A 72,089-nucleotide genomic window follows, 5' to 3' on the forward strand; every position below is an offset into this window, starting at 1 on the left:
GTGGGGCATGGACATTCTGGGTCCATATACGCCTGTTACAGGCGGCAGAAGGTATATACTTGTTGCCGTTGACTACTTCACTAAATGGGTAGAGGCGGAGGCTGTAAAGGGAATCAAGACGAAAGATGTAATTTCATTCATTTAGAAAAACGTCATCACTCGGTTCGGGGTTCCCATGTCTATGGTTTTTGATAATGGTCCCTAATTTGAGACGCCTGTTCTCAAAAGCTGGTTGGGAGACCAAGGAATTGCACACTACTTTGCATCTGTCGGCCGTCCACAAGCAAACGGCCAAGTAGAAGCCTTTAATAAAATCATCTCAGACGGTCTCAAGAAAAAGATTGAACGAGCAGGCGGCCTATGGGCGGATGAACTACCACATGTTCTCTGGGCCATTAGGACGACTGAAAAAGGGGCGACTGGAGAAACTCCATTCCTCCTAACTTATGGTGCGGAAGCTGTTCTTCCAATAGAACACTACGAGCCGACTCTTCGAGTAATGTTGTATGACAAAGAGGCAAACTGGGAAGCCATGCGCCTGGCATTAGACTCACTTCCTGAAAAGAGGGGCAATGCTGTTTTGCGCCATGAGATCTATCGCCTGAGAATGACTAGATCATACAACAAAAAAGTACACAGGCGTCCACTCAAAGTAGGGGACTTTGTACTTAGAAAAATGGAAGCAATTGGTAGGGCTAATGAGTCTGGCAAACTAACTCCCAACTGGGAAGGACCCTACCGAATCTATGAGGAAGTCAGGGACGGTACCTACCGTCTGGAAACACCAGACGGACAACCGTTGCCTCGAACTTGGAATGTAGATAACCTTAAAAAATATTTCTTCTGAAAGATGTAAAGTAAAGAGCTACTTAATAAAGTTTGCACTTACTATGCAATTTTTGTATTACGAGGGGCATGCCGTCTGTACCTTTACAGTCGGCTACTCTCCATTGAGTTTTTTCACTCTATCTTCAGAGGGGCATGCCGTCTGTACCTTTACAGTCGGCTACTCTCCATTGAGTTTTTCACTCAATCTTCAGAGGGGCATGCCGTCTGTTCCTTTACAGTCGGCTACTCTCCATTGAGTATTTTACTCACAATACTTAGCTAAAAAGATTAGGGCCTGGCCGACCCTGTGCCTAACAGGCGGCTACCCTTCTTTTACTTAGCATCTACGTTCACCAAGAACTTACCAAGGCCACCGGCCGAATGATCAGACCAGGCGCCAAGCCAACTGATCAAATCTACAAAACTAATACGACCTGTCCCAACATCATAGCAGGCGTCCGACGGCATCCCTCCGGATGAAATTCGTCGCAGAGAGCAGCTCCCTTTTGGGTGGAACATTGTTCTATAAACTAATTACACGGCACCTATACGACTGTCCCCAAGGGCAACCACGTAGCCGTTTTTGAGACAAGGATAACTCTATCACTAACCAAACCAGTGGTAGCAGTTGACATCTGAGTCAGATGACCGCCTGTATTACTTGGGATAAATGCAAGGGGTACCTATTGAGTTAATAGCCAACAAACATTGGCGAATCAAGGGGTCTAGCCGGCCTACGCCGCCTGGTACCTCTACTACTCAATATAGATTGTGACGAAGACTAAGTAACTCCTATGTTAACTTAATAGTCACTCAAACTTAGTATGGAGCCTAAAAGGTATGAGTCGTCCGCCTGTTTTTAATAAACAGGGGCTCTCAACCATTACTCTTGCTAGGTTAACAAATTACGAGTTAAAAGCCAACATTGGCAATAAAGGGAAACAACCGGTACCCGCCGCTTGTTATCTTACTTAATTCCTTGGCGACTAGGTAATACTATTTACTTGGTCAGACCGATTGAATAAATAGTTCGAATACCGATTGAATAAATGGTCGACTGATCGTCTATCCTGGAAACAGACAACCAGTCGTCCAGGGGCATAGGCGGCGTACTTACTATTTGTACCTGTCTGCAACGTTCGGCCATACATAACAGTCGGTCTAGTGAACAATGGGATATTAGATATGGAATACTTAGACAAATTTGAATCAAAACAAAAATTTGATTAAAAATAAGCCGGTCATTAAAGACCAGCAAAATATTCAAAACCCCGGCCCCCTGGCCGGGTAAATACAAAGCAAACGGCACGCAGGCCGTGAAAAAAAAAATACTTAAAGCTTAAGAAAGGGGCAGTTCAGTATTAGCAGCTGCCGCCTGGTCAGCACTCTTCTTGCTGGACTCGGCTTTAGCTGCACCCTCTTTTGATGCCTTACCCCCAAGTGGCACAAGCGCCACAACCGGCTCTTCCTCCTCCTCCAACGTACCTTCCAACGCCTCTTCTTCAGCAGCCGCCAGGATCTCTTGATTATATGTTTCCGAACACTGGCGGTACGTTCTCTCCCATGAGGCAAAGTCGGCATTGGGGAATAGGCGGCCCCAGGTCATGCGCTGGATTTGAGCGGAGTCTTCCATCATCTCCCAGACGAGCTCTTTCTTCTCTTGCTCGGCCTTTTCCGAGAGCTCTTCGGTAAGACTCTTCTCTTGGCTCACCAGGCGTTCTTTTACGTTGGCCAAAGATTTCTCCATGGCTTCGTAAGAGTGCATTTTTTGGCGAAGAGGTTTCAGCTCGGCCTTAAGATTTGTGACGGTCGCCTCCAGCTCGTCATTCTTCTTCTGGGCCGCCTCTAACTGAGCCCGAACAGCGGCGGTAGCCTGCGCCTGATAATAAAGAATATCAATGGTCAGTACTTCATTTTGGGCAATTTAAAACATTGCCTTATCACAGTTGGAGGCGGCCATAGCTTTTGCGGCCTTTACCTCTTTGTTTTTCCGATCAATCGGCTTGCGAAGGCTGTTGACTCGGAGCAGGGCCTAAGTACAAAAAAAAAAAAACAGGCGTCAGTTTCCAAACAAAAAAGATAACAGGCGTCCTGGAACTCAAATACTCAAAAATATGCTAAGTATACCTCAGCAAGGACCCCTGAAATCCCATCAAGGTCAAGGGTGCCGGCACCCCTGACCGCCTCCCTTTCAGATGGAGGAACTACTTTGATCATGGACTTGGCTACCTCAACCAAGTCAAGCCCTTGAGGGCCGCGCATCAAGCGTAAGAAAAAAGCAAGTTAGACCTAGTCAAGAAGGAAGCAAGTGTGAAAGTTTTTACAAGTGATTGTCCATACTTCTAGGCGGCCCCGCCGGGGTTTTAGAAGAAGTGGCCGGCTGCTTCTCAGCCGCCACTGTTTTCCTGGAAGACCCAGGAGAACTTGCAACAGTCGTCCTCCGGGCCTTGGGGTCCGGCTGTTGCGAGGAAGAAGCTCTTGGAGTGCCAGACTGAAAACAAAAAGAGTTAGTATATGCATAAGACAACTCCTAAAAGAGAAGAGTTTTCGAAGCCTACCAAGGGTGCCCCCTTGTTGGGGGAGTCGGCATAAGACTATTGCATGAGAGAGGCCCGCAACATGGCCGCCGCAGTCTTGGATGCTGTTATTTTACTCATGGCGTCAGCTGCAAAAAATAAACAGCAAAGTTAGTAAAGATCCCAAGTAAACAAGGCGTGAAAAAAACAGAGTATTTGTCAGGCCGGCTACCTCTAGAGCACCGACTGCTGAGGCCACAGGCGGCCAAAAAGTACTCGTCATAGAGCCACTTGAAGCTCGGGACGCAGTTTAGGGGTACTTGCTCTCGTACCCCTGAAGTAGGGTTCACCCTAGTCTCTACTTTGAAGAGTCCTTTGTCTAGGATCTCTCTTTTAGCCTTTGGGGGAACAGGCGGCATGCTGCGGCCGCCTGCGAGAAGAGGCGGATCCCTATTCCACTTGTTAAAACGTTGGTTCAGCTCCGTGTCTGAACCCTCAATGATAAGGAAGGTGTTCCGCCAATCCTTCCATTTGTTCGCTTTACCTCTCGTCATGAGGTAACCCCTATGGCTTGTTAATTGATACCAGCCGGTACCTCCCGACTTAGGGGTCCGGCTGAGATAGTTCATGTGGGCGAAAGCCTCAAAGCTTGGCTCCACCCCGTACATTTCGCACCCGGCCACATAGCCGAGTACGTTTACCCAAGAGTTGGGGGCTAACTGCCATAACCCCAAATCATACCCATCTAAAATCCGGTGAACAGCCGGATGTAATGGGAAGCGCAATCCAGCTTTGATGGCCGCCACATAGCAGCCAAAGCAGCCGTCATCATAGCTGGTACCAGCCGGCCAGACGACAGTGTCTTCTGGATCCGGCACGAACAGTAAAAATTCCGGGCCCATTCTGTGGTTAGCAATAAAGCTCTCCACTTTGTCTTGCATGGTTGCGATCCGGCCCCGGGGTACCATGCAGTAGTAGGGGGCGTTTTCCTCTCTGTAAGAGGCGGACGGCTCCGCCCAATTGTCCCCCTTCTCAACTGCATGAGAAAGTCTCGCCTCTTGTAGGCGGCTATGTCTTTCTTCTGAGCCTGGAGAACTGTGGCCAGAAGAGCTGGACTCGGACTCGTCCTCTGACGAGTCCGAAGAGGACGACTCCTCCCCTCTCCCAGAGGGGCCCGCCTCCTCTCCCTTAGAAGGAGCAGGAGGAAAATTAGACATGTCAACGGTAAGATGGGAAGGGACCACCTTGGCTCCTCTCTCAGAACTGTCGGCTTGGCAGCCGCCTCGTTTCAATTCTGCATCTGGCGCCTGGTCAGATGTTTCACTAATGAGCACCCTTTGGGAGGAGCCGTCTGAGTTTGATATCATAGCAGTCTTTTTTGTTCTGGCCATCACGTTCTGCATAGACACAGATACAGTCGGACTTTGTATAAAGGTCAAAGATGGGTCCAGAAAAGGGCAGGCGGCACTCCTAGTCCTAGATTCAGCCGTCCCCGGTGACCGGCTGATCACTAACTTAGGTCGTGTCGTGTGCTTCTGTGGTGCCATTTCAAAAAATAAAAAGAAAATTAAGAGTAAGAGAACTGAGTTACCTGAACGAGTGACGGTTGATGAAGTTCTGGAAGTCCGGTGCAGTCGGCTTGTCAGAACAGGCGGTAGGCAGAAAAGGTCCGAAATGTCAGAGCAAGTTCAGGGGTCCGAATGTTCTCGCAAAGTTCTCAAATGTGAAAATGACCGAAGTCAGCACTTCCTTATATAGGCAAAGTGAGAAGGCGAAGAGTCGCTTCCAAATTCAAAATTTGGGCGGGAAAATCTCTCGGCCATTTGCAAGGTGACACCTGTAGCAGGCCGTCGCCTGTCACCGTGCGACACCTGTCACAGGCGACACGTGACCAGTCACGTGCCACCTGTGAGGGGCAAATGATTAGGGGATTTTTATCCACCAATCACCGTCTGACAAGTGGACCAACCAGGTTCCGCCACGTGTCCTTCACGAAGGCCAATAGGAGCCTGCCACGTGTCAATCACAGATACGTCCTCTACGGACCAATTGAGACACGCCACGTGTCCACCCATGCCAAATGGGAAAACCGGCCAACAAGGCCCAATCCTGTCTAGAGGCCCGGTCAGCCCTAGGTTTACCCTAAACCTAGAAAGTGGCACGCTTCTCAAGGCTATAAATACTTAATTAATCCTCATTAATTAGGGAGATCAAGAAATCAAGAGAAGAACAGAAACATTACGGAACACTAATAACTGGCTAATCTCGCTAACGACGCAGATTACCAACATTAAACACTCTCACCTAGAGAGATCTTATTACTTTAATTTCCGTATTAATTACTCCTTAATCAGGTACTAACTTGACCGTTGGAGGCGGAGCTCTCAGGAGTCTCCGTTATTTTGCAGGTACAGGCGTCCGGTTCCAGTCTCAGAATTGTAACTCTCCCGCAGGACATCAGAAAACCCCGAAACAGGTGTCACTTGGTGAAAGGCCGAGAGTTTTTCCCGCTCAAATTTTGAATTTGGGAGTGACCTTTTGTCTTCTCATTTAGCCTATATAAGGTCGTGTTGACCTCAGTTATTTTCACACTTGAGAACTTTTTTAAGAGAACACTCGGACCCCTGCACCTGCTCTGACATTCCGGACACTTCCTGCCTACCGCCTGCTCTGACAAGTCGGCTGTTACTCAGACTTTCCAGAACTTCGTCAACTTCTCACTCGTTCAGGTAACCGTCGGTTCTCTCATTCTTGTACTTTTCTTTATTTTTTCCTTTTTGAAATGGCACCACGGAAGCACACGACACGACCTAGGTTAGTGATCAGCCGGTCACCAGGGACGGCTGAGTCTAGGACTAGGAGTGCCGCCTGCCCCTTTTCGAACCAATCTTTGCCCTTTATACAAAGTCCAACTGTCTCTGTGTCTATGCAGAACATAAGGGCCAGAACAAAAAGAACTGCTAGGATCACAAATTCGGACAGCTCCTCCTACCAGGTGCTGATTAGTGAGACATCTGACCAGGCGCCAGATGTTGAAGTGAACCAAGGCGGCTTGACCGCCGACAGCTCTGAGAGAGGGATCAAGGTGGTCCCTTCCCATTTTTCAGTAGACATGTCTACATTTTCTCCCGCTCCTGTTGAAGGAGAGGGGAGGAGTCGTCCTCTTCGGACTCTTCAGAGGACGAGTCCGACTCTAGTTCATCTGGCCATCCTTCTCTGGACACAGAGGAGAGACACAACCACCTGTAAGAGGCGAGGCTTTCTCATGCAGTAGAGAAAGGGGATAATTGGGCGGAACCATCCGCCACCCATAGAGAGCAAAACACCCCCTACTATTGCACAGTTCCAAAAGGCCGAATCAAGGCCATGCAAGAGAAAGTGGGGAGCTTTATTGCAAACCACGTAATGGGCCTTGGTTTTTTAGTTTTTGTGCTAGACCCGGAAGACACAGTCGTCTGGCCGGCTGGGACCAGTTACGATAGTGCCTGCTTTGGCTGCTATGAGGCGGCCATCAGAGCTGGGCTGCGCTTCCCCCTACATCCGGCTGTTCAGCGGATCCTGGATGGATATGAGTTGGGGTTATGGCAGTTAGCCCAAATTCCTGGTTCAACGTTCTCGGCTATGTGGTCGGGTGCGAAATGTATGGGGTGGAGCCAAACTTCGAGGCTTTCGCCCACATGAACTATCTCAGCCGGACCCCTAAGGCAGGCGGTACCGGCTGGTACCAATTGACGAGCCATCGAGGCTACCTCATGACAAGAGGTAAAGAGAACAAATGGAAGGATTGGAGAAGCACCTTCCTTATTATTGAGAGTTCAGACAAGGAGCTGAACCAGCGCTTGAACAAGTGGAACCGAGACCCGCCCCTTCTTGCAGGCGGTCGCAGCATGCCGCCTGTTCCACCAAAAGCCAAAAAAGAGATCCTAGACCAAGGACTCTTTAAAGTAGAGACCAGGGTCGACTCTACTACAGGGGTACGAGAGCAAGTACCCCTGCACTGTGTCCCGAGCTACAAATGGCTCTATGACGAGTACTTCCTGGCTGCCTGTGGCCTCAGCAGTCGGTGCTCAAGAGGTAGCCGGCCTGACGAATACGCTCTTTTGCAGAAATTATTTTTATGAACTTTTGCTAACTTTAGCATTTAATCATGCAGCGGAAGCCATGAGCAAAATTACCACCTCCAAGACTGCGGCTGCTATGTTGCGTGCTTCCATCATGCAACAATCTTCAGCTGACTCTCCCAACAAGGAGGCGCCCTTAGTAAGTTCCCAGCTTTCACCTTTTCCCCTTTTTATGTTTAAGAGGTTGGGTTTATACATATACTGACCGTGTGTTTTTTTTTTTTTGTAGACGGGCACACCAAGTACTTCCTCCTCCCAACAGCCGGAATCCAAAGCCCGGAAGACGACTGTTGCGAGTTCTCCTGGTTCTGCCAGGAAACCTGCGGCTGCTGAGAAACAGCTGGTCACTCCTTCTCAAACTCCTAGCAGGCCGCCTAGAAGTATGAAACTGCCCTTCTAGATTTGGACCTTCTTTCCTTTTGCTTTATCTAACATTCTTGTTTACGCTTGATGCAGCCGGCCCTCAGGAACCGGAACTGGTCGAGGTCGCCAAGTCTGTGATCAAAGCCGTCCCTCCGGCTGAGAGAGAGGCGGTCAGGGGCGTCGGTACCCTTGACCTGGATGGAAATGCAGGGCTCCTTGCTGAGGTATACTTAGCGTATTTTTGCTGTTTTAATTCCAGGACGCCTGTTTTTTATTTGAAATCTGACGCCTGTTTTCTTTTACTCTGTCCTGCTCCGAGTAAACGGCCTTCGCAAGCCGCTTAATGCAAAGAACAAAGAGGTAAAGGCTGCTAAAGCTATGGCCGCCTCTGATTGTGATAAGGCAATGTTTCAAATTGCCCAAAATGAAATTTTGACAACTGATATTCTTTATTATCAGGCGCAGGCTACTTCTGCTATCAGGGCTCAGTTGGAGGCGGCCCAGAAGAAAAATAATGAGTTGGAGGCGACCATCCAGAATCTCAAGGCTGAGCTGAGACCTCTTCGCCAAAAAATGTCCTCATACGACACCTTGGAGAAATCCTTGGGGCGCGTTAAGGAACGCCTGGCGACCCAGGAGAAGAGTCTCACTGCAGAGCTCTCGGCAAAGGCTGAGCAAGAGAAGAAGGATTTGGTCCGAGAGATGATGGAGGACTCGGCCCATATCCAGCGCATGACCTGGGGCCGCCTCTTTCCAAATGCCGACTTTGCCTCTTGGGAAAAAAAGTTTCGCCAATGCTTTGAGAGGTATAACCAAGAGGTCCTGGCGGCTGCTGAGGATGAGGCACTAGAGGAGGCGGAGGATCCGATTGTTGCCTTGGTGCCGATTGGGGTAGATGCGTCAAAGAAAGATGAAGCTGAGGCCGAGTCAAGCAAGAAGAATGCTGACCAGGCGGCAGCTGCTATTGTTGAAGATCTGCCCCCATCTTAAGCTTTTCTTCTTTTTCTTCAGCCTACGTGCCGGCTGTTTCTGCTTTACCTGGCCAGGGGGCCGGGGTCTGAATATTTTGCCGGTCTTTATGGCCGGCTTTTTTGTATCTTTACCCGCCAAGGGGTCGGGGTCTTGAATATTTATGCCGGTCTTTGTGGCCGGCTGTTAATAGAATTTAGGCGACCATCTTTTTAGGTCGCCTTTTCTGTCAAAATTTCGAATTGTGCTTTTATTTTTGCTAAGTGTCAAAACTCTGATATCCAGTTGCATGCTATACCGACTATTTTGTATAGCCGATAGTTGTAGACAGGTAAAATGTAGGGACTGCTTATGCCCCTAGACGACTAATTGTTTGTCTCTAGGTCAGGCGATTAGTCGGCCATTTATCCAACCGGTTTCCAACATATCTTGATGACTGGTTCTCCTTTAGACAGGCGGTTTCGTCATCATTTTTAAGAATTTGCCAAGTAGGAAAGTGATTACCCACTTGCCATGGTTTTAAGTAGTAGAGGCACCAAGCGGCATAGGCTGGCTAGTCCCTGCTGTGATAACTTAGTAAGAACAGGCGACATATGAACACCTTTTTTAGTTTCAAACCAAGTTTTAAGGAGCGACTATAAGTAAACATGATCGTTACTTGGTCGCTGCCACTATTGTTTGAGTAGTAGAGGTATCAAGTGGCGGCAGCCGATTGTTCCCCTTTATTCGCCAATGTTTGTTGGCTATTAACTCAGAAGGTACCGGCTGTACTTATCCCAAGTAGTTCAGTCGGTTATCTGACACGGATGGTAACTGCAAACACTTGTTGGACCAGTGAGAGTTATCCTTGTCTTAGTAACGGCTACGTGATTGTCTCAGTTAGATAGTCGTATGGGTGCCGTGTAATTATTTTATAGAACAATGTTCCACCCAAAAGGGAGTTGCTCTCTGCGATGAATTTCATCCGGATGGATGCCGCCGGACGCTTGCTATGATGTTGGGACAAGGCGAATTAATTTTAAAAATTGAATCAGTTGGCCTGGCGCCTGGTCTGATTATTATGGCCATAAGCCTTGGATAGTTCTTGGTGAACTATGTTATGGGAGAGTAGTCGGTTGTGTAGAACAAGCGGCATGCCCCAATTAATTAAACATGTAAATAATAAGCATGGAGAGTAGCCGACTTCTTACCAGTCAGCATGCCCCTCTTAATACAAAATAAATAAAGTGAAATAGCAAACTTTTATTAGGTAGCTCTCGGCTATTTACATCATTCAGAAATAATATTTTTTGAGATTATCTACATTCCAGGATCGAGGCACGGATTGGCCGTCTGGTTTTTCCAGGCGGTAGGTGCCATCCCGGATTTCTTCACAGATTCGGTAGGGTCCTTCCCAGTTGGGTGTCAATTTGCCGGACTCATTAGCCCTTCCGACTGCTTCCATCTTTCTTAGTACAAAGTCCCCCACTTTTAGTGGACGCCTGTGTACTTTCTTGTTATATGATCTGGTCATTCTCAGGCGGTAAATTTCATGGCGCAAGACTGCATTGCCCCTCCTTTCTGGGAGTGAGTCCAGGGCCAGGCGCATGGATTCCCAGTTCGCCTCTTCGTCATATAACATTACTCGAAGAGTCGGCTCGTAGTGTTCAATTGGGAGAACAGCTTCCGCCCCATAGGTTAGGAGAAATAGAGTCTCTCCTGTTGACCCTTTTTCAGTCGTCCTAATGGCCCAGAGAACATGTGGCAGTTCATCTGCCCATAGGCCGCCTGCTCGTTCAATCTTTTTCTTGAGACCGTCTGAGATGATCTTATTAAAAGCTTCTACTTGGCCGTTTGCTTGTGGACGACCGACTGATGCAAAGTAATGTGAGATACCTTGGTCTCCCAACCAGTTTTTGAGAATAGGCGTCTCAAATTGGGGACCATTATCAAACACCATAGACATGGGAACCCCGAACCGAGTGATGATATTTTTCCAGATGAATGAAATCACATCCTTCGTCTTGATTCCCTTGACAGCCTCCGCCTCTACCCATTTAGTGAAGTAGTCGACTGCCACAAGTATGTACTTCCTACCGCCTGTAGCAGGCGTATAGGGACCCAGAATATCCATGCCCCATTTAGCAAACGGTTGTGGGCTATGGATGGTAGTGAGGTCAGTAGCCGGACGGTGAATTAGCTTGCCAAACGTTTGACACTTGTCACATTTTTTCACCATCTCCATTGCATCTGCTTCTAAAGTAGGCCAAAAATAACCCTGCCGCCTTGCCCGTTGAGCAAGCGACCTGCCGCCTACATGGGAAGCGCAGTAACCAAAGTGAAGATCTTCTAGTATCCCTCGCCCTTTTCTGGAGTAACACACTTCAAGAAGGGTTGGAGGTACCCTCTTTTGTGAAGTTCTCCCCTTATCATTTCAAAGCTGGACGCTCGTTTTTTCAGTGCGGCCGCCCGGTGAAGGTCATCCGGCAAGGTGCCGTCAGTCAGATATGCCCTGATTGGATCCATCCAGGTTGAACTTCTATCTAAGATTCCAATAGGGTCTTCCTCGATGCTTCTTTTCTCCATCACCTCCGAGAAAACAATTTGTGGAGTATCACAAGAGGCCGAGGATGCTAACTTTGAAAGAGAATCCGCCTGGTTGTTTTCAGATCTTGGTACTTGAGTCAAATGAAAATCTTCAAGGGATCTGACTGCTTGTCGTACCGCCTGTAAATACTTGATCATTGCCGGATGGGTCGCTTCGTATTCACCACTGTACTGACTCACTATCAATTGTGAATTAGAACAGGCGTCTATCTTTCTTGCCCCAGCCTCCTTGCACATGCGGATTCCGGCTAGTAAAGCTTCGTATTCTGCCTCGTTGTTTGAGGCCTGAAAATTGAAACGTAGAGCATACTTGTACCTGTCGCCCTCTGGCGACTGACATATGACGCCAGCTCCGCAACCATTTGAGGTGGAGCTCCCATCCACATATACCTTCCAGGCTTGGTCTGGAACTTGAGAATCAGGGGGACGAGTCATCTCAACAATAAAATCAGCAAAGGCTTGCCCCTTTACTGCTTTTCTAGGCTCGAATGTGACTTCGAGGCTCTGAATTTCTATTGCCCATTTGATCATCCGTCCTGACGACTCCATAGATGTCAATGGCCGCTTGATCGGTTGATCTGTATACACGACGTCTGCATGTGCCAAGAAATAAGGCTTCAATTTTTTAACGGCCATGAAAAGAGCGAGGCCAAATTTTTCCACTAAGGGATACCACAACTCAGCATTTTTCAGTACATGACTGACAAAGTAGACCGGGAGCTGATAGCCGTCTCTTTCAGCAAGAAGGACAGCTCTTAAAGCATGATCAGAGACAACCAGGTACATGTAAAGCACTTCTTTGGGCAAAGGACTGACCAGGCTCGGCAAGGAGTGTAAGTGAACTTTCAATTTTTGGAAGGCCGCCTCAGCATCCGGCCCCCATTCAAACCTTGCCTTCTTCTTTATGGCCTGGAAAAAGTAAAGACACTTGCCGCCAGACAACCTGTTAGCTTCTGAACCTCTCGGACGGTACGAGGCGACTGCATGTCGATGACCGCCTGCACTTTTTCTGGGTTCGCCTCTATTCCTCTCTGATTGATGAGGAATCCAAGAAATTTCCCAGACTCAACCCCAAATACACATTTCTTGGGATTGAGCATGACATGGTGCCGCCTGAGTGTGGCGAAAGTTTCTCGGAGGTCCGACAGATGATTTATCTGAATCTTAGACTTAACAATCATATCATCAATGTATGCCTCGACGTTCCTCCCAATCTGGTCAAAGAATACAGTATTTATCATTCTTTGGAAGGTGGCCGGGGCATTCTTCAGACCAAACGGCATGACCGTGTAGCAGTATAACCCTTGATCAGTGATGAAGGTCGTCTTCTCTTATCTTTCTTCCACAAAGGGATTTGATGAAAGCCAGAGTAGGCATCCATAAAGCTCATCAAAGCATGGCCGGCTGTTGAGTCGATTAGATTATCAATTTTGGGCAGAGGGTAACTGTCCTTGGGGCACGCCTTGTTTAGAACCGTGTAGTCTACACACATTCGCCAGGTACCATTCGGATTTTTAACAAGCACAACATTTGCAACCCAGTCTGGGAAGTAACATTGCCGAATGAACCCTGCATCAAGTAGTTTCTTAACTTCGGCAGCTGCCGCCTGACTTCTCTCTTCGCCATGGTTCTGCTTCTTCTGCCTTACCGGTTTCTTTTTCGGATCCACGGCCAGTTTATGTATCGCCAGGTCAGGACTGATGCCTGGCATTTCATGGACTTCGAATGCAAAAATGTCTTTGTATTCTTTCAAAAGTTGGTGGAAATCTTCACCCAGAACTCTCAGAGCAGTCATCCCAAACTTGACTGTTCGGTCAGGGCGCGAGTCGTCCAGGATCAGGTCTGTATGCTCACCAGCCGGCTGAGGGCGGAATTCGTCTAACCGCTCCTCTGCCAATGATTGCTATCTTTTCTCTTTTCTTGCGGCCCCCAACTAGGCAACCTTTCTTTTCTTGCCGCCTGCTTCCTGAGCAGGCGCATTCTCAACGTTAAGGTCTGCTTTTTCACCACTTGACCCAGCGACCATGACAGTGGGTTTGATATCCGAGAGGTAGCACTCTCGGGCCATCGTCTGATCTCCCTTAGGGAGCCGACTGTTCCATCATCCTTCTCAAATTTGAGCAACATAAGAGATGGGATTATGACAGCTTTTGAATTATTCAGGGTTGGTCGTCCCAGAATCATGTTGTAGGCCGGGAGTTTCTCAACTACCAGGAACCGGACCACCATGTGGCGACCTTCCCCTTTTCACCCAGGCGAATGGGTAAATCCACTCGTCCTACAGGGTGGACGACTCCTCCTCCAAACCCTACTAGAGGGTGGGATACCGGGTGTATGCAATCAGTCTGGTATTTGAGCTTTGACAGACATTTTCTACTGATAAGGTCAGAGGAACTACCGGTATCTATGAGGATGCGGCCAACTCTTTGGTTGGCCACTTTGCATTCAATAACAATGGGGTCGTCATGCGGCCCCCTCTCCCCTCCTAAATCTTCTTCTGTGATGACAATTTCAGGAAATGAATTTTTGGAGGGCCGTTCTTGGTGAACAGAATTGACGTCTAGCCGCCTGATATTATTTTTATTGCCCCTGATAGTGGGGCCGCCTCCTGAGAAGCCGCCTGCAATTGTGTAGACGACTGCATCATCTGTATCCGAACTGTCGGCCTGTTGGTTCTTTTTGGCCAACTGCTTATTCTTTGAGGAAGTATTCCCCTTAGATTTCTTAACATAGGAGTCAAGATCGCCTTGTTCAGCCAGGCGGTCTAGGTACCGCATGAGACTGATACATTCGTTAGTTTCATGACCAACATCTTCATGATAATGGCAAGACTTATCTTGGTTCCGGTTGTTCGCAAAACCCTTCATGGGGGCCGGCTTCTCAATTAAGATTTGTCCCTTGATTTCTTTGAGGATAGCCTGGCTATCCTTGTTGAACGCATACTTTGGAGAGTATGGTTTGAACTCTTTCTTCTTCTTCTGAGCCGGCTGTTTAGAGGAATCAGCCGCCCATAACTCTTTTCTCTTCTTATCAACTTTGTTGGCCGACGCCTTTGGTCGGCCTTCTTTCTTGTCGGACCTCCTTCCGTCCGACTGCTTTCCAGTACTACAGAGATCAGTTGCCTGTATATAGGCTTGTGCTTCGATCAAGGCTTCTTGAAGAGTCGCCACCCTCTTTCGAACCAAGTCAAATTTGAAGGTTGACCCGTCTTTGAGACCTCTGAAAAAGTCAGTATAGGCCACCTCATCCGGTAGCCCTTGAATCTGTATCCTCATCAGGTTGAACCGCCTGATATAAGAACGAAGTCCCTCCTTCTCGCCTTGCTGAATCGTCCCTAAATCAAGGGCCGTCTTCTTTGCAGGTATGTTCATGGCAAAATTGGAGGTGAATAAGTAAGCAAGCGTCCTGAAGTTGTTCACACAACCAGTCGGCAGGTTGCCGAACCATTGTTGTGCGATTCCTTTAAGAGTCGCTGGGAAACACTTGCACCAAGTGGGATCATCCAACCCTTGGAGGTACATTAGGTTGGTGAACGCCATCAAATGGTCTTCAGGGTTAGTAGTGCCGTCATAGGCGCCTACTAACACATTTTTAACTTTAGCCGGCTGAGCGGCTTCAATAATTTCCTTGGAGAAAGCTGACGGCTGTTCTCCAAGTCTAAGCAACCGTAGCTGCCAGTCCATAGGTTGGACATTTTTTGCCGCCTGTCCTCCAAACAGAGGTGGCTGTAGAAAATATTGTTGTTGCGGTACAAATGGTAAGTTTGGTACCGCCTGGTCGTTATGAAATCCAGACCGACGAGAGGTACCATCTGTCTGACTTTCATGATTTGACTGGGTATACCTCATAGAGGTATTGCGCAGACTATCTTGAAAATCTGATGTGGAGGCCGACTCTGACAGTCGGTCGTTCTTCTTCTGCTCTAGCAATAGCCGAGCGTCTGTGTATGTTTTCTTTGACCCGTCCGCCTGTATATGATGAACGGGCTTCCTTTTCCCAGGTGTGGGAAAACGGTACTTTGTGAAATCAAGCACAGGCGGCTCCCACTTCCTAGAGTTAGGATGAGGGGTCGCCTCTCGTCCTTGAACAGGCTTCCTCTTTCCTGAAGAGGAAGGTTTCCTAGCCGACTGCTCCTTGGTCAGAGCAGGCGTCTTTTTGTTGATCAGTTCCTGGATCTCCCCCTTGAAGCCCCTCATGAAGGTCATGAGTTCGTTTCTTATAATGGGAGCAGATCCTTCAGCCGCCTGCTGCTGATCAGGCGGTGCGCCGACTGGATCACTGAGTCCAGTTTGATGATCTTCCCGTTCTCTCCTTTCGGTGTGACGGGTACGTCGGGCCCTTAGGGTCCCGTCTGAGGCTGTGTGTGCTTCAACTTCAACCTCATCTTCGGTATCATGATCCGACTGAACTTGAGGGTCGTCCAGGAAATGCCTCTCTTCTGGAGTCGGTACAGACGTAGATGCCATCTCAAAAGTACTCTCCCCACAGACGGCGCCAAAAAATGATTTTGGGATTTTTACCCACCAATCACCATCTAACAAGTGGACCAATCAGGTTCTGCCACGTGTCCTCCACGTTGGCCAATTGGAGCCTGCCACATGGCAGTCAGTGATCTGTCCACCATGGACCAATTGTGACACGCCACGTGTCCTTTCCCATGACACATGGGATAGCCGGCCAACAAGGCCCAACCCTTAAGGAGGCCCAGTCAACCCTAGGTTAAACCTAAACCTAGAGAGTGGCACGCTTCCCAAGGTTATAAATACCTTCATTAATCTTCATTAAACAAGAGGACACACATTAAACACTCTCACCTAGAGAGACTCATTTACCTTATTCCGCATTTATTATTCCCTAAGCAAGTACTAACTTGACCGTTGGAGGCGGAACTCCAATCACGTGGAGTATCCAATTGTTTTGCAGGTACAGGCGTCCGGTTCCAGTCTCGGAATTGTAACTCTCCCGCAGGACATCAGAAAACCCCGAAACAAGAAGGCTTAAGGAACTAGAACCTTCAGAAAGTATATAAAAGTTTATTGTATTAGGATCTAAAGTTAGATTGATATGTTGTGAATTAGGTTGTTTGTTCGTGAATATTTTAATTTTAAAAGTAAATGTTTTAATATCTTCTAGTTTAAAAAATTATAGGAACCAAAAAAAGAACAAAAAAGATGAAGTTAAAGATATCAATTATGAACCAGAAGAAGATAAGAATGAAGAACCTGATGGATCATTAGAAGAAGACAGGAAAAATACAATAGCTCATTTAAAGAAGAAAATGAAGCTTGACAGTTCAGATAAGGAGGTAAAAGAAATTGTAGAGGTTAAAGAAGGAAGTGACGATGATTATGGTAATCTAGACCTCAAGAAAACACACTGTAGACCAAATGCAGTATTTGATATGATCAAGGATTTCAGTGAGAGACAGAGATTAGATGTCATAAGTGTTGAATTTGGAGTCTTGCTTGAACTAAAACTGACAAAAGTTTCAATAAAGATGCTTCCATGACTTTGTAATCATTTCAATGAAAACAGTTGTATGCTCAAGATTGACATGGTGAAGGAGTTCTTTATTATTAATTATTCATTATTAATTATTCATTATTCATTATTAATTATTATTATTATTTTATTATTATTTTATTATTAATTATTATTATTCATTATTAATTATTAATTATTCATTATTAATTATTATTATTCATTATTAATTATTCATTATTAATTATTAATTATTCATTATTAATTATTCATTATTCATTATTATTTATTAATTATTCATTATTAATTATTCATTATTCATATTAATTATCATTTATTAATCATTAACTATCAATTATTAATTATTCATTATTCATTATTTATTATTAATTATTGACTATTACTCTATTAACAACAAATGATCAAATACCACTTACAAACAAATTCCTAAGAAATTTATATATTCAACACAAGTACATAACATCTTAGAACTAATTACATCGCAGGTTTTATAAACAATCACTTTAATAAAAAAACTTAATTTGAAACAATACAATCTGCGAGTTAGCTCTAATTCGGCTTAAAATCTACTATTGCATAAACGTGGGTGAAAATAGTCATGTGGTCTTCTAAATACTTATGGTGATTAAAAAACCCTAAATTTTCAATTATCATCAGATAAATAAATATGCAAAATAAATATAATAGCAAAAACACCATCAAACTATTGTTTAGACAGTTGAGACTCTTTCTCATACACTAAAGTTATAAGAGTGTTTGATAAATTAAACCAGGAATGAATTATGGGTATATAATCACTACCTTTTAATATTTTAATTTTTTTTTATGAGTTATGATTTAGAGCTTATGCTACTTATCCTCAATTGAAAATTCTATAGTAGTCGTTTGAAATATGACTATCATAATATTTTCATGATTATATGATAGTACTGAGGTTAATATTATCAATCGTGATTATTGATTAGATGTGCTCTTATAGGTTTGGTGCTAAAATCATATTTTAAGATTGTTTAAATTACTACTGAGTATTTGAATAGTTGTACATTCTACGGAGTGTTTTATTACTAGTTCAATAATTATACTAAAAAAAATTCTAAATATTAAAGTTCCGAACTATGAGTTTAAGATTACAAAATTAATATGTTACACTTGAGCACCCTAACTTTTCTATTACTTGCTTAGCTCCGTCCCATAATATGTTAGACGTTAGAATTTTTTTTTTCTAGTTATATATTAGCTTTGATCATAATTTTTACTATTATAAAAAACATATATTTGATAAAATATGTTGTTAGATAGGTATTAATATAAAGCTTCGTAATATAATTTTTAAAATACTTTTCATTGATATTTAATTACATAAAAATAAAGTCAAAATAGTGCATTAGCATGTGTGCGAAATCGATTGTGTCAGATATTCCATGACAGAGGGAGTATATAATTATATTGTTGATAGTTTCACCTTCAACAGTAAAATTTTTCAAGTTTTTGCCCATGTTGGCTTATTATTGTACTTGATCAACCAAAAGCAGCTCAAGTGACCTAACTAAAATTATTATCGAGTTTGACAATTATTTTTTATTAATCTACTTTTGTATAATGTACTTGAATTAGTTATTACAATTTCTTATATGTGGTTGGCCAATCATCACCGGATTTTGATGAGTGGCATTTATGCCACCATTTCACCCTTTTTCACTAGAGAATTCACCCGATTTGTCACTTGTTTATATCTCTTCTTACCGTTTTTTACCTTTATTTTAGTTACTTTTCGCTCCCTCTCGTGTTTTTCCTTCTCTTTTATCTTTTCTTTTACTTTTTACCTCATATTCGTGTGTTTTGATAGCTCCTAACACTCGTGGGCGAATTTTGGATTTATAAACAGAGTTGGAGTTGCTAAGGTAGCTACTCAAGGAAAAGGAGATGCTGCAAAGGAAGAGGAGATGCTGCAAAGGAGAGGGTGCGCTGCTACAGGTAGCCGCGGGCGCAGGTCCCATAGCCGCGGGCGCGGACAAGTGCATCCTGAGCTACATAGCAGTTTCTAGAGATGGTTGGGAGAAGGCCTGGAGAGGGCGCGACTAAGAGGGTCGCGGACGCGGCAGCATTGGCCGCGGGCGCGACGAGCTGGGTTTTCCTAACTTTGTACCCACGATGGAGAGGGCGCGACAGTTTGACTAGAGAGGCCTCCCCCATGCCCGTTTGCCTTGTTTTAAGAAGAGACTATAAATAGCCTTTGGCTTGAATCTTCATGTATCCACTATTCCATTGACATCAAAAACACTTTATAGAGAGAGAAGATGAACATCTTTTAGAGAGAGAAAATAGCTAGTCTTGAAGTTTCAATCTTTGTAATCAAGATATTCAAGTTTTCTTCAAGATTATTGCAACTATTTCATGTTAGGCTAATCCCTCAACATTTATAATAGTAATCTCTTTTCCTTATTCTCTAGTTTTTAGTTTTATTGTTCTTATTAGTATTTTCTTCCATAAATTTCCTTGCTTTACTTGTTTCATTGCTTTCTCTTTGATTTAGAATCATGTTAAGTTTTGTTAGGATTGAATACATGTTTAGTTTAGTTGTCATGGCTATTTTCCTTTCTCTAGCTTAGATTTCTAGCTAGGGAAGGGGGGTGAAAATTATGTTTGCTTGAGTTTCTATTGATTATTGATTGGGTTTGCCTTGAGTTGATGATTTGTTCTTAAAAATGCTTGGAGTTATTGTTGTGCACCTTTAACCCCGATATTTTAGTCCTATATTAGATGCATGAGAATGATCTAGTTTAGATTTGATTGATTTCATCAACTTGCTTTGAGTAATTGCATGAGAATGAATTATTTTGAGTAGAGTTTGTACTCCTTGGCATGAATCCATATTGATTTTCATAGTTATCTTGTTGGTCATTATTGGAACCCCCTTTCCCTAGTGCTTTTTGACCATATTATCTTTATAGTCTTGCTTTCATTTTCATTTTAGAGTGTCTAGTTCAATCTCCTTATTTTTGGCTTGATTAGGTCTCTTGTGGTAGATAGTTTAATCATAGAACTTCTCAAAACAAACTATAATACCCCCTTTGTTACTTGCAATAGATCCTAGATTTCACAGTGATTGTGCATTACCCTGTTTCTTTGGGATTCAACCCTTACTTGCCACTATCTAGTATAAATTTGATAGAGCTAGATAGGAGTAAAAATTGTAGATTTGATCTAGGGTAGTAGTAACGACCTATTGTTCCCCGATCAAATTTTTGGCGCCGTTGTCGGGGAAACGGCTTGTTTTGCACTCTTATTGTGTTATTATTAGATTTGTTGCCTTTTTATTTTGTTCCTTTACTCTCTTGCTAGTCACTGCTAATTGTTTGCTTAGCTTTGGTGGATGGAAATGAGATCTCAAGGACCTCCTATACACTACATTGACTACAAAATCGACCGCACTTAGAGACAAGTCCGAAGACTTTATCAAGAAGAGGGACGAGGTTTTGGTGCTATTTTTGATAGTGAGAGTGATTCTTGATCTTCAAGTTCTCAAGGCGAGGAAATGGCAAGGCAAGAGAATGATGTTTTGTTTCGTGAGTTTGGGAATCCCGAGGATTATGAGCTCACGGGAGGGATTTTGCTACCCGTCACGGAAACCAACTTTACCATTCATCCTCAATACACTAGAATGGTTCAAGCGGAGCAATTTTCGGGTTCTCCAAGTGAAGATCCTATTGAGCATCTTGATAGATTCCTTGAGCTTTCTGCCATGATTCAAACCAACCAAGTTTCTCAAGAATACATCCGTATGCACTTATTCCGACAATCTCTTTCGGGTAGAGCAAAGAAGTGGCTCAAACAAGTCAAGCCAAACTCTCTCACGACATGGAGGGAGATAGTCAAGGCGTTCTTGAAGAGGTTCATTTCCGAAGAAAAGACCGCCGAGATGAGAAGGAAGATTGCATCATTTGAACGAGAAGCGGATGAGAGTCTTAGTGAAGCTTGAGAAAGATTCAAAGAGTTGGTACAAGCATGTCCTCATCACGAATACAATCAAAGCTTGCTCATGAGATTCTTCTATGATGGGTGGGAACCTATGTCTAGAGCTAACTTGGATGCGGGGGCGGGTGGCCAATTGATTAAGGTCCCTCGAAATCAAGTCGAAGCAACAATTGAAGAGGTAGTGAAGAACTACTCTTGGGGTGGTAGAAGGAGAAATGCACCAAAGAAGGGTGGAAAGTATGAATTGGAGAAGGTTGATCAATTGCAACATCAAATTGAGCTTTTGACAAAAGGGCTTGCAAAGTTGAATACGAGTGTCAATAGTGGGGCAAGCTCCTCTCAAGTCAATTATTTCTCTTGTCAAAATTGTGGTAGAACGAACCATGATACATCTTATTGTGGAGGTTTGAGCGCGAAGCATGTGGCGGCATACAACACAAGGCAAGATGTACATAGGGGAAGTGGAGGTGGAGTAGCTTGGAGGCAACCACCACTCGGATTTGCTCACCAACCTCAACAATGGAATCAACAAACTCAAAAGTCATACAACTCCAACCCCCAATACCAAAACCCACCTCTATTCCAAACCCAAAACCCAAGAGGAAACTACCCAAGAAACAACCAACACAATAATCAAAACCAATACCACAATCAAAATCAAGCGGCTCAAAGGAGTCAAGAGCAAGCATCTCAACCCGATTCTACTCAAACCCAAATTCTTCAACAACTTCAAGCCATGAATCAACAAATGCAAGAGGTCAACGCTCATAACAAGGTGGTTGATTCACATCTAGCTCAATTGGCCGAGAGATTCCCTTTCAACTCACCTTCTGCTCTACCCGGACAATCACAAACCAACCCTTCCAACATTGTGAAACCCGACTCTTGCAAGGCAATCACGTTGAGATCGGGTACATCCTATAAGGGTCCCAAGGAGGGGGATAGTGAGGAAAAGAAGAAAGGAGAAGAGAGTGTGAGTGAAGACAAGGAATTTGAAGAAGAGAAGGTTGTTGAAAAGAGAGAAATATGGAGAAAAAGAAGTCTAAAGATGTGGTGACATCTTCAACTCCTAGTGAGGCTAGGAATCTTGATGGACCGGTTCCCTTTCCCGGTCGACTTGCGGAGAGGAAGTTGAATGACAAGTTTGCAAAGTTCCTTAGTGTGATAAAGAACTTGCACATAAACCTCCCTTTCATTAAAGTTGTCACACAAATGCCTTCATACTCCAAGTTCTTGAAAGATATTCTCACCAACAAGAGGAAGCTTAATGATGATCTTATCACTCTCCCCCATCAAGTGAGTGCACTTGTTCAGCATAAGATGCCCAAGAAGCAAAAGGATCCGGGAAGTTTCACTTTGCCGGTAAAGATTGGGAACATGGAAGCTAGGGGTGCCTTAGGCGATCTTGGAGCAAGTGTCAATTTGATCCCTCTATCCATTGCTTAAAAGCTTAATATTGAAATGATCCCCACAAGAAAAACTATCCAATTGGCCGACCGTTCGGTGAAGCTACCTTGTGGTGATCTTGAAGATGTCCCAATTCAAGTTGTGCATATTTATGTGCCTTGTCATTTCGTAGTGATGGATATGGAGGAGGATGTTGATACTCCCTTGATTTTGGGTCGTGAAGCTCTTAAGACTTTGGGGGCGGTGATCAATTGCAAGAACAACACCATTACATGTGAGGTAGCCGATGAAAAGATTATTTTTGAGTTCTCTAAGCTACTCAAGACCCCCATGGTTGAGAAGTGCTATAGGGTTGATGTGTGAATGAAGAGTTAGATCGCTTGGGAAGGGTTATGATGAATCCTCAAGATCCAATGGTTGAAGCTCTTACATGCAAGGAAGAGTACCACTCTCAAGAAGCAAAAGAGTTTGTCATGGCCATTGAAGAAGTCAAAAAGGAGGAAGAGGATGATCCTAGGGATGATGAGCTTAAACTAGCGGAGGAGAAATTGGAGGAGAGTTCTAAGCCTCCTCCCAAGGTAGAACTCAAACCCCTTCCCCCTCTTTGAAATATGCTTATCTTGGAAATGAAGAGGAATACCCTATTATTGTCAATGCTACACTTGATGGTCTTGATTTTGAAAAATTGCTTGTTGTGTTGAGAAAATATAGAGATGTGATAGGGTATAGCATTGATGATATCAAGGGTATTAGCCCTTCTTTGTGCATGCATCGTATTCACCTTGAGGATGATCATTCCATCTTAATTAAACCTCTAAGGAGGTTGAACCCCAACCTCCAAGAGGTTGTGAAGAAGGAAATCTTGAAATTACATGAAGCGGACATAATTTATGCTATCTCCGATAGCAAGTAGGTTAGCCTGGTTCACGTAGTTTCAAGGAAAGGTGGAATGACCATCGTTAAGGGAGAAGGAGGAGAGGAAATCTCCATCCGGACGGTGACCGGGTGGAGAATGTGCATTGATTATAGGAGGTTAAACAAAAATACAAAGAAAGACCATTTTCCTCTCCCCTTCATGGACTAAATGTTGGAGAGACTCTCCCACCATGCTTTCTTTTGCTTTTTGGATGGATACTCCAGGTTTTTCCAAATCCCTATCCATCCAAATGATCAAGAGAAAACTACTTTCACATGTCCATATGGAACATTCGCATACCGAAGAATGTCATTCGGGTTATGCAATGCTCCTTCAACATTCCAATGATGCATGACTTCCATTTTTTCGGAAATGCTTGAAAATGAGATTGAAGTTCTTATAGATGATTTTAGTGTTGGTGGCTCGTCTTTTGATACATGTCTTTATAATCTTGAAAAAGTTTTGAAAAGGTGTTAAGAGACGAGTTTGGTTTTAAATTGGGAGAAATGTCATTTTATGGTCGAGGAGGGTATTTTCCTAGGCCAAAAAATGTCAAAGAAGGGCATTGAGGTTGATTCGGCCAAGGTTTCGGTGATTGCAAAGTTGCCCCCTCCTACTTCCGTTACGGGAGTTAGAGCTATTCTAGGGCGTGCCGGTTTTTACCGGAGGTTTATCAAGAATTTTTCATCAATTTCCAAACCTTTGACCAAATTACTCAGGATAGATGTTGTGTTTAGCTTTGATGAGGCATGTCTTGAGGCATTTCAAAAACTCAAGGAAGCTCTTATTTCCTCTCCTATTGTGGAAGCTTCGGATTGGAGCTTGCCTTTTGAGCTAATGTGCGATGCAAGTGATTTTGCAGTAGGTGCGGTGCTTGGGCAAAAGAAAGAAGGAAAATCTCATATCATCTACTACGCAAGTAGGACTCTTGATGAAGCTCAAAAGAACTATACAACTACATAGAAAGAAATGCTTGCGGTTGTGTTTGCCATGGACAAGTTTAGGTCCTATCTTATTTGCTCCAAGGTGATTGTGTACAAGGATCACATAGCGGTTCGCTATCTTATGACCAAGAAGGAAGCTAAGCCACGCCTCATCCGTTGGGTTCTTTCACTTCAAGATTTCGACATGGAAATGAGGGATAAAAAAGGAGCAGAGAACTTTGTGGCGGATCATTTGTCTAGGCTTCCTTTTGAGAACAAGGAGGATGTGCCAATCAATGAAGAAGTAGGATTTGAAACTCTCATGGCTATGGCTTCAACATCTAACCCGTGGTATGCGTATATAGCTAATTATCTTGCTTGCGGGGTCATTCCCCCGGAGTTTTCTTCTCAACAGAAAAAGAGGTTTTTCAAGGAAGTGAGGAGGTACTTTTGGAATGACCCCTATTTGTTTAAACAGTGTGGAGATGGATTCTTCTAGAAATGTCTTCCGGACCATGAGATCGAAGGAGTTCTTGAGCATTGCCACTCATTACCGTGTGGAGGACATGGGGGAGTTGATAAGACGGTGGCAAGGATTTCTCAATCCCTCCTATGGTGGCCAACGATGCATAAGGATGCTCATAAGTTCGTTTCAAGATGTGACAAGTGCCAAAGAAGTGGTGGCATAACCAAAAGGGATGAGATGCCTCAACAAAACATTTTGGAAGTTGAGCCATTTGATGTTTGGGGTGTTGACTTTATGGGGCCTTTTATCCCTTCATGTGGGAATTTGTATATCTTGGTAGCGGTGGATTATGTTACTAAGTGGGTTGAAGATATACCCTCCCCTACCAATGATCATAAGGTTGTGCTTAAACTTCTCAAGAAAATCATATTTCCGCGGTTCGGGGTTCCTAGGGTGCTAATTAGTGATGGAGGTTCTCATTTCGCCAAGAAGCAATTCGAAGCTCTTCTTAAGAGATATAGGGTTCATCACAAAGTTGGTCTACCTTACCATCCTCAAACCCAAGGGCAAGTGGAGGTGTCAAATAGAGGGATCAAGAACCTTCTCGAAAGGATGGTGAACAAGTCTAGGAAGGATTGGTCCCTCAAGCTTGACGACACGCTTTAGGCCTTGTGGACGGCAAACAAGACTTCAATTGGTACAACCCCTTATCGGTTGGTCTATGGGAAGGCTTGTCATTTGCCGGTTGAGTTGGAGTATAAAGCTTGGTGGGCAATCACAGAGCTAAACATGGATATGTCGTTGGCCGGTGAGAAGAGATTTCTCAAGCTCACCGAACTTGAAGAGCTTAGATATGATGCCTACGAGAACTCGAGACTATACAAGGAGAAAACTAAGAAATGGCAAGACCAACATATAAGGAACAAGAGCTTCAAGGTTGGAGATAAGGTGTTGTTATTCAACTCTAGGCTCCGTTTGTTTCCCGGAAAGCTCAAGTCCAAATGGTCGGGACATTTTGTGATTTCAAGGACTACTCTTTATGGGTCTTTTGAGTTGGAGGTGGGAAACAACAAGTTCATGGTTAATGGTCATTGTTTGAAGCACTACTTTTGCAAGGATGAAGTAGGCTTGATAGAATGTATGAGGCTTGATCCATTGGATCCTAAGCCACCTTTTGGATGATGGTTTATCATGGTCAAGCTAGTGACCTCATAAAGAAGCGCTTCTCGGGAGGCAACCCGAGTTCTCAAACTCTTTTGGTCTTGTATTTCTTTTATTTAGTCAATCTTGGTTGATTTCTCTTTAGATTCTTATTGCGTGCTTTTTGTTCTTCTTTTGTAGGTACTTGAATCTTTGGGCATTTAGTCTACAAATTTGAGAATGAAGGTGTTAAGGGGGAGTTATGAATCGAAAGAGAAGATTGCAATTGGATTTTTAGTCTCAAGTCCTAAGGGACTTATTGTGTTTCTGGAGATGCCCTAGAGATGCCTAGGAGAAGGCTTTCCATGAAGACCCGCGGGCGAGGCACTTAGACCCGCGGGCGCGGACAGGGTTTCTAGCCCCCTTTACTAACATTCTGGAGATGCTCAGGAGATGCCTGGGAGAGGGCTCTCCATGAAGACCCGCGGGCGTGGCACTTAGACCCGCGGGCGCAGACAAGTAAAACCCGCGGGCGCGGCCCTATCACCCGCGGACGCGGCCTACTGTTCTTTAGAAAAATTCAGAAAGCGGAGATGCCTAGGAGAGGGCGCGGCCCTATCACTCGCGAGCGCGGCGAACTGGTTTTGCAAATTTTACCCCCCTTTTTCCTCAGCATTTCTAAAATCCCTTTTTCCCCTAATTTGATTTTTGCTTCTTCTCTCTCTCTAAACCTCCAATCCTCTTCAAACCCTAACTCCTTCCACCTTAAAGTCTCATCAACATTCATCATTAAATCATCAAAAATCATCAAATTTCCTCACTTTCTCTCAAGTTTTCTCATCAAAGTCCGAAATTTCACCATTCATTACCCCATTTTCAGTGTTCTTCTCAAGGTTTGAACGGCTCTAGCATTTTCACCATTGAAGGGACCTTGAAGGTGGGTTTGAATTCTTTTTCAAAAGACTAGTTGGAGTAGTTTTTGGCACTCATTGTTGGTATATCTCTTTCCCACTCTAGTCTTTCTTTGAATTTGAAGCATTTCCTTTGGTGAGAAAATTGTTGTTTTGTGAATTTCATGTGGGAATTTCTGATGTTTGCATGCCTATTTTGTGTTGGTTATCTTATTGAGCATGGTTGATTGTTGATCTCTTGTTGACCTTGTTAATCGTTGTTGAGTTGTATTGCTTGGTTGGTGTTGCTTGGTGATTCCGAAAGTGTGCTCATTATGTTGGATTATTGAAGTAGGGAAATTGTCGTTGTGATTTGTGTGGTGTTTGATTGAAATTGGGTGTTGATAAAATGGTGTTTGGTTCAAAGAAGAGAAAAAGTGGGAAGGAACCACAAGGTTCAAAATCCGAAAACCCCCAACCAAATGAACAACCTCCTCCACCACCTTTTCCACCCCTCAAATTCCACAATAAAAATCACAAATCCATCTACGACAATTTGCAAAACCGGAAATTTAGACCCACAAAAAACTACCACCAACCCTCTACAACAAAGCTTGGCATAGACAACGATTGTTGGTTCCTATTCAACAATCTTAGGTTAGGCTCATTTGTGACAAGTGCCAACTGGACCTATAAGGAGCCCACTCTTGAGTTCCTAGCCTCCTTTGAATGTCATGCCGCGGGGGATAAGGACCTTGCCATCTCTTTTCAACTTTTCAACTAAAAGAGACTGTTAACCTTCGTCAATTTAACCAACTGTTGGACCTTAACCTAGACGCCAACATGTTCTTCCCCGAGCACGAGGTCTTTCGTGATTATAATCCCCTTTCGTGGTGGAAAGTCATCTCAAGGATGGACGCGTTCAATGCCAAGTATTCCTTGTCCAGTCAAATCACGCACCTGGCCATCAGACTTCTACATCGAATCCTTGGGTACATGGTTTTTAATAAACATGACTTGGGAAAGATCACAGCGGAGGAAATCCAAATTTTGTGGCTAGCTACACAGCCAGAGTTGGGGCATAGAGTGAATTTCGGTTTCCTATTCACCAAGTGCATTGAAGGGGTTCTCTCGGATACAAGAAAAGGGGAGATTGATGAGTGACATTTATGTCACTCCTAGGGTAGTCTTTTCTAGTAGTTTTAGCAATAATTTGGTTCATTCCAGGGTGCTTTTGTTATGTTTTGCCTAATTTAAGTAGTCCACCTATGTGTTGTGTAATGTGTTTCAATTTGGTTTAGGTGGTCTTTACTTCCCTTCCCCTACGTTGTATTACGCTTTGCCTTCCTGTTTTGTAATTGCAGAGTATTGCTGGTGATTCGGATTGGGAAAGAGAAGACTGCTAGAGCAAAGATTTAAGGCATGGCACCAGCGTTCAGACGCGGGCGCGCAATGCTAGGCGCGGGCGCGTCATCAAAGCGCGGGCACGCCACTTCTAGGCGCGGGCACGCGCTGAGCTGGCCCAGTCCCTTGATACCCATATTGGAGCGGGCGCGCTTACCTGGAGCGGCCGCGCCACCATCTAACGCGCGGGCGCGCCATTCTTCAGCGCGGGCGCGTCCTTCTGCTACGATCCGTAACTCAAAATTCTTATTTAAAACAGCAAGGAGGAGAGAGAAGGGGGAGCAGATTTTTTTTTAAGAATAATTTTCAGCAAAAAAATACTCTCTCTTAGTGAGCAACTTCATTATCCAACATTTTTGAAGCTTCAATAGTAACTTCTTTCATTTGTCCTTTATTATTATCTGATTTTATTTTTGTATTGTAAGTCACTTGATTTTCTCTCAATCTTGATATATTGTTGTTGCATGTTAGCTTTGTCCATAGATAATCACTTTTCCCCGAATTTTAGAATTACTTATAATCCAAACTTGGAATTTGCATGTTACTCACAATGAATTGTGAGTAGTCCTCTTGGCTAGGGGTTGGGTGAAACTAAACCTATTGGTGATTGTGTGAGTTTGGGAGTGATTTTGATGATGGATTGCGATTAAATTTGATTATATGGGATTGCTTGTTAGTTCTTCATGATAGGAGTAATTAACCTAGATTATTGAACTTGATGGCATGAAATGTTTGGTTCGACATGGAAATGTGAGTTGAATGTTTCATTACTTATTGCAATATGATTATGTATCTTTTGTTGCTAAGTTAATGAGGGATCTAAGCTTAGTAATTTGAGTTGTTTTCATATCGTTTGATGTTGGTCTTGCATGTGGTCTTTTCTATTCCATTATCCTTATTCCTCCCTATTTGCCTAATTGTTATTGGTTGAGTGAATCCCATTCCCCTAGTGTTTTTATCCATTGAATTCAACCTTTAGTTGTAGTTTGTTAGTTAATCACCACTTATACATTGATTTCGATTTAGCTTGAGCATTAAGATTATTTAGCAATTGATTCCCGTTCTCCGTGGACCGAACCCTTGCTTGCCATTGTACTTGTTTGAGTGAGGTGTTTGTTACAGATGTGTTTGAATGAGCCTAAATTGTGCGACCGATTTAGCGCTCGTCAGAGATACATTTCGGTGGGATGATCACTCGGTTGGCCGAGAAATTAGGTCACATGGACAAGTTGGGTTCTTGCACTCCCATTGAGAGAATTGATGGAAGTGATATTTGGTTCAATCTCGATCAATTGAAAACGATGAAATTCATTACGGATACGGAGGATAGAGGGAGGACTTGGAGTTTTCTAGTCTCCCACGAGCATCACTGTCTCCTCCCCAAGCCGGAGTTCACTTCTTTCACAAGGGAGGGGGTTAATCGCCCTTGGTAAGGAAGGATTCGGGTGTCCTCCCGGTCGCAAGGATAGAAATGGGTGAAGTTCATGATGAAAGGCATGACAATGAAGAGGATGAGAATGAGGTGGAGGTGATCCCTCTAAGTCAACAACAACAACAACGTCAACAAAGACAAGGAAGACATCAACAACAATAACAACAAAATCAACAATAATTTGACTACCATCAAGAGATGGCGGCGATGCGGGCCCAAATGGAGAGCATGCAACTCGGCATGCAAGGTATGATCGCATCCCAACAACACCATTTTTTTCAAACCAACGCTCTTTATGACGCTAGCGTGCGTAGAGGGGGTGTCACTACCCCAGTTAACTACCCATATGTGTCAGCCCAACAAGGGCCCGTGCCATCATGGGGGGGTGACAACCAACCTACGTACCCCTATTGGCAGGGTCCCTCGGACCCCAATGTGCCACGGCGTGAGTTCCCCGACGAGTCCAGTCATTATGACTACCGGGTTTCGGGTGGGAGTGATTATAGGGGTGACCGTAACTACTCCTATGTTGATCCCTCTCACCTTTCGCCTCTTGCTCAACCCAAGCCATATGACCAATTATCTGCATCCCAACTAGACCTCTTCAAAGGTCATTATGGGTGGCCTCCCGGATACACCGTAGGTTGGGATCCCCATGGCCCCCCCTCGGGCTTTTCATACGATAGTTGGAATGCGGATGACGGTGGTGTCGCCCTAGTGGCCAATAATCCCCCCCCTTCGGTCTGTTTGTTTGTCCCTCCCTTCATTCCATTTGCATGTGAAGCATCGGGGACGATGCTCTTATCTATTGTGGGGGGGTGTTTGAAGTCAAAAGGGGTGTAGTTTAGGTAAGTGTGGGGGAAGACACCAAGGACTCATGGGAAAAATTAGGGGATTGGTTTGATTTTGTCTTATTGCATGGTGTTGTTGGTAAGCTCTTGGTAGCATTATTTTTGTTTGTTGTTGATGATGTCTATTTTTATGATGATGATGAGGATTTGAGATTGAGTTGAGTTTGGGTAGTTGATTATGCCCAAAAATTTGAGTTGATAGATCTTTCTTTTTTTTTTTCCTTCTAACTTTTTTCTTTGTATAGTGTTTGTTTTGCTTTTATCTCTCTCTTTTATAGCTTCGAAGAAAATTGGAAGCAACTTTTGGAGACATGTAAATTGTAAGGTTGCTTCGTTATTCTTCAAGAGACATATGGGTGAGATCCTTCCTTTACTCTCTCCTTTCTTTCTTTTGGTGTGCTTAGTTTAGGACTAGTATAGGAAGAAGTTGAATGGTTCAAGGTTGTTTTCATTTGGTTCTAAGGAACCTGGGATCGTTGGTGTTGATACCGAACGGTCATTGTATGTCGATTGGGATTTATTTGGATTTAAATGCCTCATTTGCGAACCTTTTTGATTTCTTCCTTCCTCTCTTGTTTAGTTTTCGTTTTTGTGTTACAAACATAACTATGGCAAGATGATATGAATGTGTTTTGGAATTTTCTTGTACATTTGGACTCTATTTCGTTGATGATGCACCTTAGAATGCTTGTTTCTTCTTAACTTTATGATGAGATGCACGGTTTGAGATTGCCTTTGGTTGAATTAGACGAACCTTAGCTAAGGTAGCAAGGTTAAGAACTTGTGAGGGCGTTTGAACCCTTAGTTCATGGGAAGTGGTAAGATGGAGTTGCTCCCCGTAGTGGATTTGAAGCCCTTTAGTTGGCATTTGCTTAACTTTTTCATCCCTTGTGAGGTTTATTTTGTTCAAGCCTTCATCAATTTATTGTGCGGTATTTTAGGATCCTCGACTATGCGTGTCTTAATCCTTGTGTTGATTTCTAGCTCCCGAGATCGTGACCTAGAACTTTTAGGGGAGGAAAAGGGTACCTTTTCTCATTTTCGTTTATGTTTTCTTTTGTTTAGTTACAAATTTGATTTTTTGTTTGCACCAACCTTCTTGCTAGCCAATTTGAGCCTAATGTTTCCCATTCCTGTCTTGACCGCATTACAAGCCTAACGACCTATGTTTTACCAACCCTTTTAGTTAGTGAAGCATTTCGTGTGTAAGGGTAATGTAGTGAGCATAGTGAATATGAGAAAGAATTATGTGGAGAATTGGTTTGAAGCAAAGAGTTGAAAGTTGAGCTTGTATATGAACATGCAAGGAAAAGTTTGAGAAGAAAGATGCAATCTAAGAGGATCAAATGAAGTTTAAAAAAAAAAAAAAAAAAAAAAAAAAAAAAAAAAAAAAAAAAAAAAAAAAAAACAAGAAGAGGAGAGCTTTGAAGTTCCTTTCCTTCGAATAAGGGTGGTAATGTAATGAAATCGAAATGATGGATGTTCGTTTGAGTTGTGGTCGTTTCTTGATTTTTGTCTATGAGAGTTGGCCATTCTCTTGCTTCACTTAGGATTTGCCACCACTATTTTAAATGATCTCCCTACCTTTACCTTCAGCCAAGTCATTACAACCCTAGTAAAGACCCTTAGACTTTAGGGGGGCGTGGTCAAAAACTGGTGGAGGGAGATAGTTTTCAACCCTATGGAGAGAGCATGCATAGTTGAGATGTCGGGATGACTTTATACCTCCTCAAAAAGAATCTTTTTCCGGTTCCTTCGTGGAATCATGAGGAGCCAACTAGGGGGATGATTTGAAGCTAGTGGGGAGAACGCGGACCGTTTTAGAGGGGACTAGGGCGGAGAATGAATCACTAGTTCTCTATGCTTGGCTTAGGCTTGACTATTGCAACCATTGGCATCTTGGGGCGTGTTTACATCGTGTAATTGAGAAAGACTAGTATTCTCTTGCGTTGTCCACCCTTTTGAGTCCGAATAGAGCACATGTCCACCCTAAAACTCGATTTACTTTTCTAACCCTTGCCATGTTGTGTTTGTCTTTGTAGTGTTCACTTTGTCTTTCTTTTCTTAGTTTTTCTTGAGGACAAGCAAGAGGAAAGTGTGGGGGATTTTGATGAGTGGCATTTATGCCACCATTTTACCCTTTTTCACTAGAGAATTCCCCCGATTTGCCACTTGTTTATACTCTTCTTACTGTTTTTACCTTTATTTTAGTTACTTTCGCTCCTTCTCGTGTTTTTCCTTCTCTTTTATCTTTTCTTTTACTTTTTACCTTCTATTCGTGTGTTTTAATAGCTCTTAGCACTCGTGGGCGAATTTTGGATTGATAAACGGAGTTGGAGTTACTAAGGTAGCTACTCAAGGAAGAGGAGATGCTGCAAAGGAAGAGGAGATGCTGCAAAGGAAAGGGCGCGCTGCTACAGCTAGTCGCGGGCGCAGGTCCCATAGTCGCGGGCGCGGATAAGTGCATCCTGAGCTACATAGCAGTTTCTGGAGATGGCTGGGAGAAGGCTTGGAGAGGGCGCGGCTTAAAGGGCCGCGGGCGCGGCGAGCTGGGTTTTCCCAACTTCGTACCCACGACGTAGAGGGCGCGACAGTTTGACTAGAGAGGCCTCTCCCATGCCCGTTTGCCTTGTTTTAACAAGAGACTATAAATAGTCTTTGGCTTGAATCTTCATGTATCCACCATTCCACTGACATCAAAAACACTTTCTGCAGAGAGAAGATGAACATCTTTTAGAGAGAGAAAATAGCTAGTCTTCAAGTTTCAATCTTTGTAATCAAGATATTCAAGTTTTCTTCAAGATTATTACAAATATTTCATGTTTGGCTAATCCCTCAACATTTATAATAGTAATCCCTTTTCCTTATACTCTAGTTTTTAGTTTTATTGTTCTTATTAGTGTTTTCTTCCATAAATTTCCTTGCTTTACTTGTTTCATTGCTTTCTTCTTGATTTAGAATCATGTTAAGTTGTGTTAGGATTGAATACATGTTTAGTTTAGTTGTCATGGCTATTTTCCTTTCTCTAGCTTAGATTTCTAGCTCGGGAAGGGGGGTGAAAATCATGTTTGCTTGAGTTTCTATTTATTATTGATTGGGTTTGCCTTGAGTTGATGATTTGTGCTTAAAAATGCTTGGAGTTATTGTTGTGCACCTTTAACCCCAATATTTTAGTCCTAGATTAGATGCATGAGAATGATCTTGTTTAGGTTTGATTGATTTCATCAACTTGCTTTGAGTATTTGCATGAGAATGAATTATTTTGAGTAGAGTTTGTACTCCTTGGCAACAATCCATATTGATTTTCATAGTTGTCTTGTTGGTCATGATTGGAACCCCCTCTCCCTAGTGCTTTTTTACCATATAATCTTTATAGTCTTGCTTTTCATTTTCATTTTAGAGTGTCTAGTTCAATCTCCTTATTTTTGGCTTGATTAGGTCTCTTGTGGTAGATAGTTTAATCATAGAACTTCTCAAAACAAACTATAATAGCCCCTTTGTTACTTTCAATAGATCCTAGATTTCACAGTGATTGTGCATTACCCTGTTTCTTTGGGATTCGACCCTAACTTGCCACTATCTAGTATAAATTTGATAGAGCTAGGTTAGGAGTAAAAATTGTAGATTTGATCTAGGGTAGTAGTAACGACCTATTGTCCCCCGATCAGGGGGTTACTCGTTAGTACTACAGGGGTTACTCGATTAGTGTTACAGTGATTACTTTTGAAAGGAATGGTGTCCTTCCAACAAGTGTATTCTTCCGATAAAGGGTTCAGAATTATCACGGTGCTAATTCTTCAGTAAGGTCAAGTGATCGGAATGCCTAGGTGGAGGCCGCTTCTGATCAGTAATATCAATGTACAATTGATGTTAAAGCTTAATCTTAAATGAACCCTTCGGGTCGAACCCAATCGTACCACCGATCCGAGACGACGAATTAATCCAAAAGGATTTAATGAGTCAGCAGAGTTATACGAATACAGACGTTGGAATCCGAGCCTAGGGCGTCGAGACCGAGCGTCGCAAAATCACAAGCGACAAGTACGAGTGTAGCCGTAGCACCACAATGGTCTAACCATTTGGATGTTAGGCTAGTTCAAGCTAGCGTGCACCTAGCAGGGCTAGGCGCAAGCCTAAGCACGCTAGGTGTGCTAGGCGCACCATCGCAGCCTAGGTGCACCATCGCAGCCTAGGCGTGCACATGGCAGCCTATCGCAAAGCACCACAAGCCCCAGGCAGCCCATCGCAGCTAGCAGCGTGCTAGCCTGGGTACGTATGGCAAGCTATCGCAAGCGCCACATGCACCAGGCAGCCCATCGCAGCTAGCAACGTGCTAACTTAGGTTCCTGGGTGCGCATGGCAGGCTATCGCAGCACCCTAGAACCACGCACAGCACCATCGCAGTCCTAGGCACATGCGTGTGTGCGTGTGCGTGTGCACTGTCGCCCAGCAGCACGGAGCTGTGTGCTTGTGTGCGTGCCTTCGCATGGCAACACTAAGCACAGCAAGCCAGCAAGCAGCACTGGCCTTGCGTGTGTAGGCACCATCGCAGGCCATGCACCAAGCACAGCGCACCTATGTGTGTGCGTGCCTCGCACCAAGCATAGCAGTGCTAAGCACTGGCTGATGCGTGTGCGAGCGTTGCGTGGTGCATGGTGCGTAGCGTGCTGCGTGCGTGGTGCGTAGGATAATGCGAGGGAAGGGCCAGCATGCGTGGCTCGCTAGCAGCACGCATGTTGGCTGTGCTAGGAATGGCGCGCAAGGAAAGTGTGCGTGGGCTGCTGGGGGGCCAATGCCAGCACTATGTGCTAGCAGCGCCCAACGCCAGCACACAAGCACCAGCACCAGCCCAGCAGCAGCACGCACTGGCTGGCTGGCTGGGTGCTGGGCAGCAAGGCACTGCTAGCTGGCACGCTAGCTGGCAGCCAGCTAGCCCTCCCTTAACCCGGTTTTGTGCAAGGTTGTGGGGACCAAATCAAGGCCTTGGGGAGCAAGGCATATGGTCCCCCACCTAACCTTGGCCACCACTCTTTTGCATGTGATCATGCCACTTGTCGAAATGTGATTAACTTGATTATTTATTTAATTTGGAAATTAAATAAATCTTTGATTTTCAACACTCCCACATTGGTGGAGGATGAAAAACCAAGGGTTCATTTCCCTATAAATACCATGCTTGGGTATTGGGAAATGAACAACCTTGAGTGGAATTAAAAGGGCAACTCTAAGAAAGAGTAAACCTTTGATTCGTAAAACTCATAGTTATTTTGTCCGGGTCTTGACTAACCTTCAAGACTTAGGACGCTCGGGTCGGGTCGAGGGTACGATCCGTCGGAGATCTCGTGTTTTCGTGATTTTAAAGTAAGAGCTCTTTGGGAGGGAAGCACGCGACAAAGGTATAATTCTTGTTCTTAATCTTGTTTGATTAAGTTTAATATGCTTATTAATTGTTTTAATTAAGGGGCGGGTCTTAGTGGGTTTCCTTCCGCGTAGTGACGGGTCACTACGAAACCCTACAGTGGTATCGGAGCCACGCTCCTTTTAATTTTTGCAATTATTTTTAATTAAGGTGTTTTAAAAGAATTTAATTTTCTGGTTCATGTTCTTCTAATTAGATTAGATGCTCGTTTTAATTAATTTTAAAGCTTGATTTTATTTTTGATTTGGCTGTCGAACCCAGATTTTGGCTTAAAAATAGTGATTTTTGGGTGTAATCGACATTCTGGAACAGATTCAACCCTTTAAGGATTGTCCAGAAGCCAAATTCGAACCAGAAACCCAATTTTTCTGGGGTTTTTCATTTTTCAACGAAAATTTTAATTCTTTTTAAGCCTTGATTAATGCAAGCATTACAAGGTTAGATTAAATGCACATTTGCATCACTAATCTACTGGTTTTAAAATATCCTTGAGCATAATAATGGAGTTTTTATTAGTGCTTAAGTTGATATACCAACTTTTCACATAAACTTGTTTTTCACAAATTTTGCAAATAAATTGCAATAAAGTGTGAAAATTTGTTGTGATTTTGTAATTTTAAGTTCCCAAGTAATGTTAAAGCTCTAATCTTTAAAGGTTTAAATGATTGGAACCCTAACCCTAAATTCCATGTTGAACAAAGTTTGGATTTTTCATGTTTGGTTGATTAAAATCCATCAAGTTCAATTACTTGTGAGTAAAATTTGATTAATCTTCATATTGGAAGATGTAATCTTGGTATTTTACACAAGTATACAAGTTGAAAATTTTTTATCATTGGATGGTTAATTTATTTTTCCAACTCCCATTTGTCAAATCCATCATTAATTTGCATATTGGCAAGATTAATTTTGGACATAGCTCATTTTATTTTAATCATAAAGTTAGACCTAATTTTATTCAAAATTGAAATTTTGGACAATTTAGGCTTGTGCACCAATAAAATAAATTTTATTTAAGTAGGACTTAATTTTATTTTATTTTATTTTTCCTCAAATTAATTTTAAAATGTAATTTAGAATTAATTTATGCCACACATAAATCGGAATCAAAATCCCGAGAAATGCACGCAAATCGATGCAAAACCGCAAGCGTCACCAAGGCTAGCCGGGCTGCCTGTGGTGCGCAGATGGCTATGCATCGTTGGTGCGTGGCTGTGTGGCGAGGAGGCATCTACGTAGTGCGTGTGCTGGTGCATGGGCCTTAGGCTGCTGGTGCGCTTGTGCTGCTGCTCGGCAGCGAGGCAGCAAGCCCCAGCCAGCCAGCCCACTGCTGCCTCACCAGCAAGCTGCTAGCATGCGTAGCATGATGCTGGTGCTAGCTAGCAAGGCAGGCTGTGCTAGGCACACTTGCTAGCTGCCAGCACCACGCACCATGGCGTAGGGCCATGGGCTGCCTAGCAGGCATGGTGCGCACCCACTAGGGGTTTTGTGGGAGGTTATTGCTTAATGTTTGAGCTATACAATTTTGCAAATTTTTCAATTTTAAAATGTTTTGGTAATTACTTTAACGAGGCTAAAAACCTCGATTTTCGATTTTGCAAAATTTTGACAAATTATGGGTTATGCCAACTTAATTAATCGGATTAATTAAGTACGGATGCGGAATTTAGTGGGAGCTTAATTAAGTGCGTTAGCATTTTGCGTTTAGAAATAATGGATTAAACAACTTTGACTAGTTTTAATTAGGCGCGTTAATTGGATTAACCACCTAAGTTAGTTACTAGTTTTGCGTGTTTAATTATGTATTTTGTAAAATTGCATGGGCCATTCACAAATAGTGAATGGGTGAATGGAAGATTGTTTTCAAAACAGGTCTTTGAAAATGGCAACTAGTGGGGCCCGACTAGGATAGAAAATACGGACTGCGTTCCGTTATGTATTTTTGTAAATCTAAATACGGTCTGCGAACCGTTAAGTATTTTTGTACTATTAGATTAATCTTAGTCGTTCTAGCTAGCTTCTTTTATTTCATTTTGGCCAAGATGTCTCAAGACGGCGTTTCGACGAAGACGAGCCAAGATGAAGACCCATGGAAATTGAAGATTTCAAGGGGTCATGCTAGTTGCCAAATGCATCTATTTTATGCCTTATATATTGTTATTATATATGATTGCTAGATGCATGTCTAGGATTTCTATTATGTTGCGACGATTAGTTAAGTTCACTTAAATCAACCAACATAGAAACACTAGGTCCCTTTAATAATATTGAGCTAAAATTTGCCGTTCCAAGAACAACACTTACCGAACTAATGCGCGTACGTGATGGATTACGCCAAAGCGAGGCATCACTACTTCCCTAGGAACGTAAGGTATACTAGGTATACAAGTTGTCTTGGTTATGCTCAACGATATCAGTAAGGAGTCCTTAGATGTCGTGGCAAAAGAGATAAAATGTCAAGAATGCATTAGATGCGACATTTTATCAAACTGAGAGTAGCTTGGAGCTATTAGCAATTGGATTGCTTACCTTTAGATATTTAATGATTAAGACAAGCCAAAGCATGCTTAACCATTTCTTGATCTTTGGGATCTCAGAATCATTTTATTCTCGCCCATAAGGGACAATTTTAAATGCGTGGATAAAATACTCAATAAGATTGAATATATGCATGAACGTTTTAAATTTCAACTTATTGATGTGTGAATGGTTTTTCCCTTCAAATTCTTTCAATTGTAGAATCATGTCTGCTAGTAACTCAAACAACGACCAAATGTGCCCGAAACTCCCCGAAAAGTTAGCTATCAAGCTTAACTTAACAAACCTTGAAGAATGGGAAGAAGAACTCAGGAGAACTCTCCGAAGTTGTTCCAAAGAGTATGTTCTGGCTACTTCCCTCCCAACCCTCTGTTCCAAGAAACTCTTGAGTGACGAAACTTATTGTGCATGGTCAAGAGATTGCAAATTAGTGTAACAACTCATGGCTAATTCCATCCCGGAAGAATGGAAAGAAAAACTTCCATTCTCTTTCCCGGACTTGTTCCTTGGAGGACTAAGGGATGTTGTCGGTGTGAGATTCGCTAAGAGTTTCAACGACAACAATGATGGACTCTTGTTTGAAGTGACTAGGTCACTTACAGACATGAATGTAAAGCCATCGGATCAAGGTTGTCTTGCGAAAGAGAGGTACCATCTTTGGTCTACAGTCTGCAACACCAAGTTGAGACCGGGTGTGCCCCTCCGACCCCATGTGGCAAGAATGACTAAGCTCTTCAAGCACATGGAACTCCTCGGAATTCCACTAGAAGATGGAATGGCTGGTCATATTATGCTCACTTCACTCCACTCAGGATATGATGCACTAAAGGCATATATTTATGAATCAAAGGAGACACATTCCTTGAAGAATGTGGTGGAGCTACTTCACCGAGCCAACTCATTTAAGGCAACCAAAAGACCATCAAGAAGGAGGGATTTCAAGGTTAAAGCTAAGATGTGTTGCTTCTATTGTGGCGGGCAAGGCCACTTCAAGAGAGAATGCAAGCTCTTTCGAGAGGAGGAAGAGAGGAAAGGAGCATCTACCTCAGGTATCTTCCTAAACACTTGTGAATTAAGCTTATCATAAGGTATTGGATACCAAGTATGACTCACTTTATGTTGCCTTTTCAGGAACCAAGTGAGAAGCTTATCAAGTGTTGGTGCATGGACAAGAAGACGACGAAGATGGTTTTTCGGTCGTGCTTGCATGCACTATTTTGTCTATGACATGTAATTAAACTAATTCTAGTTTTTCATCATGCCTTTGAACATACTATGATCCACGGTGTTGGACACCTAGGAATTTTGGATGTAAGACTTTGACAATAGTTGTTTCAAGTTTGTCTTACAAATTTATGTTCAATTAAATTGCATGTTTTTTACATATGATTAGACAAAAGTTGATACCACTAGCTAAGACCATCGAGTCGAATCAAACCTACTTGTGGCATTGTCGTCTTGGCCATATTAACATCAAGCGCATCAAGAAACTTCTTCAAGAAGGTGTTCTTGACTCATTCGACTTAGAGTCGTTTGAAAATTGCGAAGGATGCTTATTAAGCAAGATGATAAAACAGCCATTCTCCAAATTGGGAGAAAGGGCAAGTGACTTATTAGGTCTAATACACACATATGTATGTGGACCAATGAGCACACCCGCAAGACAAGTTTACCGATATTTCATCACTTTCACCGACGATTATAGTAGATATGGCTATATCTACTTAATGTCGAATAAATCTGAATCCTTTGAGAAATTCAAAGAATTTCAGAAAGAAGTTGAAAATCAACTTGGCAAGAAAATCAAAGCACTTCGATCGGATCGAGGTGGCGAATATTTGAGCCATGAATTCGACGATCACTTGAAAGAAAATGGCATTCTTTCAGATTTGACACCTCCCGGAACTCCTCAATGGAACGGAGTGTTCGAACGGAGGAATCGAACCTTGTTAGACATGGTTCGATTAAAGATGGGTCTTAGTGAACTCCCTATCTCTTTCTGGGGACATGCGCTACAAACTGCAGCACTAACACTAAATACAGCTCCGTCAAAAGCTGTTGAAAAGACTCCATATGAATTATGGACTAAGAAACCCCCTAGGTTGTCTTTTCTCAACATTTGGGGATGCAAAGCATATGTCAAACGATTAATTTTGGACAAACTTCACCCCAAATCGGATAAGCGTTTCTTTGTGGGATATCCAAAAGAAACCAAAGGGTATTACTTCTACAATAAATCCGAGAACAAAGTATTTGCTGCTCGTGATGGTGTCTTTTTGGAGAAGGATCACCTTTCCAAAATGACAAGTGGGAGGAAAATCGAACTCGACGAAGTTCGAGAGGAAGAGCAACAATGTCAACCTGACAAAACTGACAATCTAGAAGCTTTGGAAGCATCTAAGAAGATTGGTCAGAATCAAACAGACAATGTAAATGCTCAACCTATTACCCTTTGTAGGTCGCAACGGCAAAGATCTCAACCAGACAGATACCTCGGTATCGTCTTAACCGATGATCAGGACATCCTAGTCATGGATGGTGATGAGCCAGCGCCATACAAACAAGCTATGACGAGCCCCGACTCTGCAAAATGGCAAGAGGCCATGAAATCCGAGATGAACTCCATGTCTGAAAATCAAGTCTGGGACTTGGTGAATTTGCCCGAGGGTTACACACCCATTGGTTGCAAATGGATCTTCAAATTGAAGACAGACAAGGATGGAAATGTATCAATATACTAGGCTAGACTGGTGGCAAAAGGTTATAGGCAAGTCCACGGGATTGACTATGATGAAACTTTTTCACCAGTTGCAATACTAAAATCCGTCCGGATCATCCTAGCGATTGCTGCATATTACGATTATGAAATATGGCAAATGGATGTCAAAACCGCCTTCCTTAATGGAATTTTGGAAGAAACTGTGTATATGACACAGCCAGAAGGTTTTGTCGATCCAGACAACGCTGGAAAGGTTTGCAAGCTGAAGAAGTCCATTTATGGACTAAAGCAAGCCAGCAGAAGTTGGAATCTGCGATTTGATGAAGCCATTAGCAAGTTTGGTTTTATCAAGAATCCAGATGAATCTTGTGTATACAAGAAGGTCAGTGGGAGTGATATTGCATTCCTAGTCCTGTATGTCGATGACATACTTCTCATTGGAAACAGCACAAAATTGTTGGAGTCCGTAAAGGGTTGTATAGGAAAGTGCTTTTCAATGAAGGACTTAGGAGAGGCACAATACATATTAGGCATCAAGATCTATAGGGATAGATCTAAGAGGATGATTGGATTAAGCCAGAGTACTTACATTGATAAGGTACTAGCTCGATTCCACATGGAGAATGCCAAAAGAGGGCATTTTACCCATGTCCCATGGCATAACTCTCAGCAAGAAATAGTGTCCACAGACACCTGTTGAGCGAGAAAGAATGAATCAGATCCCATATGCTTCGCTAATCGGATCGATCATGTATGACATGATATGTACAAGGCCAGATGTATCGTATGCCCTGAGTGCAACGAGTCGATACCTATCGAACCCAGGAGAGGCGCATTGGACTGCGGCCAAGAACATCCTTAAGTACCTGAAAAGGAACAAGGATAAATTTCTGGTGTATGGAGGCCACAAAGAACTGGTTGTTGAAGGTTACACCGACGCTAGCTTCCAAACTGACAGAGACGACTTCAAGTCACAGTCGGGGTACATATTCTGTCTGAATTGAGGAGCGTTTAGCTAAAAGTGTGCCAAGAAGAGCACCACTGCAGACTCTACAACTGAAGCCGAGTACTTGGCCGCTTTAGAAGCTGCCAAGGAAGCTGTTTGGATTCGCAAGTTCATTAGCGAACTTAGTGTTGTACCCTCAATCAAGGAGTCGATAGACCTCTATTGTGATAACAATGGAGCTATCGCTCAGGCCAGGGAGCCGAGAGAGCACCAGAAGGTCAAACACGTGCAAAGGCGATTTCACATGATAAGGGAATGGAAATCCGAAGGTGAAATCATAATTTTTAAGATTGGCACAGATGATAATGTAGCTGATCCTTTGACTAAACCGCTGCCTCAAGTGAAACACAACAAGCACATTGAGGCGATGAGAATCAAGCATGTTAGAGACTGGCTTTGAAATTCCCTATACATGTGTTTTTATTAAATAGGATATTTAATGTAAGACACTGCATTAAAACCATTCAATAATGGAGTAATTAATTTTTGTGCAAAATTATCATTCACTCCATTACTATTTAATTGTGGTTTAGAATTAAATAATGAGTCCATTCGATTTACGGAAATATTCAAAACAGGGTATCAAGACCATGTCTTGGATAAAGAAACACCTGTTAAGTGAACATTGAATATTTAAATCGAAAATTGTCCCTAATCGAGGTCAACTAACAGATGGACGATTGATGACCGCCATAGATTAGTGTGTAGTATGATTAACAGCACTGTTTCTTGTGCTGCCAGGACGTGACGATCATAAATCATTTGCACAGGCACAGTTTGGAACTGTACTGGATAAGACCTATGAGAGTACTTTAAGAAAATTTAAATTTTGTCATAAGTACATTTCTCATTATGACTATCGGAACTTGTTTCCTCCGACCATGAGTACTGTGAAGTTTTCTTGTTTGAAAACTAGACTCTTTGATGTTTCCTAACGTCTGCCGTAACTGGGGATCATAACGGGAACACTCACGAGACTATATCCTCTTAGTAAGAGGAACTTACAATACAAGACTGGGATTGTCCCCCTACTAACAATAGGGAAAATGTTTTGTTGTTTACAAGGCCGCTCGAAGAGCGAGATTGTGAAAATGCATGGCCGTGCTCAGATGGATTTTAGAAATCATCTGCTTATTGACAGTCGAACTCGGAGATCGAGAAACACTTCTGAACGTAATAAGGATGACAAAGAATCTTACCTTATAGTTCACGAAGAAACATTAAGTGACATAGGAAATGGGCTATACACTATATGCACACTTGTCCGGAAGGACAAGTGGGAAATTGAAAGGAATGATGTCCTTCCAACAAGTGTATTCTTCCAATAAAGAGTTCAGAATTATCACGGAGCTAATTCTTCAATAAGGTTAAGTGATTGGAATGCCTAGGTGGAGGCCGCTTCCGATCAGTAATATCAATGTACAATTGATGTTACAGCTTAATCTTAACTGAACCCTTCGGGTCGAACCCAATCGAATCACCGATCCGAGACGACGAATTAATCCGAAAGGATTTAATGAGTCAGCAGAGTTATACGAATACAGACGTTGGAATCCGAGCCTAGGGCGTCGAAACCGAGCGTCGCAAAATCACAAGCGACAAGTACGAGTGTAGCCGTAGCACAACAATGGTCTAACCATTTGGATGCTAGGCTAGTTCAAGCTAGCATGCACCTAGCATGGCTAGGCGCAAGCCTAAGCACGCTAGGTGTGCTAAGCGCACCATCGCAGCCTAGGTGCACCATCGCAGCCTAGGCGTGCACATGGCAGCCTATCGCAAACCACCACAAGCCCTAGGCAGCCCATCGCAGCTAGCAGCGTGCTAGCCTGGGTGCGCATGGCAAGTCGCAAGCGCCACATGCACCAGGCAGCCCATCGCAGCTAGCAGCATGCTAGCCTAGGTGCCTGGGTGCGCATGGCAGGCTATCGCAGCACCCTAGAACCCACACAGCACCATCGCAGTGCTAGGCACATGCGTGTGTGCGTGTGCGTGTGCACTGTCGCCCAGCAGCACGGAGCTGTGTGCTTGTGTGTGTGCCTTCGCATGGCAGCACCAAGCACAGCAAGCCAGCAAGCAGCACTGGCCTTGCGTGTGTAGGCACCATCGCAGGCCATGCACCAAGCACAGCGCACCTATGTGTGTGCCTGCCTCGCACCAAGCATAGCAGTGCTAGGCACTGGCTGATGCGTGTGCGAGCGTTGCGTGGTCCATGGTGCGTAGCGTGCTGCGTGCGTGGTGCGTAGGATAATGCGAGGGAATGGCCAGCATGCGTGGCTCGCTAGCAGCACGCATGCTGGCTGTGCTAGCAATGGCGCGCAAGGAAAGTGTGCGTGGGCTGCTGGGGGGCCAGTGCCAGCACTATGTGCTAGCAGCGCCCAGCGCCAGCACACAAGCACCAGCACCAGCCCAGTAGCAGCACGCACTGGCTGGCTGGCTGGGTGCTGGGCAGCAAGGCACTGCTAGCTGGCACGCTAGCTGGCAGCCAGCTAGCCCTCCCTTAACCCGGTTTTGTGCAAGGTTGTGGGGACCAAATCAAGGCCTTGGGGAGCAAGGCATATGGTCCCCCACCTAACCTTGGCCACCACTCTTTTGCATGTGATCATGCCACTTGTCGAAATGTGATTAACTTGATTATTTATTTAATTTGGAAATTAAATAAATCTTTGATTTTCAACACTCCCACTTTGGTGGAGGATGAAAAACCAAGGGTTCATTTCCCTATAAATACCATGCTTGGGTATTGGGAAATGAACAACCTTGAGTGGAATTAAAAAGGCAACTCTAAGTAAGAGTAAACCTTTGATTCGTAAAACTCATAGTTATTTTGTCCGGGTCTTGACTAACCTTCAAGACTTAGGACGCTCGGGTCGGGTCGAGGGTACGATCCGTCGGAGATCTCGTGTTTTCGGGATTTTAAAGTAAGAGCTCTTTGGGAGGGAAGCACGCGACAAAGGTATAATTCTTGTTCTTAATCTTGTTTGATTAAGTTTAATATGCTTGTTAATTGTTTTAATTAAGGGGCGGGTCTTGGTGGGTTTCCTTCCGCGTAGTGTCGGGTCACTACGAAACCCTACAACTTTGTCAGTGTTGTAGTGGTCTAGGTTGTAATAGAACGGGTACGGGATGTTACGAACACGAAACAGGTGCCTAATACGTTTATATTTATGTTTGGTTGCATCATCAACTAGATCTATTTTTTCCAATATGTTTATCAATTAAAAGTATGTATTTGTGGTTTCAAAAAATAAATAAATAAATAAATAAAAAAGTATGTATTTGTGATTTTGTTTATTATTAGTTAATAAAGAAAATTATACAGAATTTATGAAAATTGAACATGTATTAAAGTTAAATGTATAAAAATAGTTAACAAAATGTTTCTTTTTCTTTTGATAACCTAAGATGCAATATGTTAAATAAAATCTAAAATTTGGCTTGAATAATGAGTTGCAAATAAATAATGAAATAAATACGTTAGGTTAACTATATGATATGATCGCATGTATTTTATACTTGTATGGTTATGAATTAGTCCTAGGGGCAAAGCCAGGATTTCAAATCCTTGGAGGCCGACCGATATTCTATTCAAAAAATAAGTGTAAAGAAAGATAGGTGTTACAAAGAACGACATTTTAGTTAAATTGTACTTTGCGGTCTTTCATAATATAAAATTGTTACAGAATTTATCCTAAATTTCACAACAATCTCCTTTCTACATTAACTAATAAAATAAACGAAGTGTATAGGAAATTTTTAATGTTTGTATCCCAAATATAATACCAATTAAGGTTTAATCATGTATAAAAGTATAGAATAATAGAACATTTTTAAAAAAAAATTTGAAAGATTTAAAAATAATGCTTGCTAATAAATTTATGATTATTATGCGTAACATACATAAATTGATAAATGGGGTGAAATGTCTCTTATCACAAATATAATACCCTAATTTATACTTTTTGTAATGACAAACATTTTTTCCAACTTTTTTACCCACTATGACAATTAGCCTATAATACTTATATGCTATATATATGTACTAAAGGTACTTAGGGCCCAATACAAAAAATAGAAGGTTTGTCAAAAAAAATATAAAAAAAAATAGAAGGGCACGGACCTAGGCCGTTGAGGTCGGGCCTCCAGCCGGCCCCGTAGTTTTGCCCCTAGCATATATATGATACTGGAATATTGTATTTCAAGGGTTCGGGTGTAGTGATATTATTATACGTTATACACTTAATGGCAAATGAATGAAATGCAAGAAAGAAAATTAATCTTTATCACGAGTTAAGGTAACAAGCGTTGGAGAAAAAATTAGGAAGTGGGTTATTGTCTGCGACAATTTATAATCCAGATGGGTTGTGAGATAGTTTATATGTTTACCGAAGGAAGGGAGTTTGCTCATGAAATTTTCATAATATTGTATCTTCATCATTGATGTATCATTACCCGCAACTATTATGTTTCTCAGTCAAGTTTTTAATTACAGTTTTATTATCTGAGTTTAAAATTTTTAATATAATATGATATGACAATGATAACTTTAAATAAATTTTAAGGAAAAATTATATATAATAATTTCAACTTTGCTGTATTTTCTTTTAATAATACCAACTTTGGATTATTTGGAATAATCCGAACTTTAGGGGTTGTTTACTTTCTTCAATCCCAAACCGGTCAACAAAGTCAATGACCTATTATATCATGTCACTTGACACGTCTCAAGTCCTGAATGGTCTAAAAAATTTTTTTAAAAAAAATTAGTAAACCAAACCTCCACCACCACTACCTAATAACTCGCCGCCCCTCCCTCGCAGACCGCTGTGTCTCCCTCACCCCTAGAGTTACTGTTTTCCCCCCTCCCCAAAACCCCCTCCCATTCCCCCACGCAACCACCAAAATCGCAGTCAAAAACCCCAAAACCGCAGCCAAAACCCCAAAATCGCAGCCAAAACCCCAAAAACCACCAAAGAAAATGGAGGTTTCAGGGGTGGGGTGGGTTAGGTGTTTTCGGGAGTAGGGGAGGGGTTCAAGGGAGTTTCGCGAGCAGCGGGCGTACATGTGGCCGGATTTCGTGGCCTGGGGCAATTGAAAGGAGAGAGAAAATGAAAAGGGGTTTCGTGGCTGGAGCAATTGGCCGGCGGGAGGAGGGGAAAGTGGTGGATGACGATTTGGCATGGGGAGGGGGAAACCGGCGCAGTTGGGGCGGCCGACCGTCGTCAAGGGATGGCAGATTAGTTGCCGGCGTCAAGGGTTTGGTTGAGTTTTTTTTTTAATGTTTTTTTTTAAAAATAAATTTTAACCAATTAACTTGTGGCAATTGTCACTTTAAAAAAATATAAAAAATAACCCATTGAACTGGTCATCGGTAATTGGGATTGAAAAAAGTAAACAATAACCCCCAAAGTTCGAATTGTTTCGAATAATCTTATATTGGAATTATTAAAAAAAAATACAACAAAGTTGAGATTATTATTTACTATTTTTACTAAATTTTGAAGGTATCTTTGATTGGACTAATAGTATTATTTTAATATTGTTTTAAACTTCATTGAAGTATTAAAATTTGATTTGAACTTCATTAATTTGTTAAGAATTCTAAATAATGCATCTTTTAACAATTAGAGATTAAAAAGTACCGAGAGGAAGAATAAATAAAGGTAAGACAAAGAAAGTGGATAGTATACAACGAGTTGAGGGTAGAACAGTAGGAATACTTGTGTATAGGTATGAATAATATCGGCTCGTAGGAATACTACGGATCAACTACTAGTCGCCTAGCTTCAATTATTGCTTGGGTCATTCAATTTCTAAAAATCATTTGGGGTAACACCACGAATCAAGTTGACTCCTATTCCAAAAGGTGACTGTTGACTCAGCAAATTCTGATCACACAAAACTAACAATGGATTGTACATGGTGGATAAGTGGGACCAAATCATATCATATTCTCATTAGCAGCCTTACAATTCCCCCACAAACTAAGTACTCACATTCTAATATCACCCCAAATATCCTTTCAAATTCCTTGAATTTCATAATCATCAATTAACCTTTCTCAAAGAAAAGCATAGGAAGAATAATATCAATGGCAGCAATAGGACCAACAACAACAGCAGCAGTCAAATTGCGTAGCTCAATCTTTAATCCTCACTTATCTAGTCTTTCTCCATCTCAACAATGCATAAATTTTACTAAGTCGTTTCATTCGTTTCCTACTGCAGGCAGTGCCTGCAATAGGAAACACGTAGCAACCGGAGTTCGGTGTACAGCGGCAGGAATAGCTGCCGAGGCTGCAGAAACAAAGCCTAGGGCTAAGAGTAAATTTGAGATTCAGACACTAACTGGTTGGCTGCTTAAGCAGGAACAAGCAGGGGTTATTGATGCAGAGCTTACTATTGTACTTTCCAGCATCTCTATGGCTTGTAAACAAATTGCTTCGTTGGTTCAACGCGCTGGTATTTCTAACCTTACAGGAATTCAAGGGGCTGTTAATGTCCAAGGAGAGGATCAGAAGAAACTTGATGTTGTCTCCAATGAGGTATGATCATTGATATTATAGTAGTCAGTTTTAACATTCTTCTCCATCTTTTGCTTGAACGCCTTAATCCCATAAGTGAGGTCGGCTACATGAACAAACATATGGTCACTCATCCTAGTACTACTTTCAATCATTGTGATTCATGTCAAGCGATGTGACAAATTTTTACACCGGCTATCATTGGCCTACCAGAAGTCAGATTTAACATTGTGACATGAAAATAGAAATGTAACATAATATAGAGTTGATTTACTATTGGATTACATTCAAATTATGACGAATGACCCAGATTGATACTCATATTCAATACTACAGAGAAGATAAGAAGAGCATATCTATTACAAATGAAAATTTTAAAGCAAAATCATGCTGTATCTGAAAATGTGAAGGCTGTAAAAATTAATTCAGAATGATGAGCGTTTATACAAACATTAACTACAAAGATAAATATTCGACAGGTGTTTTCAAACTGCTTGAGATCAAGTGGGAGGACAGGGATAATTGCATCAGAAGAAGAGGATGTACCAGTGGCAGTCGAAGAGAGCTATTCCGGAAACTATATTGTTGTGTTTGATCCACTTGATGGATCATCCAACATCGACGCAGCTGTCTCAACTGGTTCCATCTTCGGAATTTATAGCCCAAATGATGAGTGCATTGTCGACTCTGATAACGAAGATGAGGTAACTCTCATTGTTCTTCATCTCACTCCCTTATTAGCCAAAAGAACCTTAACAAGTATAGTTTCAGTTGCTGTAGGGAACAATCCTACAATCTTACATGCTGAATCCTGAGGAAAAATAAATAACGATATATAAAGAGATGTTTGATAGAACTAACTTAAAAAGTCTAATTTCATATAACTCAAACATAATTTTATATCTCACTTTTGTAGCATCACTTGTAAGCCACTCGAAATTCATCATTTAGCTAAAAATTATAGTAGTTCCATAGATTTTAATAATAGCTCGAAAACATATAGAAGGATTGACAGTATTGTAGACATGACAAGAAAAACAAAACTATGTCTAGTATTTGATGCAAAGGTATAAGCACCAGAATTTTAATTTCTGAATAAAAGATGCATAAAGACGGTGATCAAAACATATAATTTGTTTAAAAAATGGTTATACTAGGGCAAAGCTGATTAAATCTCAAGTAAAAAAAGATTAAACAAACATTTTATTTGCTACAATGATAATCTTTTGTAAGTTTGTTTAATTATCGTTTAAACAATATTTGCAGCTAAGCGCCGAAGAACAGAGGTGTGTGGTGAATGTCTGTCAACCAGGGGATAACCTATTAGCAGCAGGGTATTGTATGTACTCCAGCTCTGTAATCTTTGTAATTACCATTGGAAAAGGGGTGTATGCATTCACATTAGATCCCATGTATGGCGAATTCGTCCTCACTCAAGAAGATATCAAGATACCAAAAGCCGGGAAAATCTATTCATTCAATGAAGGTAACTACAAAATGTGGGATGACAAATTGAAGAAGTACATGGATGACCTTAAAGACCCTGGACCGTCTGGAAAGCCATACTCGGCTCGTTACATTGGAAGTTTGGTCGGGGACTTTCATCGAACACTTCTATATGGTGGCATTTATGGGTACCCAAGAGATTCTAAGAGCAAAAATGGGAAGTTGAGGCTCTTGTATGAATGTGCACCTATGAGCTTCATTGTAGAACAGGCTGGTGGAAAAGGATCTGATGGACATAATCGAATTCTCGACATTCAACCTACAGAGGTAAGCTCAATCATCTACTCAATCTGATCAAATTTTAGGATGTCCATATTTAAGTTAACATTGTTGATAGAGGGGCAGTGACGGATCCACCAATCTAATGATGGGGGTACGAAATAAAATTTTGGTTTTCTTATTGATCTCACCATCTTATTAGTCACTGTAAGTATCCCATCGTATAATGTTGTCCGTAAGAATAAAACCAATAATTTAATTAAATGTTACACTACTATTAAATTTTTAGCCGAAGTTTCAATTTAAGTTGACGGCTATATATATCCATTAAAAAAAATACTTGTAATAATTTAATTTAGTGTAGGTAAACACCTACTCTCATACATTGTCCTATCTTATATAGGAATATATGAATTGAGGCACATTACTTTTTTTTAATCAATAGTATTGAAATATAAAAGTTTTTAAAAGGAAAATATATACATTGTCCTATATATATATATATATATATATATATATATATATATATATATATATATATATATATATATTCTCTCTGTTTTATTAAGTGTTTCATTTTGGTCGACAAATAGTTTTAAACAATTTAATTGACTTAAATAAATAAAAGGTAAGTGGAGTAATTAGAGTATTAAAAAATTGTAAAAGAAAAATAATGAAATTATTAGTTTATTGAAAAGCAATAAATGTGAAAGGAAAGAAATACTACTTTAAGTCTCATATTACACAAACTTGCCGCACCCAACTGTTTGTGTGGCACCTCTTCCCTACTCTTTCTCTCTCCTCTGCTTTTCCTTTTTTCTAGATCAAAATCAAAATCAAAATAAAAAATTCACATCAATTGCATAAAACAATCATAAATTAATCGAAATTGATGACTTGCTCTGTTTGAAAGTGGAGGAAGAGGCGGCGGCAACGGCGGAGGAAAGAATTTCTGGTGGTGGAAATCTTCGAAATTTCTGCGATTTGCGTTCTAAATTTGCTGAGCAATTAAGACTGTTCAAAACTCAGGAATAGTACTGCAATTGGCTGAATTTGTGAATTTAGAGGTGATTTGCGAGTGGTTAGCTGAGATTTGCTGGTGGTTGGTTGCGGTGGTGTGAATTTGGAGGTGGTTGGCTGTGGTGGTGTGAGTTTGGAGGTGGTTGGCTGTGGTGGTGTGAGTTTGGAGGTGGTGGCTCAATTGTGGGTTGTGAAACGAAATTGGGACTGCCGCAACCCCACCGACCACCACAAATCTCTCTCCTTACTACTTGTTTTGCGAGGTTGGGCACTCCGCCTGGCTGCGTGGCTGGCTGTGGCTGCAGCTGGGCTTCGGCAGGAAGAAAAGAGAGTATGGTGGTCGGTGGGGGCTGTGGCAGGAAGGAGAGAGAGTGTGGTGGTGGTTGTGTTGGTGGTGATAGGATTAGAAGAGAGAGAAAGGAATCTTAGCTGATTTTGGTTGATCTTGGCTGATATGATTTTGCCCATGATTTTTGTGAAGAAGATTAAGGAGTGGAGAGAAAGTGAGAAGGAAATAAAAATATAATGTATGTATGTTTTAATCATATTAGCCAACAAAGGATGCATATCAACCATTAAAATGAACATATCATCTAATTGTTGTCTGATATCAGTCATTATTAGGGATATATCAGACATTAATAAAGACGTATCAGCTAACAAAAGGAATACATCAGCCAATAAAAGATATATATAAGCCAATAAGAGGAATATATCAGCCAACAAAAGGTACTTATCAGCTAACAGAAGGAACACATCAGCTAACAAATGAAGCATATCAGCTAACAAAAGAATGAAATTAGCAAACAAAAGCAACATGTAAGCCAACACAATAAATATATCAACCAACAAAATAAAACATATAAGCCAACAACTAAAATATACATATCAGCCAACAAAATAAAGATATCAGCCAACTAAAGAAACATATCTGATAGCAGCCAACAAAAGGAACATATCAAAATTTATTAAAAAAAAATATATATCAGCCAATAAAAGAAATATATTAGCCAACACAAAAATCATATCAGCTAATAAATTAAACATATCAGCCAACAAGTGAAATATATCTGCCAAGCCTGCCGCACACAAATTTTCGTGCGACAGTCCGCACCCAATACATTCTCCTTACATTATTGAAAGTGCAACAATTGATTTTCTTATATCTCACAAAAAATACCTAACTATTACATAGAATACGAAACGCAAGTAGTAATAGAAGTAGTAGTGGGTCAGGAGAGATATATAATATTAAAATGTACTCCCTCTATTTCACTTTGTTAGTCTCCTTTGTAATCAATCACTTAAAATAAGAAAAGGAGGAAACTTAATAATCTGGAATTTGATTGCATCTTTGTAATTAATGTGTTGTCTTTTCCTATTTTATATGTTTATGTATGGGAATTGGCTGTAATCAAATCGCTTATAGTAAATCTTGATTTGGAAGAATTTTTCATGTCAGCAATCCATCCACTAGCACATATATTAACCAATCAGAATTATATGACTCTTTAAACACCCAATTAGATTAATTTTTCACAGATTATGAAAATTATTTTCCGATCCCTATATTGTTGCTAGGAATATATTTTATGGGTATATCATATTGAAACGCCCAAAATAGTATATGAGAGTAACAAAGTGAAATGAAGGGAGTAGCTTTTTGCTAAAAAGGGAAGTGTAACCCTAAAAAAAACATTGTCATATTTGTAAGTGTTAAACTTAAAAGAAACACGAAGAGAGTAGTTGCACATACTAAGTTTAAAACTAATCATTCAAAAACTCTTATTTTAAATATATTAAGGTACTATAATATACATATATAGTATATATGAAGTAAAATAATTGATATTTGATAGTAGCGTTATATTATTAACAATATAATACCCGAGCCATGCTCGATTTTTAAAATTATTGATACTTGAAACATAGAAGTTTCTAGAGAAATACAAGTATAATACAATAGTCAATGATAATAATAACATTCAAAACAATTATATTAATAAATAAAAAATACTGAATTTTCTAGGTAAATTAATGACAAAAAAAATTAAAAATAAAAAACTACATTTAGTATTAGTGTAATAGATAATTTATAATATATAATATAGTAATCTAAGGGTAAAAGAAAGATTAAAATATGATGTCAGCAATTGATTTAGGTGGGAAAATTTTTTATCATAGCTTGACATGTATACAATTTGAAGAAAGAATGATGTTAACGGTTGTTATTATAGTATTATTTATAGACTAGATAATCTATGAGCGATGTTTGACTTTGCATATATAGAAAAAAAAAATTAATTGCATTATGATTTAATTTTTAATTGTAACAATACCAATCACATAAAAGTTAGGGCCTTTCTCTTCGGCTTAATTTCAGTTCAGTTCAATTCAGTTCAGTTCAACTCCAATCAGTTCAGTTCCTAATTTCCTTCTCTCATAAGCAATTCAATTCAGTTCAATTCAATTCAATTCATTTCAGTCCAGCTCCAATCAATTCAATTCAGTTCAGTAAATCAGGACAGACCTTAATTACCCATGACAATTTCATAGAATCTAAATCTCTAAAAAACACAAAAATAATTCTAAAAGGGAAAAAATATTGAAATAAAGCAATAAAATTTACTATTTTTGGTACTTAGTAATATGAAGAAAAAAATATACCGTTATGAAAATATTTAAGTACTCTATACTATTTTTTAAAATTCATGGTCATATATAGTATAAAGGGGGGGGGGGGGGGAAGGGGTTTTCCTTCTATGTGGCTGACCACACCGTGTGGCTTGGGTTACTCGAGTTACTTGTCAAGGTTTACTCGAGTTGTCGGGGTTACTCGAGTTACTCGGTTAGGAGTTACTCGAGTTACTCCTGACCGAGTAACCCCTCAAGTAACCCATGACCGAGTAACCCCTCAAGTAACCCCTGACCGAGTAACCCTTGACCAAACCCCTAACCGAGTAACTCGAGTAACCTCTGACTGAGTAACTCGAGTAATCCCGGCCACACGATGTGACCAGCCACATATAAAAAATTTTGAAAGAGAAGAAATTTAATTTAGGTTGAGAAGTTACTTTATGAGTTATCTATTCTTGATATTTAGAATCTTATTTTGATTATGAAAAAATAAGCAAAAGAAGTATAATAAAAAAGGGGGTTAGAGGGAATGGGGTAATTTGGATTGGAAAATTTCCTAAAGCAGTTTCCGTTTTAGTATGTTTTACAAATGCCCACAAGTATTAGTATGAATAATACCAAAGGTTTATTTTTTTAAGAAAAAAAAAAGTAATAAGTGTTTAGGATAATATTTTTTTTTTTTAAAAAAAGGAAAAAAATTAAATCAAAAACCATATTTTGGGACAAGTGTAACGTCTTAATTATTTAATTAAAGAAAATGGTTATTTAAGCTTCTATCATTTGCACTTACTCTAAAGAAGTCTTAATGCAGGGTTGTGAGGCATTCTAACCCTGCCTAACAAATACTAAAATATTTGGGAATGAGAAAAAGGAAGAGAGAAAAAATTGATGTGGGCCTCACAGCTGTTTTTAAGATTTGCATTCATGTGCTAAAGGCGAAAAAAAAATCACGTGTACCACTATTACTCTAAGTATACTTTTTTTTTTTTTAACTAGAGTTGGAATTTTTCAATATTTATGTCATTTTGACTTAATATTTTTATCAATATATAATATATGAATATAATCATATAATATATTGTTGGATTTGTTATAATGTCTAATTTAATAAATTAATTTTTCATAATTTTTACTAACCTCTAAATAAAGATATTGATGTTCAAAGTTGTCTCGACAAATATGTAAATCCAACTCTAGCTTATAAAAAAAAATAGAGAGAGTATTTTTTAGCAGGGAAGTTTCAGCAGAAGTTTTTTTAATGTACCACTAATAGTAGAAATTGTACCACTAAGAGTGTGTTCAGTACCACTAAAGCTCCAGTGGTTATTATTTGATCACACAATAATACTACTCTAAATTCATAGGGTGAATGTCATTTTCTACACTTGTGAGACATATTATTTGCTACTCACTATTAGTTGTTTGGAACGCCTCCACTAACTCTAAAGAAGATTACATCGACGGTATGATTAGGCTATTAAGCTGATTGTATGACAAGACTAAAAAAAACCTATTATACATAATAACCAGCCTTTTGAACAAATTTTTTTATTGGGAGAATGGAGGTACAATTGTACCTTTATGTAGGCAACCCCTAGATTCGCCACTGTGTAATGGGGTTGTAATAAAAATTAGAATCTTGTCTAAATCATTTTCTTCTCTCCCTACACCAAAAAAATATAGATATATCTAAGAAAAAAATAAATAAATAAAAAATAAAATTAAAGTTAAAATCTAATAATCAATTTTTGAAAACCTTGTCTAAAATTTCTTCTTTGCGACCCAACCTAATTAACCACGTTACATCATCTAAATGTAATAGTAAAAATTATAATAATGTGACAAAGGGAATACTGTAAAAAATTTAACTAGGAGTGTGTTAATGATTAAAAACAAAATATTGTTTAGTTTTGTTAATTCTTATGTCTTTTGTTTTGTCTTTGTAACAGATACACCAACGTGTGCCGCTCTACATTGGAAGTTTGGATGAAGTAGAGAAATTAGAGAAGTATTTAGCATAAAAATTCCATAGATAAGCAAACAGTGGGAGTTTATTTGTCTATAAAATGTTATGCTCCTAATCATTTTTCTTAAGAATCTGCTATTTTTGGTTTATATATATAGATTGTAAGGGCCAGAACTAATTCCCTTATTGCAATTGTACTAATTAATGGCAACATTTTGGTTACCCATGGCATCCTCATGGGCCACGTCCGCACCCCAGTCATTTCATCAATTTTGTATATTCTATTATATTTTTTAAGAGACTTATTAAAAGTAACAACTGTTTTGGGTAAAAATACCCTAGGCCACGTGGACCAATCAAATGATGACACGTGTCACCTTAAGAGAGGTTCAAAGGAACCAATCCTTTCTTGAAACGTGGCACGCCCAATCATTGGGAAAAAGACGGCCTTCCTGGCCCAATTTCCGAGATAGTCTACCATTCGTAAGTTTTCGTCACCTAGGATGGTGACACGCATTTCGAGATCTTATATATAGGGAGATGTTCCCACCTGGGAGCACATTCAGAAAATATTCACCAAAACAGAGCAATCATTAACTGCAGAATTCTTTCGGAATTCGAAAGGATACTTTACTTTCCGCACTTTTTACAGACTCCATACACGTTCTAACTTGATCGTCGGAGGCGGAACTCTAACCAACCGGAGTCTCCGTTGTTTTGTAGGTACAGACGCCCATAATTCAGTCTTGGTGTTGTAACTCTCCCGAGGGACACAGAAAACCCCGAAACATTTGGCGGCGTCTGTGGGGAGAGTACTTCTAAGATGGCTTCACATGAGTCTGTACCACCTCCTAATGAGAAACGGCCTACGACCGAATTTGAGGTCTATACAGACCAAGACAGTGGTGACGACATTGATGTCGAAACCTATGTGGCCCCAGACGGGTCACTCAAAACCAGACGCACCCGTCCCATGGAAACAAGGGAACGGGGTGAAGATCAAGCTGGTCTAAGCGAGCCAATCGGACAGCCGTCTGGACAACCTTAGGTGGCAGAAGGCGCAACCCTCGTTACTAGAGACGAACTCATGAAATTCATGACAAGTTTCAAAGGGGAAATCAAGGACCTAATCGACAAAAAGACGGCTGACACCAGCAGGAGATAGTCGGCTAAGAAACCTTCTCCCTCGGAGAAGAAGAAGCCTGTCAAAGATCGTGTGCCTACTCCTCATCCTAAACCAAAGGAGAGGGACTGGCCCATAGTTGATATGTCAAAAATTCGATTTCCTGAAATAGGGAAGAGGAAGGCCATCCGGCAAGTTCAGCCGTATGGATCAAAGAAGACTTATCCGGATGCCCGGATGTTAATCCAACAAAAGCAAAGTCAAAAACTGTCTGAGTCGGCCTTAACGTCGACTTACCCAGACAGCTTTCAGAATACCTCGATGAGGTATTCGCAATCAAACCGAGAGGGTAAGTTAGGCGTCCTGTCCGTCCACTCCGGCCCTCAGATAATCCATTCGGCTCCGTATGTGCCTCAGCAGCCATACATGTCGTATGGGCAACAATATATGCAGCCGACTCTCTTTGGGGGACAAGCGGCACAGAATGTCCAACCTTTGGACTGGCAGCTTCGTCTGCTCAAACTTGGGGAACAACCTTTTGCGTTCTCCAAGGAGATAACCGAGGCGGCCCAGCCGGCCAAGGTTGGTAGGTACTTATGATGGTACCACCAACCCTGAAGACCACTTGATGGCCTACACTAACCTCATGTACCTACAGGGGTTGGACGATGGCACCTGGTGCCAATGCTTCCCGGCTACATTGAAGGGCATTGTCCAACGATGGTTTGGCAACCTGCCAGCCGGATGCATAAACAGCTTCAAGACGCTTGCATACTTGTTTGCTTCCAACTTCTCTATGAATATCCCTACAAAGAAAACAAGTCTAGACTTGGGTGCTATATAGCAGGGAGATACAGAGGGGCTTAGGTCCTACGTCAGGCGGTTCAATCTTATGAGAGTTCAGATTCAAGGGATGTCTAACGAAGTGGCTTACACAGACTTCTTCAAAAGTCTGAAAGACGGGTTGACCTTTAAGTTCGACCTTGTCAGAAAGAGGGTTGCTACCCTCCAAGAGGCGCTGATGGAGGCGGAAGCCTATATACAGGCGACTGAACTCTGTGCCATCAGCAAACAGCCGGACCCTAAGAAGTCCGACAAAAAAGATAGTCGGCCTGCTCAGCCGGCTAAAAAAGAAGAGGGGAAGAAAAGAAAAGAAGTCTGGGTGGCAGATGATTATGAACATCCATCCCAGAAGAAGAAGAAAGAAAAGGAGTTTAAACCGTACGTCCCTAAGTACGAGTTTAACAAGGAATGCTACTCCATCCTCATGGATATCAAAGACCGGGTGACTATTGACAAACCGGCTGCAATGAAGGGTTCTGCCTGAAATCGGAATAAAAACAAATACTGTCATTTCCATGAAGACATAGGCCATGACACTAATGACTGTTACAGCCTCAAACGGTTATTGGACCGTCTGGCTGATAAAGGAGTGCTGAAGTCCTACATTTTGAAGTCCAAGGTGACCCTAAGGACTAACAATGGACAGTCGTCCAAAAAGGCACCCCAATCTGCTAATAGTTCGGACAGTAATGAAGAGTCGATCTAAACCATAGCAGGCGGCTTTGCTGGAGGGGGCCCAACCATCCGGGGCACCAAGGATTATATCAGGCGGTTGGATGTCCGTTCAGTTGATGAGGGCCAGGCGTCAAAAGATACCTTTCTTGAGGTCATTATCACTGAGAAAGACAGGGCAAGGTCAAGCGGCCACATGATGACCCCATAGTCATTGAATGCAAAGTGGCCTACTAGAAGGTTGGCCGGATCCTATTGACACTGGGAGTTCGTCTGACCTGATCAACCATAAGTGCTTGGAAAAGCTCAAGTGCAAACCCAGTAGCATGCACAAAGTATTTCACCCCTTAGTTTGTTTTGGGGGTGGAGTAGTGCATCTGGTGGGGAGGATTGACCTACCCATCCGGTTAGGAGAAAAGGGAGAAGGACGCCACATGGTAGTCCGGTTCTTGGTCGTTGAGGAGTTGACCGCCTATAATCTCATTTTAGGCCGTCTAACACTGAATGAGTCCAAGGCCATCATCGTTCCATCCCTTATGGTCCTGAAGTTTGAAAGAGATGATGGGTTTGTAGGTTCCTTGAACGGGGATCAGAAGACGACAAGGGAGTGCTACCTCTCAGACGTCAAGCCTACTGTGGCCGCATCCGACCACGGGGAAGAACCTATAGACCTTGATGAGGTCAAAGAAGCCACACCTGCTCCAATGGCAGCCGGCAACAAGAGAAAGGCCGACCAGCTTGTGGACATCAAGAAAGAGAAGCAATAGCAATCACTGACTGGGTAACGGTCAGACGAACTCCGTCCCCAGCCGGCTGGTGAACATATTGACATCGTTTTGGACAATACACGTTCGGAGCGAACTGTCAAGGTTGGGACGGTTGCATTTGCCAAGTCGGGTGCAGACTTGCACCATCTGCTGAAAGAATTCAAGGACATTTTTGCCTTTAAATTGGAAGAGATGCCAGACATCAGCCTGGATCTCGCTGTCCAAAAACTCGTCGTAGATCCAGAAAAGAAGCTGGTTAGGCAAAAAAAAAGGAATCACAGTGAGGAAAGAAGTCAAGCGGCAGCTGCCGAAGTCAAGAAGCTGTTAGATGCTAGGTTCATTCGGCAATGTTACTTCCCGGATTGGGTGGCAAATGTTGTTCTTGTAAAAAAGCCGAACGGTACCTGGCGCATGTGTGTTGATTACACCAACCTGAACAAGGCATGTCCGAAGGATAGTTATCCACTTCCAAAGATCGACAGTCTGGTCGACTCTACAGCCGGTCATGCCTTGATGATCTTTATGGACGCCTACTCAGCTTTCATCAGATACCCTTGTGGAAGAAAGATAAAAAAAGACGACATTTATCACTGATCAGGGGTTATTATGTTATACTGTGATGTTGTTTGGGTTGAAAAATGCGCCTGCTACTTTCCAACGAATGATTAATACAGTCTTCGTTGATCAAATTGCGAGGAATGTAGAGGCGTACATTTATGACATGATAGTCAAATCCAAGCTACAGACGGATCACCTTGCTGACCTCTGAGAAACCTTCACCATCCTTAGGCGACACAAGGTCATGCTTAATCCCAAGAAATGTTTCTTTGGTGTTGAGTCGGGGAAATTTCTCGGATTTCTAATTGATCAAAGGGGGATAGAGGCCAACCCGGAAAAGATACAGGCGGCCATTGACATGAAGTCACCCCGCTCTGTAAAAAAGTCCAAAATTAACCAGTCAACCGGTCAGGCGACAAGTGCCTCTATTTTTTCCAAGCAATAAAAAAGAAGACTACATTTGAATGGGGGGAGGATGCTGAGGCGGCCTTTCAGAAGTTGAAAGAACACTTGCACTCATTGCCAAGGCTTGTCAGCCCTCTGCCACAGGAGTTGCTTTACATGTATTTAGCCGTCTCAGACCATGCCCTCAGTGCTGTTCTCCTGGATGAGAGAGACGGCATGCAGCTCCTGGTCTATTTCATTAGCCATGTTCTCCGAAATGCTGAATTACGGTACGCCATGGTTGAAAAAGTTGACCTTGCTCTTTTCATGGAAGTCAAGAAGTTGAAACCTTACTTCTTGGCACATCCGGTTGTGATCTACACAGACAAACCCCTCAAGTGGCCAATGACAACTTTAGAGTCATCCGGAAGGATGCTCAAATGGGCTATTGAAATGCAAAGTCTTGAAATCACTTTTGAACCAAGGAAGGCAGTGAAGGGTCTGGCGTTTGCCGACTTCATTGTCGAAATGACAAGGCCGGCTGAGCTAGAGAATCTTGACCAGGTTTGGAAAGTGTATGTAGACGGGAGCTCTCCTATGAACGGTTGTGGTGCAGGCGTTATATGTCAGTCCCTTGAAGGGGACAAGTACGAATATGCACTACGGTTCAAGTTTCAAGCCTCAACTAATGAGGCGGAATATGAAGCCCTGTTAGCCGGTATCCGCATGTGTAAAGCGGCAGGGGCAAGAAAAGTTAACGCCTGCTCTGATTCACAACTGATTGTTAGCCAATACCATGGTGACTATGAGGCCATCCATCCGGCTATGATCAAATACCTATAGGAGGTTAAAGATGAGGCCGGGACACTTGATGAATTTTATCTAAGTCAAGTGCCCAGGTCAGAAAACAATCAGGCGAATGCTCTCTCTAAGCTGGCATCATCCGCCTCCTATGATACGCCTAGGTCAGTCTTTTGGAAAGTTATAGAAAAGAGTTGTATTGAACAAGATCTCATTGGAATTCTGGACTGAAGCTCAACCTAGATGAATGGAATCTGGGCTTATCTAGCAGACGACACTCTACCGGATGCATACTCAAAAGCGGTTGAAATTAAAAAACGTGCCGCAAGCTTTGAGATTCATAAGGGAGAACTTTTTAAGAAAGGTTATCTCGAGCCGCTACTAAAATGTGTCACCCCAGAAAGGGGGAAAGAAGTCCTAGAGGATCTGCACTAGGACTTTTGTGCATCATATATAGGCGGCAGCTCCCTAGCAAAAAGGGCTAGGCGGCAAGGCTACTTTTGGCCCACTCTTGAGGCAGACGTCATGGATTTGATGAAGAGATGTGACAAGTTTCAAAGATTTGGCAAACTTATATACCATCCGGCTACTGATCTGACGGCTATCTACATCCCAGTGTCATTCGCCAAATGGGGCATGGACATTCAAGGTCCATATACGCCTGCCACAAGCGGACGAAGATATGTTATAGTTGTGGTTGACTACTTCACCAAATGGGTAGAAGCAGAGGTGGTCAAAGGGATAAAGACAAAGGATGTCATCTCCTTCATTTGGAGGAATATCATCACCCGGTTTGGGGTACCTATGTCTATGGTCTTTGACAATGGCCCCCAGTTTGAGACGTTTGGCCTCAATAATTGGTTGGGAGATCAAGGGATCTCACATTGTTTTGCATCAGTCGGCCGACCCCAAGCAAACAGCCACGTTGAAGCCTTTAACAAACTCATCTCAGACGATATAAAGAAGAAGATTGAAAGGGCTGGCGGTCTATGGGAAGATGAATTACCTCATGTCTTATGGGCTATCAGAACAACTGAAAAAGTGGCAACCGGTGAAACCTCGTTTCTTATGACATACTGTGCAGAGGTCGTCTTGTCAATCGAGCACTATGAGCCAACCCTTTGAGTCATGCTTTATGAAGAAGAGGCTAACTGGGAGGCCATGCGGCTAGCATTGGACTCATTCCCGGAACGCAGGGGAAATGCCGCCTTCCGTCATGAGATTTACCGTATGAGAATGAGAAGATCCTACAACAAAAGAGTACACAAGCGGCCCCTTGAAAGTGGGGGACTTTGTGATACGAAAAATGGAGGTAATAGGTAGGGCAAATGAGCAGGGAAAGTTGACCCCCAATTGGGAAGGCCCCTACCAGATCTCTGAGGAAGTTAGAAGGGGCACCTACCGGCTGGAAACCCCACACGGTAGAAAGCTAGCCAGAACTTGGAACGTAGACAACTTGAAAAAGTACTACTTCTGAGACTTGTAAATTTTTTGTAAATAAAGTTTATTAATGAAAAGTTGCTTTATTTACAAACATATTTAATGCTTTCTGTATAAACACTGTCTTCTCCAACATGAGTAGAAATACGCTAAGTCCAAAAGCTTAGTAGCTATGTGTTGTTCCTTTTGGAACAACTTTATGAGGCCAATGGCCGGATGACGTTAATGAGGCCAATGGCTAGATATTGAAAACCAGGGCCTGCTCCAACATGAGTAGACATCCGGCAACGCCCATCCGGGTAAATTCGTTGCAAAGAGCATCTCCAATTCGGGTGGTAAATTGCTCTATAAACTTAAACACAAGCGGCCCTACCGATTGTCTGGATTTAGATAACTTGCAGTCGTTTGAATAATCAATTGAAACCTAGATAATTTTGGCTACGGCCTGTTCTATAACGACTTGTAACAAGTATCTAGGTTGGATATAACTGGGTTTTGCTCAAAAACACTACAACCAACTTAAATCGAAAATCTAAACTAAGATAACCTTAGCAGCTAAAATGTTGCTCATTTATAGCAACTACACACGGCCTATGGCCGCTTGCTACCAAGGATTAGATCACAGCTGGTTGACTTGTTTCTTAATTTAAGAAGGAAACTAGACACCATGGCAAAAAGCCGCATGTCTTGCTGACACTAGTCGGTATTCGCCTGTCTCTCCAACTTAGAATAATTCAGACACAGTCAAAGACCGTCTGAGTTCTAACTTGGATGCTTAGTAGACGGATGTTCGCTTGGTTTGGGGCAATCAACTTGGTGATTGAACACTTTTTTAAAAAAAACATGGTGATTGAACACTTTTAAAACCAAGCACACATCCGTCTAGGGGCAAAATACACTTGTTGCATCCGTTAAACCACATGTATCAGCCTACTTAGCAAAATATGCATATTAAAGAATTGCAAGAAATTGAAGAAATTGAAGCAAATTTGGCAAAACCGACACAGTCGGCTAATCATATCAATGAAAAACCGACCAAAAGGCCTGGAGCAATTGTTTACCTGATACACATCCGGGGAAGTAAGAATATTGTTGATGGAATTACATGAAATACACGGCACGCAGGCCGGAAACAAAGACAAAAGCTTAAGACTAAGGCGGAGGCACCGGCTGTTCCTGGCCGAATGGGGGCACATCTTCAGGTTGTGCTGGCTGAGCCTGATCAACCGGCACTACCTCTTCCTCTTCTACATCTCCATCAGCCTCCTCACCCTCCTCATTGGCTGCTATCTCCTTTTGGACTCATTCCTCGAAGGGCTTAAGCTCCGGCTGACCCTCTTCGTTTGCCAGGACGAGAAGATCAGCGTACCTGTAGGCCAGCTCCCAAACGGTGTAATCCGCCTCTGGATACACAAGCGACCAGGCCATTTTCATCCGGTCCTTGCAATCCTACTAATTCTCCTCAATGAGTCGGTTCTGCTCGGCCTCTAGGGTGGCCTTGAAGTTGTCGTGGGAGGCGGTTATCTCCTTCTGTAGACGGTTGACGTCTCCCTTGAGCGTGGCGTTCTCCTTTTTGGTATCCTCCAGGGACTTCAGATCCGCCTGGGTATTTTTCAGCTCCAACTCAGCATTTTCAAGTTGGTCCTGCAGGTTGGGGACTTTCAGATTTGACCCATTGAGGGCAGCCTGGAGCTGTTTGATGGAGTCCGCCTGTGACATGAGCTGAGCTTTAGTTTCAAGAACATGAATTACCATGTGATACTCAGCTACATTATGGGACTCAGACGCCTACCTTTTGGCCCGCCTTATCTCTTCTTGCTTCCAGGCATAAGACTTTTTCAGCCCCTCCACTCGTAGCATTGTCTACATATATACAAACAGGGTTAGAAGAGCAGCCGAAAATACACTTGGAAAAAAAATTAAGTATAACTACAATACCTCAGCCAGATTGGCCAGGATGCGGTCAACATTGAACGCATGTATTCCCGGGATGGCCTCCTTGTCCTCCTTAGAGACGGCCTTCAGCATGGCCATGGAGTACTACTGCACATCCGGCCACCGGGGGGATAGAACTGCACCAGAAAGAGATGGTGAGAAAGCTACATATGCTCCTCCAATGGATTACCGGCTGCTAGAGGAACCTTTTGACTGAAGATGAGAGTGTGACTTGACCCGCATGGGCGAGCCAAGCTCAAGAGAGTTGAAAAGGTCAGCTGTACCTTGAGATAGAGGCTGAAGGCTCAGGTCGCCTATAACTGCTGCAGATGCGCTTGCAGCTTTGGGTGGCTGGAAACCCTTCGGTGCCTAAGAGGCACCCGACTGTTTAGATGCGAGGTCAATCCCAATATCGACATTTCTTATTCTCGTTCCCCCAACAGTCAGACGACCCTTTCCAAGCGGAAGCCCAGAAGCCGTTTGAGCAGAGGCTGTCTTTTAAGACTTGTTGGAACCGGTATCCTCACCCCCCGGTCTTGGCTTAATCATCTTGGAAAGAGATCAGGGAGCTTTGCTTCCATCTTGAAAAGTACCAGATAATAAGTACACAGTCGGTGCAAGACAAAAATAATACAGGCGGTAAAAACCGTCTGTATACTTAAAAAATTGGGGGGTAAAGGGGCAAGGACAGGCGTTTATACCTGGCCTTTAGCCGCCAGAGCAGCTATTTTCTTCTTCGCATTCTCTTTGTGGATGTCCCCTGCGGAGCGAGCAGGCGTCTTGTCTTGTGGGAGCATCCTTAAGGCGGTTTCTGCAAAAGTCGCCATTTGTTAGATTATCATTCGAAAATCACAAGTAAAAGAAAACTAAGATGGCTTAATATTGCCGGATGCATGTACTACGTACGTCTGTCAAATTTGGTGCTTAGCCCACAGGCGAACAAAAATGCCTCATCTTTCAAGAACTCATGTTTGGGTACCCAGTTCTAGGGTACACTTATTAACTCCTCGGTTGAGAGAGCGGTGGTGGTGAGTTAAAAAAACCTCGCCTTAATTATTTTCTTATAGTCCTCATCTGGGACTTGGGGAAACTTGCATTTCTGCCCCAGCAGGTCTGGCATCCGATTGTATGTGGGCAGTTCATGGTTCTCTCGTTTCTTGGGGGTAGAAACCAAATAGAACCGTTTCTTCCAGTCCGACCAATTAGATAGTTTGTCTAGGGTCATTAGGTACTTAGGGTAGGTAATCAGGGTATACCAAGCCCTCCACCCGCCTGGGCTGCGGCTTAGATAATGCATGTTGGCAAAGGCCTCCCAGCCGGGATGGAGATCCTGCATCTCACAGGCGGCGATGTAGCCCAAGATGTTAACCCAAGAATTAGGGGTTAACTGCCACACGCCTAGGCCATATCCTCGCAGAATTGCCTTTATTGTATCATAGAGAGGGAAGCGGAGTCCAACTAAAAAGGCCACCTCATAGTAGCCGAAATATTTGTCGGCGTTGGGCTGGTCATCATTTCAGGCTATGGTTCCCAACTTAGGTGGCACCCGAACGGTATATCCCTCCCCAAGGGAACGTTGAAAGGATAAGGTTTCCAGGTGCCTCCCCATATTCGCCCTGTCTCTGGTAGAGACATGGATCTCAAACGGATCTCCTTTATTACTCCAAGTTGGCCTCTCCTCTTCTTCACTATCCACAACCGAGGATAGTGAGCTGCTTCTTTCTTTGGAAGTAAAGGCAGTCTCACTACCGTCTCTCTCAAGGGGAGTTTCACCCGCCTCCTCAGAACCAGCTTTAGAGACGGTTTCTTCACCGTCTCCGTTATCAGATCCCAGGGTCCCATCACTGGGAGTGCTGGGGGTACCCCTTGCCATCTTTACCTGTTCCACCTCAGGCGGTACTTCTTCCGATTTCTCCTCCTTATACTCCGGATCTACAGCAGTCCATCTAGTCCGAGCCATAGTGTCCTGCACAGACACGGGGTCGGATTGGGAGATGAGCAAGAGTGATCCCGGTACTTAGAGGCGGCTCCCCCAGTCCTAGACTCAGCCGTACCAGGGGAGTGGCTGCCCTCTAAATGTGGTGTGCCGTGTGTGCTGTTGGTGAATCCATTTATTGGGATATATGTACACAAACGGAAATATATGAAAGAACTGAGAAGAGGGGAGATGGTACCTCTAAGGTGTGCTGAAATATAGTCAGGCATTGGCTGGCTGATCTAGCAGGCGGAAATCAGAATTGCTTGCAAAAGGCACAGACGGTTTACCGGACGTACCCCCTTGAAAAGTAAGAATTGCTTGCAAACAGTACAGACGGTTCTCAAACTTTCTTGTCTGATAAAACACAGACGTTTCACCGTTTGTATCTGGTGTGAAAAAGAAGGCAATTTGTTTGGATGTATACAAGCGGTTGTCAGACTCTATCTCTCTAAAAAATGGCTGACTATCTCTCTAACTTTTTGCAAATGTCCAAGAATGGGAAGGGTAAAAAGCTATTTAAGGAAGGGTAATTAAAAGGGCATCCTCGTAATTTCCCTGGAAGACAAACGGTTAAAATCGTTCGCCAATAACCGAGTGACAAGTGTCACATATGCCACGTGGCACGCCACGTCACACCTGTGAGGGGCAAATGTTTTGGGTAAAAATTACCCTAGGCCACGTGGACCAATCAAATGGTGACACGTGTCACCTTAAGAGAGGTTCAAAGGAACCAATCCTCTCTTGACACGTGGCACGCCCAATCATTGGGAAAAAGACGGCCTTCTTGGCCCAATTCCCGAGATAGCCCACCATACCTAGGTTTCCGTAACCTAGGATGGTGGCACGCATTTCGAGACCCTATAAATAAGGAGATGTTCCCACCTGGGAGCACATTCAGTAAATACTCACAAAAACAGTGCAATCATTAACTGCAGATATTCTTTCGGAATCCGAGAAGATACTTTACTATCCGCACTTTTTACAGACTCCATACACGTTCAAACTTGATCTTCGGAGACGGAACTCCAACCAATCGGAGTCTTTATTGTTTTGCAGGTACAAGCGTCCATAATCCAGTCTTGGTGTTGTAACTCTCCTGAGGGACACAGAAAACCCCGAAACAACAACCATGAAATTATTAAAACAAAATTAAGTTCAATTTTTTTTTTAGAATAAATGCTAGAAAAAATTAATGTCGGTGACAATCAAATCTCCACGATAATACTAGATGATCAAATACGTACAAATTGTCTAAGGAAAAAAGGATAAGTTGGAGGAGAGCTGGGCTCAACTGATCATGGAGACCGAGGAGAAGATTGATCCAAATATCCATGAGGCCCGACAGCTGACCTACTCGGAAGACACAAATGAGGAGGAGTATTTAAGATTTTAGCGTTGTCTGGGGTGAGTCAGTATGAAGTACTCGATGATTGAAGCCAGCCACTCCTATGACCTACTTCGAAAGATGAAGAAGATCAAGATAAAGAAGATGAGATTTTTTTTTTTTTTTTTTTTATATATTTCGGTCTGATCCACACATGAAAATCATTTGTGTAACTTTGCTTATTCTTATTAATGAAAAACTTTTAACTTTTTTCGCACTTTTCTTTGTCTCATTTCACATTAGTTACTATTTTTGCAACTTTCCTCTTTATGCAGCCCAAGGATATTGCCCTTGGCTCGACATTTGACTAGTTCAAAATAGATGTTTGATTAATTGAGAAAGTTATCTTTACCTTGACTGTTATGACACTTTCTAAGTTAATCAATCATAATGATGATTGACATTGGATTAGGCTAATGTGGAGTAACGTTGTTTCACCTTTGATTCAAATTGCCTTTACAAGCGTTTAAAAGACCCCCATGTTAGATCCATACAATAATTTTTCATTCAAGGTTATTGAACCTTCTTAAAACGCTACCTGCATTTAATGCCGAGCGATCTTGTTTATCATCGTATTACGTACAGCAATAGGTAGCATTGTCACTTGTTATTCACTTGGGTTTATTTGGGATTGACTTATTTTACATGGATACAACCGTTTTTGTTGCAAAATGCCCTTGCTTTACTCACTCGAGACAACTACTATTTACAATCTAGTCTATTGCTGAAATGGTTATGTTGTAATTTGCTTGTCGTTTGGGGTCACAAACACAGTGTTGCATTAGGTGTTCCTAATAATCTACTAACAACTCAGTTAGTCATTCGGCATTCACGCCATAAAACAAGCTTATTATCTTAGAAGGTGTACGACTCTTTGTCGTACTACCTCTTAGTGGCACGAGCACCTTTGGGAATGTAATCCGGCATTTTTCCCGTACAAGAACCTTGTGTAGAAACCTAAAAATGTCTCCCAAACAAAAAACCCAATGATGAATAAACCTTTTATCGCCATTTGGTCTGAGTTGCGTATTTGATTAGAAAAAAAACACTAGTCTTGCTTAGAAATCCAAGGCATATCCATTTCCTATCATTTCCTAAACCATTCTACCCTTTTCAATATCTCAAACTCTTTTTCAAGCCCAAATTTCACAAACATTATCTCAATTTCTCCTAAACCACTGCCCGAAACCGAGCTACTCTGACTTTTATGCTTCATTTATACAAATTTTATATGACAGATAGCTTTTAAAATATGCTTTCCAATGATATTTAATATGCCCAATTTGATTTATTACGAAGGAGATATAAACAAAATATAAAACACAGACAAAACCGACCCCTTACACTATTTTTACCATATCATAAAATCAGGAAATGTTATTGACCTTATTCTAATTGGGTTACAATTTAGACTTCTAATACTTTCCAACGATATATTATGTGCCCTAATCCGATTTCACGATCTAAAGTTACGATAAAAACAAAAACCGCAAAATCGAGTGCAACTGGCAAGCCCAAATTCAACGTGGCACGCTACCCAAGCAGCGTGGCGTGCTATTTTTCTGTGACATGACATTTTGCATAGGGGTGAGCAAAGCTATTTGAAAATCCGAAAATCCGAAGATCCGATCCGCATCTAATCCGAAAATTATGGATATCCGATCCGAAATTTATCGAATATTGGATCGGATATCCAACTCTTGGAATTTGAATATCCGATATCCAAAGGATATCCGAAAAAATCATTAATTTCATTATATCTTACGAAGTACAATACAAAATAGTAAAATTCACCTGTAGACATCTGTTTGTGTCTCCCCTAAAACCAAATCCAGTGATGAGTACTGATTAGGGGATTTTGCTCCCACCAATCGGAATGCGCCACGTGGACCAATCATGTCCTGCCAAGTGTCCCCCAGTTGGAACAGTCAGGGCTTCCCACGTGGCACGCGCTTATTCGTCCACCTTGGACCTGTTATATCAAGACATGTGGCATACTCCATGCCTAATGGAGAAACCGGCCACCCAGGCCCAACTTTCGAGGGAAGCCCAATCGGCCCTAGGTTTACCTAAACCTAGGATGGGCACGTTTCCCAAGGTTATAAATACCTCCCTTAATCCTCATTAAGGGGAATTACAAAAAGAGAACAGAAACATTACGGAAAAAACACATTAATTACACACAGTAATAGCCGGCTGATCTCGCTAACAAAGCAGATTACCTACATTAAACACTCTCACCTAGAGAGACCAAATCACTTTAATTTCCGCATTAATTACTCCTTAATCAGGTACTAACTTGACCGTTGGAGGCGGAGCTCACAGGAGTCTCCGTTATTTTGCAGGTACAGGCGTCCGGTTCCAGTCTCGGAATTGTAACTCTCCCGCAGGACATCAGAAAACCCCGAAACATTTGGCGCCGTCTGTGAGGAGAGTACTTCTGAGATGGCATCCAAGTCTGTACCGACTCCTGAAGAGAGGCGTCCCCTAGACGACCCTCAAGTTCAGTCGGACCATGATACCGAAAGTGAATTTGAAGTTGAAGCTCATACAGCTTCAGACGGGACCCTAAGGGCCCGACGTACCCGTCATACCGAAAGGAGGGAACGGGAGCATCTTCAAACAGGAAGCGAGCCAGCAGGCGCACCGCCTGTTCGGCAACAGCCGACTGATGGGTCTGCTCCCATCACAAGGAACGAACTCATGACCTTCATGAGGGACTTCAAGGGAGAGATTCAAGAGTTGATCAACAAGAATCCGCCTGCTCCAGTCAAGGAGCAGTCGGCCAAGAAACCCTCCACTTCACTGAAGAGGAAGCCAGTTCAAGGGCGAGAGGCGACTCCTCATCCTAAATCTAGGAAGCGGGAGCCACCTGCCCTTGATTTCACAAAATTCGGTTATCCTACAGGAAATAGGAAACCTGTTCGTCATATTCAGGCGGACGGGTCGAAGCAAACATTCACAGATGTTCGGCTACTGCTAGAGCAGAAGAAGAGTGACCGATTGTCATAGTCGGCCTCTACTTCAAACTTTCAAGACAGTTTGCGAAATGCCTCGATGAGGCATACTCAGTCGTATCATGAGAGTCAGTCAGGCGGCACCTCCCGTCAGTCCGGCTTTCATAGCGACCAGGCGGTACCAAACTTACCATTTGTGCCGCAACAACAGTATTTTTTGCAGCCACCTCCGTTTGGTGGACCTGCAGCAAAAAACGTCCAACCTATGGACTGGCAGCTACGGTTGCTTAGACTTGGTGAACAGCCGTCGGCCTTCTCCAAGGAAATTACTGAAGCCGCTCAGCCGGCCAAAGTGAAAAATGTACTAGTAGGCGCCTATGACGGCACTACTAACCCAGAAGACCATCTGATGGCATTCACCAACCTGATGTACCTTCAAGGGTTGGATGATCCCACTTGGTGCAAGTGTTTCCCAGCGACTCTCAAAGGAATCGCACAGCAATGGTTCGGCAACCTGCCGACTGGTTGTGTAAATAGCTTCAGGACGCTTGCTTACTTATTTGCCTCCAACTTCTCCATGAACATCCCTGCGAAGAAAACGACCCTTGATTTGGGAACAATTCAGCAGGGCGAGAAGGAGGGGCTTCGTTCTTACATCAGGCGGTTTAACCTGATGAGAATACAGATTCAAGGGTTACCGGATGAGGTAGCTTATACTGACTTTTTCAGAGGTCTCAAAGACGGGTCTACCTTCAAATTTGATTTGGTTCGAAAAAGGGTGGCGACTCTTCAAGAGGCCTTGATTGAAGCAGAAGCCTATATACAGGCGACTGATCTTTGTACGATAAAACAGTCGGACGGGAAAAGGTTCGACAAAAGAGAAGGACGACAGAAACAGTCGTCTAACAAAGATGAGAAAAGAAAAGAGGTCTGGGCGGCTGATTCCTCTAAACAGCCGGCCCAGAAAAAGAAAAAAGAATTCAAACCATACTCCCCAAAGTATGCGTTTAACAAGGATAACCAGTTTATCCTAAAAGAAATCAAGGGACGGATCTCAATTGAGAAGCCGGTCCCCATGAAGGGTTCTGCAAACAACCGGAACCAAGATAAATTCTGTGCTTATCATGATGATGTTGGTCATCACACCAATGACTGCATCAGTCTCATGCGGTACCTAGACCGCCTGGCTGAGCAAGGTGATCTTGACACTTATGTCAAGAAATCTACGGGGAACACTTCCTCAAAAAAGCAGACGGCCAAAAAGAATCAGCAGGCCGACAGCTCTGATACAGATGATGCAGTCGTCTACACCATTGCAGGCGGCTTCTCAGGAGGCGGCCCCACTATTAGGGGCAACAAAGACAATATCAGGCGGTTAGATGTAAATTCCGTTCACCAAGAACGGTCG

At 42.4% G+C, this 72,089-nt stretch overlaps 3 protein-coding genes across 3 annotated transcripts; all 3 read left to right on the plus strand.

Moving 5' to 3' along the window:
- Positions 1–22,072: 22,072 nt before the first annotated feature.
- On the plus strand, positions 22,073–22,630 carry LOC110716218. The gene is made up of 2 exons (XM_021894837.1): positions 22,073–22,274; positions 22,440–22,630. The coding sequence occupies exons 1-2, from the start codon at positions 22,073–22,075 to the stop codon at positions 22,628–22,630; spliced, it is 393 nt and encodes a 130-aa protein (XP_021750529.1).
- Positions 22,631–25,361: 2,731 nt separating this feature from the next.
- Positions 25,362–25,754, plus strand: LOC110716219. The gene has a single exon (XM_021894838.1). It carries the CDS (start codon positions 25,362–25,364, stop codon positions 25,752–25,754), a length of 393 nt encoding a protein of 130 aa, XP_021750530.1.
- Positions 25,755–47,948: 22,194 nt separating this feature from the next.
- LOC110716244 (fructose-1,6-bisphosphatase, chloroplastic) lies at positions 47,949–56,091 on the plus strand. The gene is made up of 4 exons (XM_021894856.1): positions 47,949–48,512; positions 48,971–49,195; positions 49,758–50,264; positions 55,823–56,091. Exons 1-4 carry the CDS (start codon positions 48,060–48,062, stop codon positions 55,892–55,894), a joined length of 1,257 nt encoding a protein of 418 aa, XP_021750548.1. The 5' UTR covers positions 47,949–48,059; the 3' UTR covers positions 55,895–56,091.
- The last annotated feature ends 15,998 nt before the right edge of the window (positions 56,092–72,089 follow it).

The sequence above is a fragment of the Chenopodium quinoa genome, unplaced genomic scaffold, assembly GCF_001683475.1.
Source record: "Chenopodium quinoa cultivar QQ74 unplaced genomic scaffold, ASM168347v1, whole genome shotgun sequence".
Taxonomy (NCBI): Eukaryota; Viridiplantae; Streptophyta; class Magnoliopsida; order Caryophyllales; family Amaranthaceae; genus Chenopodium; species Chenopodium quinoa.

Coding starts and splice junctions, on each gene's coding strand:
- LOC110716244 (XM_021894856.1), top strand. CDS start 48,060: ATGGCAGCAATAGGACCAACAACAACAGCAGCAGTCAAATTGCGTAGC. Junction 48,513..48,970: donor TTGATGTTGTCTCCAATGAG/GTATGATCATTG, acceptor AATATTCGACAG/GTGTTTTCAAACTGCTTGAG. Junction 50,265..55,822: donor TCGACATTCAACCTACAGAG/GTAAGCTCAATC, acceptor TCTTTGTAACAG/ATACACCAACGTGTGCCGCT.
- LOC110716218 (XM_021894837.1), top strand. CDS start 22,073: ATGCCTTCATACTCCAAGTTCTTGAAAGATATTCTCACCAACAAGAGG. Junction 22,275..22,439: donor CTTAGGCGATCTTGGAGCAA/GTGTCAATTTGA, acceptor GTCATTTCGTAG/TGATGGATATGGAGGAGGAT.
- LOC110716219 (XM_021894838.1), top strand. CDS start 25,362: ATGGATATGTCGTTGGCCGGTGAGAAGAGATTTCTCAAGCTCACCGAA.